The sequence below is a fragment of the Cibotium barometz genome, chromosome 66, assembly GCF_041138505.1.
Source record: "Cibotium barometz isolate CiBa-2024 chromosome 66, ASM4113850v1, whole genome shotgun sequence".
Lineage (NCBI taxonomy): Eukaryota > Viridiplantae > Streptophyta > Polypodiopsida > Cyatheales > Cibotiaceae > Cibotium > Cibotium barometz.
In genome coordinates, this window is record NC_141111.1 from 12,413,189 (window position 1) to 12,485,277 (window position 72,089).

Consider the following 72,089-nt stretch of genomic DNA (forward strand, 5'->3'; position numbering starts at 1 on the left):
ATTTTTTTATAATTATGTATAATTAATTATTTATGAGAAAAGAGTAAATTTATTTTTATGCAAAAATAGGAATTCCCATGATAATTGAGATCCAACTAATTAAATGGTAAAAGAGGAATTTTTGGTAAATTTATTTTTTTACAAAAAGAGAAATTTTCATGATATTTGAGATCCAAGTAATTAAATGGTAAAAGAGAAATTTTTGGTAAATTTATTTTTATGCAAAAAGAGGAATTTTCATGATATTTGATATCCAAGTAATTAAATGGTAAAAGAGAAATTTTTGGTAAAGTTATTTTTATGCAAAAAGAGGAATTTCCATGATATTTGATATCCAAGTAATGAAATGGTAAAAGAGTAATTTTTTGCAAAATTCAAATTATGAGTATTTATCAAAAGTGGAATTTTAAGCATTATTAATTTTTTTGGAAAATATGGGTAGAATTGATTTTTGTAAATCCCATGAATCTTTTACTCAAAAGAAGAATATTGAATATATTTCACTTGAGAAATTTGAGAAAGAATATGAAAATATCCATCGAGAAAAAGTACCTTTAACTAGGCCAAGCAATTGGCAGAAACTTAGAAAAGTCCCATCGGTATCAAAAGTAGGAAACAGTACTAAATGTATGTAGAGCCGAATAAATGTAAATGAATGTGACGGGATGTAAATGGATGCGATGTGATTAGATGAGATGTGAATGTGATAAGAGGAGATGTAAACGTGATGTGATAAGATGTGAATGCGATGTGATAGTATGTGAGTGGATGTAATGAGATGTGGATGAGATGTGATGATGTAAATGGATGTGGATGTGGATGTGGATGTGATGAGATGTGATGATATGTGAATGGGTGTGATGTGATGTAAATGGATGATTATGAGATTTGAAGTGATAGATGTGCATGTGAACGAATGGATGGATGTGGATAGATGTGAATATGAATGTGAATGAATGGATGGATGTGGATAGATGTGCATGTGAATGAATGGATGGATGTGGATAGACGTGCATGTGAATGAATGGATGGATGTGGATAGACGTGCATGTGAATGGATGGATGGATGTGGATAGATGTGCATGTGAACGAATGGATGGATGTGGATAGATGTGCATGTGAATAAATGGATGGATGTGAATAGATGTGCATGTGAATGAATGGATGGATGTGGATGAATGTGGTGAGATGTGAATGGATGTGATGAGCTTTGGATAGATGTGGATGTGATGTAATGTGGACGGAATGAATGAGATGTGATGTGGATAGATGTGGACGTGATGTAATGTGGATGGAATGAATGTGATGTGATATGGATGGAATGAATGTGATGTGATAAGGATATATGTGGATGGAATGTATGTGATGTGATGTGGATGCAATGAATTTGATGGATGTGAATGGGTGTGATGAGATGTGAATGGGTGTGATGAGATATGAATGGATGTGATGAGATGTGATGTGATGTGATATGGATGGAATGAATGTGATGTGATAAGGATATATGTGGATGGAATGTATGTGATGTGATGTGGATGCAATGAATTTGATGGATGTGAATGGGTGTGATGAGATGTGAATGGGTGTGATGAGATATGAATGGATGTGATGAGATGTGAGTGGATGTGATGAGATGTGAATGGATGAGATGAGATGTGAATGGATGTGAATGTGACGTGAATGGATAGATGAGATGTGAATGGATGTGAATGTGCTATGATGATATCTGAATGGATGTGATGTAACGTGAATGGATAGATGTGATGTGATGTGATGTGATGTGGATCTAGGTAGGTGTGATGGATGAGATGTGATGTGAATGGATATGATGTGATGTGATGTGGATCGGGATAGATGTGAATGGATGAGATGTGATGTGAATGGATGAGATGTGATGTGAATGGATGTGATGTAATGTGATCTGGATATGGGTAGATGTGAATGGATGAGATGTGATGAGGATGGATATGATGTGATGTGATGGGATTTGAATAGATGTAATTGGATGTGATGAGATGTGATGTGGATGAATGTGATGTGATGTGGATAGATGTGATGAGATGTAATATGATATGATTGGATAAGAATGGATGAAGGATGATGTGGATAGATATGTGTGGATAGATATGATGAGATGTAATATGATATGATTGGATGAGAATGGATGAAGGATGATGTGAATAGATATGATTGGATGTGGAATAAGCAAAGTGAATTGATTTAGAAGAATGTGGAATAACAAGAAATGATGTGGAACAATGTGGAAATATGAGAATTCGTTAGAAACTGTATTTATGACCTGTTTTTAAATGACTGTTTTACGTCAAGAATGTTGGGGAAGCATTTTGACCATCTTGTGAATGAGGTCATGGAGACCTAAGTGATAAAGTTGCAATAGCTGACGGCGGAGGACATCTCGCGTAGCAAGGTCGACTAAGGTCTTGACCAGCCTCGCTTTGATTTAAATGGTGAGCTTCCGGTATGGTGGATGAGGGACCAAGGAAGCGGCCTATGAGTGGAGCTCTAGGTGACCTGCGAAGGAGCCTAGAGGGTGCTAACCATATGGTGCTTGGGCTCTCGGTCACCGAAGATACCCACGCATGCGTCAAGGAAGAAAAATGGAACAAGGTGTTAGAGTTGTTTTCTGAACTCGGGCATGGATCTGGTTGATTGTCCTTGCTGGTCCAACAGATGAGTCCAAAGCTCTTTTATATGGATCTGTTGGTTGATCTTGCTGATCTTCAATGGAGAGTCCATCTGGATTTTTTTATGTGATTATATTGACAGGTACTATGAGCTAGGAACTATTGAAAAGGCCCCTAAGTGAACAGGTGGTGAGCATTCTTGCCAATGATGCCATAGGTACACCGATGAGGAAGGAATGGTAAGAAATTAAAATTCAAGCTGGATATTTTGGAGGATTATGATCAGTGATACTATGGTTGCATTAAAATATTGTTTTAAAGACAACTGAATCTGTGAAAAAGGTAATTTCATATTGGGTGTGTAAGTGGTGTGACTATCTTGAACTTTGCTTAAAGCGTGGGCTAGGGGGCCTGGGAAATCTTTTCCTTGGTACATAGGACAAAACATAACCAAATTTCTAAATGGATCATATCACTATAGTGGTTTGGCGGTTGGCTAACCCATGGGATTGGATGAGGTTAGGCTGGACTGATGGATCTCTAAAATGAGACTCAATTCTGTTATGTTACGATGATAGATGAAGTAAATCCCGAATAGTCTTTGTTCTATGGAAAAGAATCAACGGCTGTGCCTCTTGATGAGGAAAAAAACGTTGGTCTCTATGATCCAAGTGCAAGTCTCTTCTTTGATCTGACCATGTGACTTACGGGTTCGATCAAATGAGTTTGGTTAGTTAAGGCTCTTGACTACGTTAGAATAAAATATCATGGAGGAATCGCCTCTGTTTGTTGGGCGAGGGAAGTTTTTTCGGGTTTGGTTTTGGAAGAACCGAGGGATTAGTCTCTTGTCCGGATATCCATGGGTGAGGCCCCAAGTCAGAGGTTCTGCCCTGCGCAAGAAGTGTTACTTCCGCTGCTAGCACCCCTGAATTCATTGCACGGAGGGGGTAGGTATCTCTCAATCCCACTATGTACAGTAAGATTGTGGGGAGTTTGATCTATGTCACGATCAGCAAGCTAGATTTGAGTTACACTATTAGCATAGAGAGCTAGTTTATGCAGGTTTCGCGCAAACCACATCGTGACAGTGTACGACGCATACTTTAGTATTTTAGGGCCACTGTTGATTATGCATTGTTTTATGCAGCAGGTGTACCATTAGAGTTATATGGATACACAGATGTAGATTGGGCAAGTAGAATCTTAGACAGGAGATCTAGTGGATTTATGTTTTCATTGGGGAGTGCTATGAGACCCCTGCCCCCTCTGCACACCAAACTCTCAAGTGCTAGCAACGGAAGTAGCAACCTCTCAGGCGGGGTAGGGTTTCCCACTCAAGGCCTTGCCCACATGGATGTCTGGGCAAGGGACTAGTCCGCCGACGGTTCTTTCGAAACCGAGACTGGAAAAACTTTCCTCGCCCAAAAAGCACGGGTGATTCCTCTTGGAAAAATCTTCTAACGGGAATTTATCTAATGAGGTCAAGAGCCTTAACTATCGTTTCTATTTCGACCAAGCCCGTACGTCACATGGCCGAATCAAGGAAGGGATTTGCACCACTTGGTTCATAGAAATCGTCACTTTTTTCCCCTAAAGCGAGGCACAACCGTTGATTCTTTCCCATAGAACAAGAATCTCCCTGGGACTTACTTTAACTATCGTAACTTAAACTGAATTTTGTTATAGGAATCCACCGATCCAGCCAAACCTCAACTGGCCCATGGGTTAGCCAACCACTGTATTGGTGGGATCCCTCTTTATAGAAATTAGGTTGTGTTTGTCCCAGGTACCGGGGAAAAGAGTTCCCACGTCCCCCTAGCTAGCACTCATGCAATTATAATTAAACAGACACACCACTTACACACTCAACATGAAATTACTTTTTTCTCAGATTCAACTATCTTCAAGACAAACTTAGAATAAAACCATAGTGTTTCCATCATAATGCTCAATATTCCAGTTCCATTGTTTTACAAACAAGTCTCATCCGGACTCTTCGTTGAACCAGATAGTCAACAAATGACATCCAATTTCATAGTTTTCTCGTTCACTTTTATAAGATCTCGTCAATCCATGAATATCTTCCTCGACATACGCATGGGTGTCCTAGAAGCCCATGAGCCCATGCATTGCCTGGTCAGCACCCTCTAGGATCCTCCTTAGGTGTCCTAGCACTTCACTTAGGGGCCGCTTCGTCGGCCTTCGCCCATCGTACCATAAGCGCACCATTTTCAACCGTACCAAGGCTGGTCAAGACATTGGCAGGATTTTTCGCCGCAAGAGATGTCCTTCGATGACTCCTCGTGGCCAGTTATTGTAATGTTAACTCTCCTTAGATTAACAATAAGCCAAATGCTTCCTCTAGCATTCTGGCGTAAGACAATCCTTTATAAAAATAGAGTCTCTATGCAAGTAAGAATTTTCCATTGAGTTTGATTTCACAAGACCCTTTTTCCAAACCCAAACTTTCTTAATGAAAATCATGAATCTAGTATCTCGGTGATCCATCCAAATGAATTCCTAACTATTTCTAGATGATTTCGGTCTTAGGAAAGACTTCTCTAAATCAGTCGGTTATCCATTCTTCGTACTGAAGAAATGGGATTGGTCACAAGACTTGATTCAAGAGAGATGGGCAGGCATCTTACTAACCCACCCTCTTGCGTGGTCATGGTCTAGCACCAATTTACTCAAATCTATTCCTAAAGATATTTCGTAAAGAAAATTCTCCATTTATCTGATAAAATAACTATGATTTCTAATCGTAAAGGTAAATATCAAAATTATAAAAATTAATTCTTCCTTGGACATAATAGAACTATAAATAATTCTATTAGTGAATAATGGGATTTAACAAGGATATTTCTTTTTCCAATGATCCTTTTAATGAATATGCATACATCATTTATTTAAAATATTCACATAGAATTATGCTAAAATAATCTTTTCTCTAATTGGACCTAGGCATCAACATGCCATAATTTATCTATATCGAAATATGATGAAACTTTCTCTTTTGATACCAAAATTAATTCATGTATTTTCCTAATTAAACATACAATGAAAATTCCTCTTTTGATAAATAATTAAAAATACCCATGTATATACATACCATGAAAATACCTATCTTAAAATATGATAAAAATTCCTCTTTTTGCATCTTGATTTTTATGCATGAATTTCATTTTCTAATATTAAAGATTTTACCATAACTTCCCCATATTTTCTATGAAATGAGAATGCTTAAAATTCCACTTTTAGCATAAAAATTTAATTATGCATAAAATTCATTTTTCTAATGATAAAAATTCTACCATAGTTTCCCTGCATTTTCTATGAAATGAGAATGCTTAACATTACACTTTTGGAATAAAATTTATTATGCATAAACCTTCATTTTCTAATAATAAAATTTTGCCATAAGTTTCCCACATTTTCTATCAATTGATAATGTTCAAAATTACACTTTTAACATAAAAATTAGTTTATGCATAAACCTAAACTTAAACACAAACATAATTACATTTAAGCACCGTGTTTATTTAAGAAAAAATACCCAGATATGACTTCCATATGAAAATAATTATAAGAATGTTAGCACAAGCTCTCTTTCACTTTAGAATGAATAAATATGAATTTTCTTAACATAAAACAAGCATAAATGAATTAATACTCATTTTAATTAGATTAAAAATCATAAAAATACTTAATCTCCATCTCTAGCTTGTTAGGCTTAGAGTTTTGGTTAAGAAAATGAGATTAGGACTAAGATCTATCCTTCCAAGAAGGATTAATTAATAAAGGTGAGTATTCTTACAAAAAAGAGAGATTTACAAATCAAAAATATTACATTTAAGCATTAATCCATTTAAACAATATAAATCAATAAAAGCATGGTTTTAAGAAGAAACCATGGATTGAAATGCTTCCCAAGCATTAGAGAGTTTGGGAAGAAGGTTAGCATTCAAAAAGAGAGAAAAACAGCATTGCTTTAGGCTTACCCTTGGTTTTTAGCTTGATTCCTTAGAGAGAAATGAAGCCCACAAGAAGAAGCTTCGCCACCAAGAAGGAGACGGTAATCTCCAAGAGAAGAAGAGGATTAGTGAAGCTCCAAAGCTTCACAATGGATAGGCAAGGTAGAGAGATAATAGAAATATACTAAACTGAAAATTATACTAGCATAGAGTTACTCCAATATGAAAATACAAAGGACTGGGGCTCTATTTATAGGAGAGGAAGGCCACTAACCAAGTCCAATTGGGATATAGAGGCTTCCACCTTCAGTTTGATCCAATTTGGACAAGTTTTGGACCAATTTGGCTCACTTTTTTTATCCAGTTTGAAAGAGGAGAGATGAAATTTCTCATTTTTTGAATTAAAAATTGGAGTAATGATGAGATTCTAGGTGCCTCCTTCATGAGCTCCAAAGGTGTCAAAATTCCAATTTTTTACTAATAGGCCCTTATTTTTTTAACTATTAAGTACCTATACTAGTCAACTCTTCACCTTATGTGAGAATTTACTCCTTTTTGGACTTTTTCTCTTTTATTCTTGTATTTTTCTCATCCCAACACTTGGATTAATCCCATTGGCCCTTTAGAACACTCTTTGGACCTTAATCCATAATTTTTTAAAAATGTGGACCCTTAGGCTAAGGTGTCTAATGCACATATTCACTTAAATTCTAATGCATATTAGAAAACTCTTTTTAAACTTCTATTTCAAGGGAATTAATCTTAAATATAAGGGATAACTTTATATCCAAAAATATCTCAAAATTGTATTATCTGTCTCTAGAATATTTTCTCTCTCTAGACCAAAAACAAAGGAAAACAATGTTTTCTTGCATTCTGAAATAGGGGATGATTACGAGGGACTAAAGGGAGAGCTTATACATATGAGAAGGAACCTTACATCCTCTCCCACTTGAAAAATGTGAGATGTTCTCATCTCGCAAAGTGCGAGTAGTCCTTTACCAGTTCTTCTTCTTTCTCCTAAGTGGCGTCCTCTAAAGGGTAGAACTTCCACTTGACTAGAAACTGGCTAAGGAGTCTATTCCCGAGAGCCTTCTCTCGAACATCTAGGATTTCTTTGGGTTGAAGTTCCATTTGGCCTTGAGTCTAGGAAGTCAACTGTTCATCATCCAGCACATGACTCAGGCGGCTGGGTACATACTTCTTAAGTAAACTGACATGGAATACATTATGTACCTTGAGATGGGGGGGTAGAAGAAGTTCATATGCTAGATCTCCTACTTTCTTAGTAATGGTATATGGCCCACAGTATCTTGGAGATAACTTTTTGTACTTCCCTAGAGATAAAGAACTACTCGTGGGTCGTACACGAATGAAGACCATGTCTGATTCTTCAAACACTCTCTCTGTTCTTTTCTTGTCAGGATATTGCTTTTGTCTATCCTGGGCAGCCTTAATATCTTTGCGGATTGTGTGCATTTGCTACTCCATATCATCAAGCATCTGTCTGGACATCTCGACCCTGATCAATGGGTGGGACCAAGTTAATGGTGTGAGGCAATCTTGCCCATACAGAGTTTTGAATGGGCTCATCCTGATACTTCGATGATAAGAGGCATTGTAAGCAATCTTAACTAGATGTAAGTAGCTTAACCACTTTCTGGGTTCTCTGCCATAGCATGACTAAAGAATATCTTCAATTACTTGGTTGACTCTTTCTGACTCTTTCTGTCTGGCCATCTGTTTTGGGATGATAAGCAGTACTGAGATCTAAGGGAGTTCCCACTGCTTCAAAGAATGCAGTCCAGAACCTTGATGTGAACTTGGAATCTATATCGTTCACTATACTTCTGGGTAAGCCATGCAGCTTGAAAATCTCCTTGAGGAAGACTCTGGCAACATCCACTACATAGTAGGTTTCTTTTACTGGAATAATCAGATACACAACCTTGGTTAATCTATCAACTACAACAAAAATGGAGTTGTAACCTGATTGTACTAACGATAATCCAGTAACAAAATCTATACTGATACATTCCCACTTCATTTGTGGAATGTCTAAGGGATGAAGCTTTCCTGGCATCTTAACCCTTTCTACCTTGACTCTTTGACATGTTAAGCACTGACGTACATGATTGAGTACATCCCTTTTGAGTCCACACTAGAAGAAGCTCTTCTTTATAGACATGTAGGTCTTTATGAACCCTAGATGTCCAGCTATCGGGCTATCATGGGCTTCCCTCAAAATTTTTCCTCATCATTAGGAATGCATAGCCGATTGTTGTAATACATGCATCCTTCGTCCAATTTCTACCCAAGAACTCGACTCATTTCCTGAGGAGTCTTGCTTTCATGCATCAGTAGGGTAGCAATAGGGGAAGAGAATCTGTCCTTCATGATCTTCTCTCTTGCTTCATTGATTAATGGATTTGACACCAATGTTATTGTTGCAAGCAAGGAGGCTTTCGTGCTGAGTGCATCGGCTACCACATTTTCTTTCCCTTGCCAATACTTTATCTCAAAATCAAATTCCTGCAGCGTCTACATCCACCTTCTTTGACACATGTTGAGATCTCTTTGGGTGAAGATCCACTTTAGACTTTGATGATCTATCATCAAGGTGAATCTCTATCCTAAGAGATAATGTCTCCACAGCTTTAGAGCATAAACTACTGAGAGTAACTCCATGTCATGGATGGCATAATTTCTCTCATGTGATCTGAGTTTTCTAGACAGAGAAACTAAGACTGTCTTGAGAGCGGGAGAAGGCCCCATGCTGCCATGCATCAGTGATCCTCAGTGACATGCAAAATCGCTCCCAAGCTGCAAGCTCCGTGCCGTGCACTGTAACATGACTGCCTCCCACCCTATCGGCCGGGTCCTCAAGCATGTTGAAGTCTCCCCCGACACACCAATGTGCGGCCTCTGGCAATGCATCCGTAACCTGGGTCCAAAACTCCGCTCTGGCACTAGCATGGTTGGGCGCATAGACGTTGAGCACGCCCAATAGCTCATCATGCATCCTCAGAATGGCATACTGTGCTCTACCAGGCACAATGATCCCTCGATCCACAATGGCCTGCCGCCATACATCTGCAATGACCATGCATACTCCTCCCTGTCCACCCAAAGGACCAAACCCTGCAGACCAAAAGGTGTCCCATCTACCAGGCATCACCGAATCATATCTCCGGATCCTGCTCTCACCCAAGTGGTGCTCCTGCATCATCAAATTATCAATGCTGCCACCAACCAGGCATCTTTGAAGCTCCTGCCTCAAGCAACAACGATAGCATATAAAATGTGCTTCGCCAAGGCCCTGTACATTCCATGAGATGATCCTCATGGATGACGTGCTGAGGTGGATGCTGTCTCAGCTGTACAGCGGGCCTTCGCAAAGCGGCTTGGATGGAGAGTAGTCCCCATCCGAGCGGCTGTGAATCTGCCCACCCGGTGTACTGCAAGAATCACGGATCAGGCGCCAGTGGGGCTGTGACCCATGGCGACTGCCTCTCGCTCAGACAGAGCAACCTCGTGTATACATACATATCCTAGGTCGCGTGCTAAGTCTGCCACTATGCGAACGACCAAATGACGAATCCCTTTTTTTTATTATAAAAGTGTTACTTCTATCATTACTGATTTTTATGCATAAAATAATGGATAAAAGATTTTTTTTAAATTATAAAAGTGTTACTTTCATCATTATTGATTTTTATGCATAAAACAATGCATAAAAGATTTTTTTTTAAAATTGTAAAAGTGTTACTTTCACTAATATTGATTTTTATGCATAAAAGGATGCATAAAAGAATTTTATTTTTATATCTAAATAACAGTTTTCTTTAATCCTATGTCTAATTCCCATGAATATTGATAAATGATTAAGTAAATACTCTGTGAAAGAAACTCCTATCGTTTCATATTCTCTGAGACAATGATAAAATTCAGTGAAGCTATTGAAATCCGAATTTTAGATAAATGATTCCTCATAGGAATTCGCGATTAGTTTCAAATTTAGTAAAGTAGTAATTGAAATATTTCCCTTTGATAAAGATAGTTCAAGAAGAACCTTTCTAGACTCAAAACCTAAATCAGACTATAACCAAGACATAACTCTTTCGTCAGTTTCAAGAAATGACGATGTGACTAGTTCCATAATCTACACTCAAATCACCCACCGAAAATTAAACTAAATTGAGACCTTTGATTTTGATCTGAGGATTAAGAATTCAGAATTCGAGGGATTCTACTTGGGAATCCAGAGTGTGATCTAGAAGTCTTGGGATATACTCATTGTATTCAAAAGAAAATCAAAACTGAAAACTTGCATAGAAACCTTGTTTTCTTAAAAGACTGTCTTACGCTAGAGTGTTGGAGGGAGCATTTGGTATATGTGTTTTCTAAGGGAAGTTCGGTTGCAATAGCTGGCCGGGGAGTGTTCAAAGGAGAGCTCATGTGGCAAAGCCTGCCACATGAGGTATGGTTAAAATGGTACGCTTCCGGTACGATGGACGAGGGCTGACGAAGCGGTCCTTGAGTGAAGTGCCAGGACACCTAAGGAGGATCCTGGAGGGTTCTGACTAGGCGATGCACGGGCTCGTGGTGCCAAGGACACCCATGCGTATGTCGAGAAATATATTGTATGATGGACCAATCTTTATTGTAAACTATTACTGGATCTTGTTGTTGACCCGTTGGTCTCAACGGAGAGTCCAAAGTGATGCTGTTTTGTGAGAAATAAAGACTCAATGGAAATTTTGAGTTATGACATGTGTAACCTGTAATTCTTTGTCAATGGATTGTTTTATAAGTTAAAGTTTAAAGAGGAGTGTGTGCGTATCTGTATTCTAAGCAAAAGTTAAGAAAGGCATTCAATTATGGATGGGTGAGTACTTGGCTGGTTCTACTATTCTAGTGGTTGGGCGGTGGCTTACCCATGGGCCAGATGGGGTTAGGCTGGGATCAGTAGAGTTTTAAAACAATAAAATTGATTAATAGGAATATGCTTAGAACTCAAGTAGTTAATTAGAATCCTGAAGACTTCTCTCAAGAATAAATCAACGGATGTGCCTGATTCAATCAGGAAAAAAGCGTTGATTCCTTCAAGTTAAGTCTGTAATAGTTTCCCTTCTATCTGGTTTATTCAGATGAAGGTTAGTTCAGTATCTTGACCTCGTTAGAAAAATCCATTAAGAAAACAAAAATGGTGAAATTGTTCCCGCTTTCCGGGCATGGGAAATTTTCTCGGTTTCGGTTTTTGGAAGGACCACCAACTTAGTCTCGCCAGCTTAGTCTCGTTGCTCGGACATTCGAGGGCGAGGCCCCGAGTGAGAAACCCTTCCCCCCGCGCAAGAGGAAGGTACTTCCGCTGCTACCATCCGGGATTCCGGTGCGTAGAGGGGGCAGTGGGATATCACAATCTCCTCATTTACTTGCTGTCCAGAAATTATAACAAGCGTCTCATCCAACTTCAACACGCACAATGTGTGCATAAAGACCCACATATTCATACTCTATGCAATGGCAAAATGTGATTGTGAATGGAAGTCCTTGTTTATCCTAGTAAAGCCAACCTCTTTCAAAATAGAGTGTATAATAGCTCTTCCATCCCCTCTCAAAGTAAGAGATGAACGCAAATCCCTTTTTCTTTGGGAACCAAAATTGTATACAGGCCCTGTCGGAGATTTAGATAGGTACACTAAATGTGAGTAAATTGCCTATAAATTTTACATTATTACTCATGTAATGTTCCCACTTTTCATATCACAAATACAAATAACATAGATCTTAACTTGATTTATCGAGTAATTTTTTATGTGTTCTACTATTTTCTATATTATTTAAAAGGCATTAGAATTGTTAAAAAACATACTATTTTGTCCTCCCACCACATCTACCATTTAAAGTGCTCAAATTGTATGGATCTAGTGATTATTAGATTGGGGAAGATTAGTAGAATGTGGGTATAAGGTAAAATTACAAATCTAACGGTTGGATTTTTGTAGATTTACTTTGGAAAATTTGTTATGATTGTCAAAGGCCCATTAAATCAATTGTAATTTAATTCTAGAAAATCAAATATTGAATCTTTTAATCTAAAATCTCGAGGGGTCAATATGCTTGTTTCCATGAATTTATTAAATTTGTTTTGCTTAATTTGAGTATGGGAAGGTCCATGTTCAATTCTCCCAAGTGAAAATTCCCATATTGTGTCCACTCTCCCCTTTTCAAGTCCAAAACCAATCCTAGTTAGGTTTGGAAATCTAGGCTTGGTAAACTTTAAAGCCTCGATATCATTCCATGTGTGAGGCTTGGGTAGGCACAAATCTTATATATGCATGCCACTTTATGTCCACATCAGCTTTGAGAGGATCCACATAAGCAGCTTGACACTTCACCTTGCCATCTCCACCCTCCATGTCAACATGGTCAACCTAGTTGACTCCCCACCCTCATCATCCTAGTCATCATGAATGCCACATCTTCTTGCCACCTCGCACTTGGTCATCATGAATGCCACATCTTCTTGCCACCTTTACATGCCACCTCGCACTTGGTCACATGGCATGCCACATCATGGAATTGCCACCAGGGATTTAATATTCACGTGATCACAAGATTTTTTATGATAGTAACACATGTGAACAAGTTATTCACATGTTCTCATGTTACCGTTCACAAAATAACAGGTCACTTGCCATTTGGGAACCCCTTAAAAGTTTGGCTACACATGGGAATAAGCTATTCATATGTTCTCATGTTACCATCTTCACATAATAGCAGGTCCGTGGCCACCTAAGAAGATTTTTTATGCGCGACAAAGATAATTTTTTTAGGCCCTTGTGAAAGCTTTGTGAATATAACATGTGATCACAAGATTTTTTGTGTTATTAACATATGTTATTAACATGTTCACATGTTTTCGTTTACGTTAGTGAAATCCCTGATTGCCACATTAGCGATAATAGTGCCACATGTCAAGAGAGTGCAATGTGTCATGCACGCATGAGACACGTGGCACCTCCTTCCCACCTCCCCATTTTTTTTCAAAAATATATTTTAAAAAAAGTTAATCTAATAATTTAGAGAAATAAAATATAGAATTTGAAATAATAAAATATATATACCTTATTATAAAAGAATTTAAAATAATTAATTTTAAAGGATTATATTTTAGAATTAGACCAATAATATTATTTTTAAAGTCATGTTATTCAATTTTAAAAATTAAATTTTTAAATTTAATATTTCTTGAAAACATTTTGTGTAGGATAAACCTTTGAATAGAATTTAAAAAAAATATATTATAAAAGAAAATATAGTTATATAATTATAAAATAAAAGATAAATTTAAAGATATATTTATATATCTAGAATTGATAAATATTTAGACTTGTTAATATATATTATTAATAATATTGATTTTTAAGTGGATAATAGTTTATCTTTAATTATCTTTATGTTTATCTTAATTATCCAATCAATCTTAGATAGGAAATCCAATGAGATTTGAAGTGGATAACTTATTTTTCATATATAATCAAACATCTCTAGTATTATCCCATCATTGAGCCTTCATAATGTTTACTCTCTTAGCTTCCTTAAGAATGGGTTCTCAAAGTCGTAGGAGTCAGAAACGTGATAGGACTAGACTTCCCCCCGACCACCAAGTTCAAGAGGAGGAGAGGAAAAGGGTAGCTCGTGAGAGAAAGATAGAGTGGAGAGCACGTCAAAAGGAGAAACACCTTCCGTTGGCGATGATCCAAGCCTTGCTCCTCCTCTTCCACTTTCTCTCCCTCGGCCCTCTTCCCCTCCACTACCCCTTAGTTTAGATAATCCACATGAATCTGTCCTCTTCTCCTCCACTACCTCTTAGTTTAGATAATCCACATGAACCTGTCCTTCCTGAGCCCCCTTCTCTTCCACAAGAACCCACCACCTCCTTTGGGCGCCCATAGTGTGGATAGGAAAGAACTATCAAAGTCAGGGGCGCATCGTCGTGCCCATGCAATCGTCCATTCCTATTTCAAAGACCTCACGCCTTCATCACATGCATGCATGCTTGATGCTTTGATTGATCTGCCCAACATGGCCAACTACAGGGCGCTTTCCAACATTAGAGGTTGAAGAGAGAGGAGAGTTGGCATGGTGGTGCTACAAAGTGTTCGTCGTTTCTATACAGTTAACAAGAAGAGGAAATCTACGAACGCTTTGGCTGCTCCACGGGCTATTGTTGCAACAATAAGCAGCTCCCAAATGAGGGGTAAGGTGAGTGCCACATCTCGCATCCTTTCCATAGCACCACATGCACTTAGAGTTAGGTCTATTAGACAGCAAAGTTTAGATGCCAATGAGGTTGGTGCTTTGTGGGCGAGTAGTGGTCGTGTAGCTAGGCATGATCGCCTACTAGATGAAACCACTAGAGCCTTGATAGAAAGTTTTTGGGAGGAGAATTGTCATGCCTTGCTAGTTTTCAAGAAAGCTTTGCGCGTAAGAGAGTGACAAGAGGAGTGTTCATTGAGCACAGTGCTTGCTTTCTTGAAATGACCCAAACAGAGTTGTATTCTGAGTTTGTGGCATTGTATCTAGAGCTTAAAATTGGGCAAAGGTCATTTGAGGGGTGTAATCCTTGGTTTGTGAGGTACTCACGTCAGCATGACCCATGTTGTGGTCGCTACCATGTTGAGGTCAAACTTTTTTATGATGTGTTCCATTCTCTTAGTGGGCATAGAAAGTTGCCTCGTAGTCCTCGTGATTTCATCCACTCTCTTTTGTGTGCATGCATGGAGGATGCCCAGTTCCATAGGATGCCTTGTGTGGAGAGCAATTGCACATCATGTGGTTCACTTGCACATCTACATATGGTAGATCTTGATGCAAGTGACTGAGAGAGATTGTGCCATGGCAACGTTATGAGTATGTGACACACCAGCTCCAGAGTGGTGGATAGTCCAGGAAGTTGGAGCTTGTGGACAAACATACACCACGTTGTCACTTCACAGCCACATTTAGGGAGCAGATCTACCCCTATATACGGCATAATCATTGTGCCAAGTGGCAAGATCATCAACTCCGAGCATGCCTGGTAGAGTTTCCTATTGGTGTGGTCGTCTGATTGATTTCGCAGAGAACTACACCTTCACACCTTTTCAGGAGATACAATCTGTGAGTATTACTTCTCAGAGTAGGTAATCGTTATATTTCATAATATTTGTTGCGTGTTTGAGCTATATTACTTATTTGATTTTTTGTGTCCTAATCATCTCTATTGCTTACCTCACCAGAGGTTGCTATTATGGTCCACATTAGCTATCCACATGCAGAGGCCCATGTAGATGGGATAGCGCAAGTACCCCCGAGACCCATGTCATTATTCGAGAGTATCATTTCTATATCAGCGATGATCGTTCACATGATGCACATTTTGTGCAACACTGTTTCGTCTCCATGATAATTTTTTTACGAGATTGTGGGATCATATGTGGCCAGCGATGGGTTTGGTCAGATGGTTGTGGTGCACAGTTCAAGTTGTTCACGACAATTCTATTGTCTCTACAGGTAGTACTTATGATTCTCTTATATTCGCAATTAAACTAAATTCACTAGAACATCTTAAAGAAAACAATAACTAAGACTTTGTTTATGGATTTATAGGTGGCATGTGTAGTCTAGTATCCCAGTGATTTGGTCATTCCTTGAGATTGGTCACGGGAAGGGAGAGCATAATGGTGCGGGTGCATGTGTGAAACATGCCCTGAGGCATGACATCAGCTGGCGGCAGGATGCTGAGCTGTTCACAGATGCGGGCCACGTAGTCGAGTGGTGCTCCCAACATTTGTGTGGGAGTGGAGCATCATCGTATGGATATAATCCTCTATACAAGAGAACATCATATCATAACATAGCCTCAAGATAACATAGTCTTGGCCTCCCTTGAGTGTGCCCCATGCCCCTATTATATAGTCGGGCCCTCAAGTGACTCTTGACTCTCCATCTCCCATATGTGACCCTTGGATGCCTGACCCTAACCTTAACCCTTAAGGTTAGTCCTAGTCCATGCTCCACTAGAGCTTGTTCCCATGCTCCCATGCTCACAAGCGTAATGTGGGTTAGCCTCCTAGTATATGCACACATAATGTTTGCCTATCAGACTGTGGATGATCATAAGAATTCATACTCAAAGTAGTCTCCTCATTGTAAACCATTCAGAATAAAGTAGGAAAACATGGCATTATAACAGTAGGAACCAGGTATCCATTGGTGGCCCGATGTACCCCACATTTGCTCATGGAATTATCGACGTCCTGAGTTACGCATATCAACATAGAGAGTCATCAACATCTCAATGAGTCACATATGTCCATCCGTGAACCATTAGGCTGACTGTATAAATCACCTAAAGTATGAAGCTAGAGAAAGAAATGCTAACAAAGGAAAAATCCAAATTTCCTTAATTCGAACACAACAAGATAAAATCATTGAACTCTAAAGAAAGAGATTTCAACAAGTGAATATGCCGACGAGATTACACTCATCAATACATACAGGCTATAGATAAAAAGAAGTTTATCTAGAGTATGCCCACACAATAACTTTAAATGAATTCAGAAAATGAGATTGTCTTTGAATATTGAGGTCAACATGCTAAGTGATGTAAGCAAAAGCAACAATCTTGAGCCCAAATTATCCCATAAGATAATATATGTGAGGGATCGCTAACATCCCATACCACCATGATACCACCCATACATACCTTACCAATTTGAAACTCCCTAGTATTCCATCTAGGAAAATTAAAATCCTGTATAAAAGGAATAAGATGGCCTTATCCTAGACTTTCACACACTAAAACATGTCTCTATATACTTGAGACTACATCAAGGAATGACTCTTTCCGAGTACATTATTAGAAAAGAATCTTGAATTATTGGCGCCTTTCTAATGATAACTACCCAATAAATACACTAAAGTTAGGGTAGAAAAATAATTCACCTAGATACATAAGCAACTAGGTATCCAAGTTGGAATATGTACAAGAGTACAAGGAATATACTCCAAAATTAAGTGCAAAAAATGAAGGCAAATTGTTAGGGGCAAGGCAAAGAAGGCATTTTGGAAGGCACAATGGACGACAAGTGTGAAAGCATTTTGGAAGGCACAATGGACGACAAGTGTGAAAGCCGGATTGAGATCCGAAGAGTTGTGGCCTTTTAGCCTTTTGGCGATCTATGTATTTGGCGGATTAGTTATCATGCAGCGTGTTCTGTAGGAAGCGCAAGATGCAGTATTTTGTCATGTGTTTTGGCAGTTTGTAGTAGATGAAGTTTCAGTTTCTGTTTTGTTTTTCCTTCATGATGATGTAGCCTTGTTTTGGATTGATGAAGAAGCAGAATTTTCGGTGTCTTTGCAATTCATGTTTTGTCACATTCATTGTCTTTGTTCATGAAGAATGTTAGTGATGATTCTCTTCTCTTTGGCACGCGAGTAAACACTGGCGATCACGGTGGGACGTGGTGTGATACCATGGTCGAATTCATCATCTTCTGTGCATGGGTGACGTTTCGTATCTCCAACAGAATTCAGCGTGAAATCAGATAGTCAGACCTGGAGAGGTCACAGCAACCCACTCGCATTTACAATTTGAGGTCAAATTCATCAAGATATGGAGAGGAATATTGGAATGTTTGGGCTCAAGGTGCAGCAAGTGATGACACAGAAGGGGCACACCAGAATGCATATGTAGAAGACTTGGAAGATGTGGAAGAATATGATGGTTCAGACAGAGAAGATCGTCGAATTAGGCAGTTTATTGGAGGAGCATTTATCCATGGAGCTTTGCGGTCAAGAAGAAGACTGCAATTTGATCCTTTAGGAGCACCAAGACAGTTGCGGGTGCGCATTCCATTGGCATTCTCAACACCATCTTCGGTGACACCACAAGTGTCATCAAATTCGTCATCTTCAGTTTCAACACCAGCAAGTCCAGCGTCTCCGAGAATGGCGGCAGCTCAGGCAAGGCAAGACCTCCGAGTCAGATTCAAGACCTTTTCAGGAAAGTCTAAAGAAGACCCTGATTGCCATATAGCTCAATTTGAGAGGAAATGGCAGGCCAGTCAATTTGACGGAGTGTACGATGCCCAGACCAAGAGAATGCAATTTGAAGCCACCTTGGAAGGCAAGGCTATGCAGTGGTTGAATAATTATGGAGCAGCACATTTTGCTGACTACAATGCATTGAAAGTGGCATTTCTGAATAGATTCCGGAAGGAGAAGACTCCTTTTGAGGTACTCACAAAGCTGAAAGAAATTCAGCAAAAGAAGATGTTTGTCGAGGATTATGCCCAAAAATTCAACAGGTATCTGAATCGGTTAACTGCTCAAGAAAGACCGACAGATGAAATGCTGGCTGGATATTTCATGAATGGATTGAGGAAAGAATTGCGACATGCAGTTGCAGGAGTAGATATTGCAGGAGGAATGGATGACTTAATTGAAACAGCTACAAGGGCTGAGAAAAGGTTTGGAGTGGCTTCTTTGAGAAAGTCTTCTAGGAGAGATACAAAGAAGAAGTCTAGGAGAAGCAAGAGGTCAAAAAGTGATGACAGTGATGATGACTCTGGTGATGATTCAGAGGAGTCAGAAACAGATGAATCTGAGGATGAGGAAAACTCTGAAAATGACAGTGATCAAGAATCAGACAGTGAGTCAAAGAAAAAGTACCGCAAGAAGAAGCGGAAGGAGGAAGAAAAGAAATCCAAATCGGATGAAAAGGAGGCTGAAACCAAAATGGAGAAGTTGTTGGCTAAGAAATTGAAGGAATTAGGAGTCACAAAGGAAGTCAACAAGAAGAAAGATCAGTGTGAAATTTGTGAGAAATTCCACAAGACAAAGGATTGCTGGTATAACCCGAATTACAGGGGACCGGTTCCACCAAGAGTCCAACAAGTCATGGCAGAAGCTAGTGGAGTTGTTCCTGAGCAGCAAAGTCCTCAGCAAAATGTAGGTTGGTCAAATCCCATGAATAATTGGCGACCTCAGGGAAGGCAGTTTCGTCCTCGGTTTAATCCAAATTTTCGTCCTCGATGGCGTGATGGTAGACCACCTTGGGGACCAAATTGGCAGCAGACACAGTCACAACCAAATTGGCAACAAGGTTGGCAAAATAATCAACAGGGATGGCAGCAACAACAGCCGAATTGGCAGCAACCTACACAAAGCTGGAATCAGCAGAGTTGGAATTCACCACCGTGGATGCAGCAAAATGCAGCACAACAGTTACCTCAGTTGACAGCACCAGTGACAACTCAGCCAAGCACTGAGAATGTGCCAACAACAAATGTAGTGAACATTGTGATGGCTGAAGAAACATTAAAAGGAGTGGAAGTACTGGAATGCATGCCGGAATGTGATTGTTTGGATTGCAACAAATTAAAGGTAGATGCAATGGCTGTCACCAGATCAAAAGCACGATTGAAAGCTCCCATAGATTGGGAAGAGCAGAAGGATGTGCGGAATGAAGTAAGCAAAGCAGTTTTGAAAGAGCAGAAGAAGCTTACCCATAAGGAAGCAGAAGAGGAAGACTCTGATAAAGTTCTTGAGAATGGCAAGTCAGAGGATTTGTTTGAGCGTCTTATGATGACACGAATGCATTTCACACTGGATCAGCTACTTTCTTTGGTTCCGATTTTCAGAGACAAATTTTACTCAGCAACAAAGGGTTTGTCAAGCAAGCCAGGCATAAAGACATTGGAGGATAGTGTGGATGCATATCAAGTGGATCCGGAAGATGTTGACTTCACAATTCCGACTGTCAAAGTTCATTGGAATGAACAGGTATATCAGGATGTACTGCTTGATGGCGGTTCAGGAGTCAATATATTGGCAGAGTCAGAATTCCTCAAAATGAAACATGTTAAGTTGGAACCAGCACCGTTTCAGGTTAGGATGGCAGATCAGAGGCGTGTGCAGCCAATCGGAATGTTGAGGAAGCAAGTAATTAGAGTGCAAGACTTGAGTTTTCAAGTAAATTTTGTTGTCATCAGAATGAAGGAAGAAGACAGTTCTTATGTCATGCTATTAGGCAGACCTTGGTTCAAGACAGCTAGGCTGAAACAAGATTGGGAGAAGAATGAGATTGTGATCAAGAAGGGAGGAAAAGTGGCAAAAGTGCCAATGATTTCTAAAGTGACAGTTCCAAACTCCATAAGACCAATGTTGGTTCAGACTCTCAATTTGGCATCAGAGGTGGAAGATGAAGAGGAGACTGAATTCTTTAATGCCAATCCAACAGTCATTCCAATTTTTGAGGTTGATGTGGTAGATATTGTCAGCAGATATGTTGATCGGAATGCAAAGCAAAAGGCTCATTTGGATACTGGACAGCAAAGTTCAGAAGTGTTTAAAAAATCAGAGGAGGATGTTCAAGAAGAAGATTTGACACCACAAGAGGCAATAGATAGAGCTGAATCTTTGTATGATAAGTTAGAAAGCAACATATCAAGGGTGCAGAAGCCTGTAAATGGATTCAGGTTGAAGAAATTTTATGGCAAAGTGCCTGAGATCCCGAGATGGATGTTAAATAAAGCAAGTGATGTGGGAGTTAAGTGTGTGAATGTTGAGATGGAGCACAGGGGTGTGTCAGGTAGTCATGAAATTTTGCCTGACAAGAAGGCACCTGAGAAGGAGAAGCAGCTGACAAAATTCTGCGTTGATGACAAATTTCAGAGTCATGGCAGAATGCAGAATTGTGAAGTGGAAGAACTGCGGAGAGTCTTGGAGGCGGATCATAGTCGAGGTCCAGCAGTGTCATTCATTGAAGGCAGAGCAGATGTCAAGCCAAGCGGACATTTAAAGATTTCATCGATTCTGCACAGTATGGCTACAAGTCCGCAGAAGGATTTCCAGGAGGAGGAGCAGAAAAGTTTGGATGATGCTGATAAAGGCACAGAGGAGCTGGATAAAGACGAGAAGACAGAGGAGAAGACAGACAAGGAGGCAGTGAAGATTTCAGAGAAGGCACTAGATGCGGATGCGGATCAAGGGACTGCGGGTAACGAGTCCGCCTAGCGCTCCACCGGACAGTGCCAGGTGTTAGGGGCAAGGCAAAGAAGGCATTTTGGAAGGCACAATGGACGACAAGTGTGAAAGCATTTTGGAAGGCACAATGGACGACAAGTGTGAAAGCCGGATTGAGATCCGAAGAGTTGTGGCCTTTTAGCCTTTTGGCGATCTATGTATTTGGCGGATTAGTTATCATGCAGCGTGTTCTGTAGGAAGCGCAAGATGCAGTATTTTGTCATGTGTTTTGGCAGTTTGTAGTAGATGAAGTTTCAGTTTCTGTTTTGTTTTTCCTTCATGATGATGTAGCCTTGTTTTGGATTGATGAAGAAGCAGAATTTTCGGTGTCTTTGCAATTCATGTTTTGTCACATTCATTGTCTTTGTTCATGAAGAATGTTAGTGATGATTCTCTTCTCTTTGGCACGCGAGTAAACACAAATGCTACCTTCAAAGCACATGATATTATCCAAAAGGTTCAAAAGATCCTAATAAAACCATGGATAAAAGCATAGAAGCTCCTCAAATCTATGAAAACCATAGTTGATCATAAAAATCAATGCATGACATCTAATGATCATTAATCATGCCAAAAGGAGCATTTAAAATTGGTGGCCAACTCATCAATCCAGAGTATATGAACATGGTGTAGTTCAAGCAAAACTCCAAAGTAAGCAAGTGAAACACATGTGTGTAACACTCATTAAAAAACCCCTAGATACAAGTGATCTAGGCAGAACCTGATGAGTTCATATAAGACTTGGAAAATCCAATAAAATCCAATAGAATCCACCAAAACAAATCGATCAACTAACCCATGATAGAGTTTATCTTAGGCTTAGGAAATTAAGCATAGACCACACTTAAACAAGTGCAAAATAAATTATCATGGAAAAGTGTCAAAGGTGAAACACAGTTTGAATGCAGATTATATAAGAGCTCCGTTCTAAACATTGGGTGAATGCAAGGTTGTTGGTGAAGTGTGTTGTTGGGGGAGGAGAAGTTTGCTCTTGCTATTCATCACGAGCTTGCTCTTGCTATTGGAGAGGGGAGGCTTGCTCTTGCTCATGGGATTGCTCTTTCTATCGGGGAGGGGAAACTTTCTCTTGCTATTATTCATGAGGTGGTGATGCTTTCTCTTATGTAGGCTGTTGAGAGGGTGGCGAATCTCCTACTTGAATCCACTCCCTATCGATTTGTGTTTGCGATGAATACTGCCATGGCGGTGCCCTTGGTCATTAGGGGAAAATGGGACTCATTATTGGGCCTTTTAGAGAAAGGAAAAATAGGCGCCCAACCAATGAGCACGAAGGTTACATAACGTAGAAATTCTTCAAAAAAGAGCAAAATTTTTGAATAATATCAAATTTGTTGCTCCAAAAAAGAGAGGAAAAATGACATTCTCTCTCTTTTTTTTCCTCCCATATGTCAGATGCTATCAACATTAAAGTTTGAAGCAATAAATTTCCCTTTCCCACCCATTGCATACATTTGAACACACCCAATTTCTCACGCTCTTCTCTCGTGAGACAACATACCATCTCACTGTGATTTATCAATTTTTTTCTCTCTCGTCACACCAACAAACAACCCTCCCACTGAAATGTCGACGTGCCCCAGGAGGCCATCTTCACAAATCCAATCTATTATGCTTCATAACATGCTAGATGCACAAAATGCATGGAATCCTCTAACAAATTTGAAGGGGAGTTGGATTTTGCTATAGCTAGTCACAGAAGAGAAAGCAAAGAGGATCATCAGTTAAACGATTTTATATCATGCTGGAAAGGAAGAATCCAAGGATTCAGACACGGAAGAACAAGTCAAGTATCAAAGAGGTGCTTGTCCAACATGTGTATTTGCATAACGAGTTAAGGCTGGATGGTTGGCCACAGGATCTTCCATGACACAGATTAATTAAAGTCAACACAGCTTTTTTAATTAGATTGTTTGATTAATTTTTCAGACGCCTATCCGTCAACATATATTGAATGGAAACCAATCTCAAGGGGTTCACTATATGTAAACTCTATATATCACGTGCGTTCAAGGACTAATTTGAAAACCCCTTATCTATAGATTTTTAATGAATAAAATACACCCTTTTTCTATTCAATTTGTAAATACCCCCTTTAAATGTTTCCCTTCTGGATGTAAAAAATGTGTTAAAAAGGGATTTTAAAAACCCCTTCTATTGAACCCATGTGCTACGTTTACATATTTATGAGTACGCCCCCCCCCCTTCGAGTGGAATCAATAATTGGCATCCTTGATGTTCTAGATGCATATATTTGATTGTAACAATACAAAGGTCACTTTCCAAGATTATTAGCAGAGGTAGGTATATTCTTTTACGATCACTATTTACAAATTCATACTAGAACGACAGCTTTTGGCACATTGAGTAAGGCTCCTCTGCCCCAATTCACAAGTCTAGAGTGGGAGCTGCCAAGTGCAGTGAGATAAGTGAAAAATATCAAGAAAACTTTTCCAAGAGGTGCAATGTAATCTCAAACCAGAGATCTCTACAAGACCCATTCGAGTAGCATTTACAATGCCGGTAACGGTATTTGTGGATTTGTTTACAAAGTCAAGAATACGGGTTACAAAAACAATGTTTGTCTATGAAAACATGCAATACATGGATATGCTTGAAATCCTTGACAGAGGATGGGATACAAAGGAAGAGAGAAATGTAATTTGCTATGTGGTAATGAAGACAATGTGTTGCAGTAGGTATGTCGTTCGTAGTCAGAACTTCATCATGTCTTTCCACTACATACGTATGCCACACAACAAATTAGTGCTAATGAATCAAGACATGGATAAGATAGATGGGAATGCACTTATTGAAATTGCAACTAAACTCAATGATAGAGTTATTTGAATGGTAACTATTGGTGATGAAAACTACAGTCTACAACAATTACGACAAGATATCATGGACAAGAACCAAACAAAACTGCATTTTGACTTCCATTTCAGAGTATGCAACAAGCAGGTAAACAATCCAATACTCTAAAAATGCATCATGTGACGATTTCAAAAATAATTTTCTTCACTATAGTCATTGAGATGTCAGAAACACATATGTTGTAAAGACCTACAGGACAAACAGGTGACCCTAACATGTACGTGACCTTGATTATTATTATTTTGCGGTGTTTTGACTTTGAGTGCATTTCAAAACAATTACTAGAAGGCCGAGGAGGGCAATGAGAAAAAATTGCAAGACACACTTTAAACAAAGATGACAACAACATCAATGTGATATTGGTTGTTTTAGGAGTTGGGTTCTATGTCGTATCATGTTGTTGTGGTTGTTTGTTGAATGGTGTTTAAACAAATTGGAACATACACTTCAAGAGCTAAACAACCACAACATGATACTAGGTCATTCTACCGGCAAGTATACCCCATATCACGTTGTTTGTGGTCATTTTGGGGGTCAAGGAAAATGCAATTTATAGCGCCTCAGCTCACCATTAAAACTATGTTTGCCTTGTCTTACGTTTGAATGCAAAATCTCATGTTTCAGTAAATGACCACAACAACGTGATATGGGACATTCTACATGGACTTTCAACCCACATCATGTTGTGGCTGTTTTGTGTCCATATTTGTTTTATCATTTGAACTATATTCAACGAAGATTTTGTCAAAAATTAACCATAACTTTTTAATGCAAGAAGGGATATGGACTAAGGTGCTAAGTTCGACCTATCTACGCCAATTTTTCGAAGAATGCCGCTCCATGGTGAGATGGTTCGCTATCACACAAGAGCAAAGTGTTGTGGGTGTTGTGCTGCCCTCCTTGAATGGCTATCTGTAACTATTTATATTTCAAGGTCACAATTGTTTTATGCAATGTTCTCATCACTTAGAGTTTGTAACAAATTTTTTATGTATATATAATGATATTTCAATTTTCTTTTATCATAAATTGGAAGAGATACAATAAATGTGATTACATAAATATCTCAATATAAGAAAAAGAAAAAGTAAAGTGAGACCTTGAGTATAACACATTGAAAACTTAAGAAAACTAAAAATTACAAAGGAAGATAGGATTTATTATGATCGCATTTATACATCAAGCCTTTTCTTTTTTGAGGGGGAAGGCATCTCTTCAACAGTGGGGAGAGCGAGCTTTTCTACAGTAGGGGGAGGGGGATGATCTATAGTTGGTTGAGGGAGCGCTCTTGAAACGGGTTCCTGAAAACAGAGAAGCTCTTGTTTTCCAATAGGGGGAAGCATCCTGGGATCCTTCAGCCCACAAGCCAATGCATAGGCTGCATAGGCTAAAAAATAATTACTTCTTAAAAAAAGGTATCCGAGGCCTTGTCCAAAGGTCCATAGAGAAAATTCCTTATCCAAAAGAAAATCTTTGTCTGTGTTCCACCTCATTGGATATCCCCCTAGATACCTTGAAACAGCCTTCAATACATTAAGCACAGAAGTAATGTTCTCCTTCGAGAACCTTGAATGGTAGAAAAACACCTGGGGATATCTGAGGGCTCGTGCCTCTTGAGCTTGTCATATGGCAAGAATGGAAAATGACTCCTCGTTGGGCAATTACGTGAAGTATAATTGGAAGATTTTTGATATATAAATGATTAGCTCTAGCTTGCCGGACTCAATCGCTATATAAATCAATAGAGCTACTAGCAATGCATACCTTCTATTTTTATCTTTAACTTGACACTTGTGTTTTCAAGCACGCAACTCACCGTTGTAGCATCTACTCCCATACGAGAAATGTTTAGCCTCTCCTAGATAGCCCTAAACTCGTCTTCATCTTCATCGAGATGTTGAGCAATGATGGTAAGGCAATAGTCCTATTGCAAATTGAATGGAGCCTATATTTCTGACAAGAGGACATAATTCTTGCCTTCAATCGGAAACAAGGGTGAAATTGTCAAGGGCACATCTACGACGTCCTCGTCCGCATGTTGGCATATGTCTTGCTTGAGAGGAATGATGGTGTCACAGCAAAGAGCTTGGATGTTGACATTCTGGGCCTCCCTCCTCTCCTCCTCCCAATCAATATCATCCTCTATTTTTGTAGCTTCATGAGCTTCATCTTGGAGAAGACCACCTTCACCTTCAGGTCCAGGCGAATCCTTAGAGTTCTCATCCAAGTGCGGATGGAGGTAGATGATGAATCCTCAGAGTTCTCATCCACTACAAGGGATCAGGCTCATACCCGTGCTTCTAGCCGCTAAAAATGACTTGTGAAAAAAAGTAGCGGGCCCGTGTATCAGCGCATGTATCATCGCGGCCACCACAGACATGCGTGTAAAAGCGCGTGTATAGGACTATTCAGGCGCACTGATACACGGGCGTATACACGCATTCTGTCAGTTCCAGCTGCATTTAGACGCACTGATACAAGCGACTATACACGCGTTTTGTGACTTTAGATGCGCTTATACACGCGTATTTCTCAGGTTTGATGCGTTTATACACGCGTATTTTACAGATTATCCGCGTATATACACGCGACTTTTTATAGTTCTAACGCGTTTATACACGCGAACAGAGAGCAAAAAAATAAATCCAGACAGTGCTATTTGGTACGTGAATGCTGTTCCAGCATTCCAGCACCCAATAACACTCTCTGGATTTTTTTTTTGGTGCATTGGACCATCCACGAAGAACATATCCATGAGGAAGATTAAGACAAGAAAGACATGAATGCATACATTGTCAATACATGATTCAAGACAGACATGAATGCAATACTATCGATTCACGATTCAATATTACTATCAAAATTTCACACATATATACAAGGGAGTCCATATGTCGAAGTAGCCCATGGCTTCAGTTTACAAAAAAATATATACAACCATATCCTCAATATGGAATGTGATACTATAAGTCTGAGTACTACTCAGACCCAGATGATGACTCGGTGCTCCCTCCATGCTCAGATGAGCTCACATCGGTCGGAATGTCCGATGAGTAGTGCTCACGTCCACCCTCTGCAGTGGCGGCTGGTTCAATTTGAATTCAATGCAAGGAATCCAAGGGTTTGAATAATAGTAATATGAGAGCAGGATTTAAACTCATAAAATCCAAGTTGACATATAAGCACGCTGGTACAATTTAAGCATGTCGATAGCTCTATCGGCATGTACCGAGAGATCTCAATGAAGATTGGGTGCTATCCAAACATGCCAATAGCTACCAATGTGCACCGAGATCTCTCAATGCATGTTGGGTGCTACCGGTGCATGGCGGTTGCTCCTAACATGCTTAGATAGCTACCTACTAGTATACATTGAGGGTTCCCGACATGCTTCGGTAGTTACCTAATGCATGTTGCGTGCTACCTAACCATGCTGATATGCATTGGTTAGCTACCTAAGCATGCCAATAGTGAGAGGTCACAATGCATGCTAGTAGCTCCCAATATATGCTGACATGCTTAGGTAGTTAGCGATGCTTAGAGAGCATGTGGCATGCATTGGGTAGCTACCTAAGCATGTGTAGAGCTCTTGGTTCATGCTAAGTAGAGCTCTCTGAGAATGTCGGTAGCTATCAGATCTACTAGCATGTAGTCTCAATGCATGCTGGTAGCTACCTAAGTATGTTGTAGCTACTACTGGCATGCATTAGTAGGAGCATGCTTAGGTAGTACTCGACATGCTCCTAAGCATGCTAGTACCTACCAACATGCACCAGGAGCTTCCAATGGATGCCAGTATAGCTCTATGACCAAGTACTAGCATGCATGGAGAGCTCCTAATGCATGCCAGTAGTTATGGGAAGTATGCTTAGGTATCTTTTAATGCATTCCGATAGCTTTATGAATAAGACTTATTCATTAGCCTCTAAAAGGTCTCTCTTTCTCTAAAATATTACATTATCATATGTTTATGCACATTAAAGGATAATTATATGCATAATGGATCATGTATAAGTCCTTATGCATCTATATGTATCAGGTCTTGTGTGGTTGCAGGATCAGGGTGCCCAGTTTTGTCAACTCAGGCACCCTATAAAGAGTAAAAAAATAAGCATTTATTTACCTTTAGTGGCCAATCTCTCCTAGCTAGCGAAGGAATTTCCTTCAAGTTCTTTTGATGGAACATCACATGCAAAGTTGGGAATTTACTTGCATAATCTGATTATGCATAAGATAGTCAAAAGTCCTGATTTTCTTAGGTACAAAGTCAATGTATACACCCTGTCCCAAATTTGGACTGATTCCATAAAATGCTAATATCTTTTACATACAAACTCATATGAGATTCTAACTTTGGACCTTACATCTTTGCATAATACACAACTTAACTTCATTTTTTGAGAAAATTTTAAGCTATTTGTCTATTTTCTTTAAATATTTCAAGCTCCTTAAAGTGTTATAAGCTCCTTACGTTTAAAATGGGAAGGGGGGTTTATAACCAACATAGCACTAAGAGGATCATAAGGAAAAACTAAGCCAGTCCACGTCTCATAGATAATGACCAAATTGGAAATAGAGATCCCATTCAGTACTTAGAGAAGTTTGATCAAATTTCCGAGGTCATGGGATAAATTGATGATCCCATCAAGATCTTCTTATTTAGATATGACCTTGAAATCAAAGTAGGCTAGTGGTTTAGATCATTAACCCACTTGAAAAGGTCGCTTATGACATCTTGAGACACACTTCCATTATGGGATTCTCACCCAGTGGAGCCCCAGTTAGAGGCCCATCACACACATATATAAAACCTCAAGCAAGTGGATGGAGAAACGATGCGGGATTATATTTCAAGAACCAAGTATCTGGACATGAGAGATGTAGCACCTAAAAAAAACTAGATGATCTATCACTCATCAATCAATTTATGATCGGCCTTAAGAGCTAGTGGCTTTATAAACATCTATACAGGTTTAGGCACTACATCTTTAACACTATTATGAGCAAAATAGGTAACTGACGAGGGTTACCTAAAAAGATCCCTCCCAAAATGTGTGAAATCTAAAAAATGGCTTAAAAATAGTTTTTTGAAAACACATCTAGAATTCCATGTATAAATTTAAAAAATACATGAATTTTGATATTTTTTCAAAATTGAAAACACGTGTGACCTTCGTAGATTTATAAACTGTTGTTGTTTGTGACATAAAATTGAAATTGACTTACAAAATTACATCGGAGTCTACATAACTTAAAGAAATATCAATCTTTTTTTAAAAAAATATTTTATAGATTTCATGAATATAAGACACTTTTTCTGATAGACTTTTTGGGGCAAATTCTACCACTATGCATAAATATGCACATTATTTGATAAGCACTCAAAAAATATTAGAATACATAACAATATAAGCTCCATAATTTATGAAAAAATCTACAAACATCCTTGAGTCTATTTCTAGACCCAAATAGTAAAGCCTTTAGTATATACGTAGCTTGATAGTTTGCATGATATAATTATTTTCTCTATTATGCAGATAGTGGACATGATATACAACCAATGCTAAGAGTTTAAAGAGGTCAACTTATAGGTGTGCAAAGGTAGACTTGTATTCATATATATATGTAGAAGATGGTAACTATGGAGGCTCTGAGTAAACCTAAGCATGTTAAAAGAGATATTTTTTCAGCAGGACAATCTTAGAGGTAGACGTCATATAGCCATCAACATAAGACACTTTTTAAGATAGACTTTTTGGGAAAAATTCTACCACTGCATAAATATGCACATTATTTGATAAGCACTCAAAAAATATTAGAATACATAACAATATAAGCTCCATAATTTATGAAAAAATCTACAAACATCCTTGAGTCTATTTCTAGACCCAAATAGTAAAGCCTTTAGTATATACTTACCTTGATAGTTTGCATGATATAATTATTTTCTCTATTATTTATAAGCAGATAGTGGGCATGATATACAACCAATGCTAAGAGTTTAAAGAGGTCAACTTATAGGTGTGCAAAGGTAGACTTGTATTCATATATATATATAGAAGATGGTAACTATGGAGGCTCTGAGTAAACCTAAGCATGTTAAAAGACATATTTTTTCAGCAGGACAATCTTAGAGGCAGACATCATATAGCCTATGGGTGTAAATTTCGACCCACATAGGCATTTTTTTTCATGAAGGGAATTTTTGTTATACAATATGGATAAGGGTGGCGGGGAGAAATTGTAGCCTATATCTTGTACATATGTGGTGGTGGCAAAAATTCATAGTATGCATCTGTTGATGTTTGATCCAGATAGCCATTATCATGAACATAGGTGATGGTATATCTAAGAGTAGTGTAGGAATGAGCTCGAGTTATAATTATTTATAGTGCATGTGAAGGATGTTCAAAGATCGTATGTATAAGGGTAGTGTAGAATGAACTCTGGTTATAATTATTTAGAGAACATGCAAAGGATGCTGAGAGATGCAATCTTCGCTCGCGACATTGTCTTTGTGTACAAAGAGAAAAGAGAGGAGCTTAGGGCTTCTGGAATGGTGGTAGAGAAGAGCTTAGTCCTTAGCCGTAAACCTATGTTCTACCTATATCACCTTATCCTAGGTATATTTTTTTAAAATTCTATGCAAAACATCAAGTTTTATGGAAAAGTTGATGTTTTGCATAAAATCGATGTAAAACATCAACTTTTTCATAAAACTTAATGTTTTGCACAACTCGATGCAAAACATCAAGTTGTGTGGAAAAGTTGATGTTTTGCATCAACTCGATGCAAAACATCGACTTTACTTTTCCACCACACAACTCGATGTTTTGCATCAAAGTTGATGCAAAATATCAAATTTTCCACAACTCGATGTTTTGCATCAAAGTTGATGCAAAACATCAACTCTACCACAAAACTTGATGTTTTGCATCCAGTTTCAGATACTCCGGAGAAAAAAGTTGGAGGATCAAAGGTCGATTAACAAACAGAAATTTTTAGCGATTCCATCCATGCTAATATGCTCAGATGACCTATTCCACAAATTTTGAGTATGAACACTACTATGTTTGAATGCGATTTACAGACATCACAAAGCAACTTGCTGATGCAGCAAGTTGCTTTGTGACCTCTGCAAAAATTGCATCAAAACAGAGTCGCGTTAGTACTCAAAATTTGTGGAATAGGTCGTCTAAGCATGCCTCTATGAACGGAATTGCTAAAACAGGCCGTTTGTGAAAATCGATCTCCGATCCTCCAACTTTCTTCTCCACAGCATTTGAAACTTGATGCAAAACATCAAGTTATGTGGTATAGTTGATGTTTTGCATCAACTTTGATGCAAAACATTGAGTTGTGTGAAAAAGTTGATGTTTTGCATCGAGTTGATGCAAAACATCAAGTTTTATAAAAAAGTTGATGTTTTACATCGATTTTATGCAAAACATCAACTTTTCCATAAAACTTGATGTTTTGCATCAAAGTTGATGCAAAACATCAAGTTTTGTGAGAAGTTGATGTTTTGTATAATGTTGATACACAACATCAAGTATTGTAAAAAAGTTGATCTTTTGCATAAAAAATTAATGTTTTGAATATAAAGTTAATGTTTTGCATCAACTTGATGCAAAATATCAAATTTTCGTGAAAGTTGATGTTTTGTATCAAGCTGATGGAAAACATCAACTCTTAGTTGAGAAGTTCTTACTCAGCATTAAGTTGGCCGCAAATGTTATAGCTAAAACATCCTTACTATGTGTAGTAACCAGTAGGATTCAAACCTAAGTCCCTACCTGATATTTTACAAAAAAGGTATTTTAGAAAGTATAAACTTTTGTTTCTTAAAGAGATATTTTTCATACTTTCTAAACTCATTTAATAACTAAAATTACCATTTAACCCTTTTTGTCACATCAAGGACACATCTTCTTTAAAAATGAGTGTGGAATTATTTTTCAAAATTAGACAACTTTTAAATAGCTTCATGATATTTTATAATTCATATGTATGTAACGAACTCTTTTTAAAAAATTTTATATTATCAATTAAGAAATTGTGATACTCAAGAGCTTCAAAATGGATTTTAATGTACTACTCTCATCAAAAGCCAAAATAGGGTTTTATAATTTAGATAATAATTGTATCAAGATAACGCTTTTGTAATATAGTTATACAAATAGTTTTTTATAGTTGCACTCTGTAGAACATACTCAATCATGCTAACATGGAAGATGACCCAACGAGTCTAAGCTTCAAGTGTACACATAGAAGAAAAAAATTGTATTTGTGGATAGTGAAGAAGAGGATGCCTCGTCTACCTTCTCAAGGAAAGGCACATCGACTAGTGATGGTGTAGCAATGATTATGAGGAACCATACCTATGCCATAAGCTATATGTTTAGAAAATGGCTTCTTTTACAGTTCTATCATTTTTTAAATGGATTGAAGATGGAAATAATAAACATTGTCTCTATTTTGGCACGTTTTTTGAAAACTTATTGTTAGATTTTTAATTATAATCTCAAAAAGTAAGCAAAACGAAGTCTTTTTTTCATGTCAATTTTTGTAAGAAACATGTAAAGTGCCCAAAATATTATCGTTTTTTGGCAGTGTTGTACGCATGCGTAGACCACTTTTTAAAAAGAGGTAAAAAACTGAACTTTTTTTAAGGGAAACTTTGAAAGATGCCAAATGTTTCTCGTTTTCAGGTTCTTTGATGAGTACTACCACCAGGAAATATACCTAGTAGATAATTTTCAAGACAAGGATGTAGAAGTCATCCACCCAAATCAAGAGATAGGGGATAAATCATCCAAAGTTTCATTGGCCAAGGGTGCCCAACCAGCACAAGTCAAGGACATGAGCATGGATGAGTTAGTAGAGAATATGTTAAACCATTTTGGCCAGTAGTGGTGGTAGGGTGAGCCCCAACTAAGATTACCTTAAAGAGATCCCTAGGTAGCACCTTGACCCCCATGATGCCCACACTTATTTCCACAAAGAGATCAGGTTTTGTGTGTATTTTTCTACCAAAACCATACAAGCATGGAGCATCACGGTTTTGTCCTCGATAGCAACTCAAGTAGGGCACCCAAACCCACAAAGTGATAGGGTTCGGTGTGTAATTTCTTTCCAAAACTAAGAACCCTTACCCATCACAATGAAGGAGAAAATTGGGTTGGATAAATTATTTTCCCTATTATTTCCTTACTTAAGCAAGGTAGCAAAATGACCCAAGAAATGATGAAAAGTCAAGAGCCACAAGTTGGGAGATGAATTCTTGTATTTTAACAATCGGCTATGTGTTTTGTGAAGGAAAAGATTTGAAGAGAAGAACATTTGAATGAGGCTCATGATAAACCTAAAATAGGACACCCTAGGTATGTGAAGAATTTAATGGCTGTATATGTAAAGAAAAATTTCTTTTGGCCTAGGCTTAAGAAAGAAATGTTGCAACATGTTCGTCAATGCCTAATATGCCAAACAATCTAGGCTTAAGAAAAGCTTCTTTTTTCCCACGTTTAAGAAAGAAATATTGCAACATGTTAATCAATGCCTAATATGCCAAACAATCCAGGCTAAAAGAGAAAAACTACCAAGAAAGTTGCATCCTTTAGACATCTCACAACAAATGAAATGAAAATGTATAAGTATGGATTCTATCATGGGATCAGCTTCAGTGAATGTAGGGTATGACTCCATAGTGACAACCCAGCCTAATCTGCGTCAAAAAGACCTATATTGCACTTGATGTTGCTAAAGTCTTTTTGAAGGAGTTATTCTAATCACATGGGTTGCCTAGAAGGATTATAAGTGATAGAAATGCCAAGTTTACATCTAAATTTTGGATTGTATTCTTTGAAGTTGTAGGTACCTCTCTTGATCTTAGTACTGCCTATCATCCACAAACGGATGGCCAAACAGAGAGGGTAAACTAGGTGATCGAGGATATCTTTCAGGCATTATGTGGATATGAGAACGGAGTAGATGGATGAACTATCTACATTTCGTGGAGTTTGCTTATAATGCCTCTCATCATCAAAGCATTGGGATGTGCCCATTTGAGGTGCTATATAGAGAATATTATCGAACGCCATTAAATTGGTATGACCTCAAGATCCGAGTGGAACAAAGAAGATGCTATATAGAGAGATCAAGCTTACCTAGCATCATTAAATTGATTAGACCCCCTGATAAAAATGGAAGTTTCAAAGGCGATGCTAGATGAGATGGATCATCAAATAAAATATATAAAGAAAGACATCAAAGCTATCGAGGATAAGCCAAAGCAGTATGTTGGTCGAAAAGATCTAACTAGGCGTTCAGTGAAGGTGATGTAGTTTTTCTTTGCGTGTATGACCCAAGAGATATTCTCTCTTTTTCAGGAAGTAGAAGAACTTATCACCTAGATATTGTGGAACATATGTGACTACACGGAGGGTTGGAGAGACACCCTTGTATTTGAGAACCCGGGGGGTAATTAATGTCTTCCATGTTAGTGTGCTCAAGAGGTGTGTTTTGTAGATCCCATTACGGATGGTGTGTGTGAGTTGGATCATGTTGCTCCATGATCTGGAGTCCACGGATGACACCGAGCAGCATTGATGGCCTGGGGGACAAAATAGTGTTTTCAACATTAATCGGAGACTAGACTGTAAATTAAGAATGTTCTATGGCAAAGAAGAGGATCGATCAATCAAGAACCATAAATGATATGTAAAAGAATGTTTCCATTGCAAGAAAAGGATCAGCAAAAGGGCCATGAATGATACGAGAGACGAAGTGTAATACCCGGGTTTGGAAACTTTAATATAATAATAGACTTCTTAAAGAGCAAGGACAATGGTAGTCCATCAATTTAGGGGGGGGGGGGGGGGCATCAACAATATTGCATACATATTAACGTGATGTATTGGCTAGGAAATGTTGTAGATATTTCGAATGGCAACAATGCGAGGGAATGGTTGGATGTGTTAATTAGCTAGGGTGGTTTAAGGGCATGAGAGGTTAGGAGGCACTTTGGAACCGCAAGTGGTAAGGATGGTGACGATGACGTCGAGTTTTGCATGGACGTTAACGAGGCCGAGGATGTTAGCATCGATGGCAGCACACAAGCACACCTCCACGTCAAGCCCAATGAGGCCGAGCAGAGCACAGCAATCGCTTTGAAGTGGGTCTCCTAGAACGCCGCCGAGGATGGGAACGCAGACACCGAGCTTGATGATGTCAACAGAGCATGTGGCAGGGGGGGGAGGCGTAGGAGGAAGGGACGGAACTGGGGGAGGCATCATGGTAGGAACTGAGGGAGGCTTACTGGGCACTGGGGGAGGCATGGTAGGAGGAACCGAGGGAGGCTTAGTGGGCATAGAGGGAGGCGTAGCAGGAACTGAGGGAGGCTTATTGGGCACTGGGGGAGGCATGGTAGGAGGAACCGAGGGAGGCGTAGCAGGAACTGAGGGAGGCTTATTGGGCACTGGGGGAGGCATGGTAGGAGGAACCGAGGGAGGCTTAGTGGGCATAGAGGGAGGCGTAGCAGGAACTGTAGGAGGAACTGAGGGAGGCTTAGTGGTGGGCGGCACTGAGGGAGTCTTAGTGTGATGTTTAGGGGGCCCGTGTGGGTCATTGCATGACCTTGCGCTTGGAAGATCGCACCCCAGGATTATTAGTATCACCACAACAGCTTCAAAAAGAAGTGGTAGAGAGCAACACAGGCGCTTGGAACAGCAATAGGCAGCTGCCATAATGACAATGTAAGACGGGGCTGTAGAAGAGCTTGCTCTTAGCAGCAAAGCAAGGCCCGTATATATATATATATATATATATATAGATCCCACACGCTTTGCTGCAAAGCGTGAACCTTTTAGTCACCCACCTATTGTGATATATAGCATCATGCCAAAAGGACGATAAATTTCGGCGTGCGAAATGTGACAACACGGAGACAACGTAACGGTATGATTAGGAATTGTAATAAGACCAAGGTCTATACGGCACCTCCCCGCTCTATCATTTTTAAATGGTTAAAATCTATGTATCAAAATAGGTTCAATCCATATACGTCAAAGTGATGGATAACACTTCACCTCCCCACTCTATCAACCATTTCTAAATGGTTAAAATCTATGTATCAAAATAGGTTCAATCCATATGTCAAAGTGATGGGGATAACACTTGAGGGGGAGTATGTTGGGAATGCAACCATTACCCATCACTATCACACTACTAGGAGGAGTCAGTTAGCAAAAGGTGGATTAGTCCAAACAACCTTAGAGTCACTTAAGCTTTGTGAATGGCAGTAAGAAAATAGAAGTCTTCATTTCTCCCTAGGATGATCAATTTCTACAAAATCAAGCGAGGACAAAGAACAAATGAGCCCACCTTGAATCTAGCTGCTGAAGGCCTATAATTTGGAGAGGAAAATTGGTCAAAAAGTGAGAGACTACTAGAGAAATTATGGGGGAATCACACTTGGCTCCTTATTCTTGTATTAATGTGCCTATAAAAGAGGCTCGTTTTTAGGAGTAACCGAGAGATCTTGTTTATGCATGAACCTCCCAAGAGTTTGATTAATGCTTCATCAGGCTTAATTACCATCATTGACACTTTATCATGATGCTAATCATGCTATTTTCTGGTTATGATCCACCATAGTTGCTCGTTATGCTCCATAATCTTCCGCAAAGAGATCTTGTCTTTCACCTCATTCAACAAACAATTAGAAATCATGGATGATTTGTTAAAATTACAGCAATGTGATGAGCTATGGTGGATCAAATACTAGAATCAACATCATTAACATGATTAGATGATAATTAAGAGTGAGCAATTAACTAATAGCTTAATGTAGGCATGGATAATAAAAAACCAGCAAATTCTCCTTGATTCAATTTATAGAGTTTACATGCAAGCATCTAATCCCACTGATTTCTCCTTGATTCACTCTACCTCTTTTGCTTGATTCTCTCCACCTCTCCCAAAATATCTCCACACTTCCTAAATCTTCTCATGCTACCCTTTATTCTCTCCCAGTAGATTCTTCTCACCTTTTCACATGTTCTCTCACATTTACACTTTCTCTTTTACAGTCTCTAACCAAGGGCTTGTTCCCGCACACACCCTAGTCACTTGTATATTTCAACATCTCCCCTCAAGTGAATACTCCTAGCACACCTGGACCCTATACCAAGTTTCTCTCTTACTTGATAGTCCGCGACCAGTGCCTAGCACGCCTCCCCTCAAGTGAACTTAGCACACCTGGATCCTGTACCAAGTTTCTATCTTACTTGATAGTCCGTGAGTGACCAGTGCCTCAAGTCCCTAAACTCATAGTCCTTGACACTCTCTCTCTCTATGTGTCCAAGGCTTACAACAAGTGCCCGCGACCTTGACTAAAGTGCTCACACATACATCTACCATGTGGCCTACATCATCGGTGGCTCACAGGTGGTTTTACTTTGTTGGGGCAGGTTACATTGGGTTGTGGGGTCTCTCTCTCTCTTTCTCTCAGAGATTTTCACATGGCTCCTCACTCTTTGGAGCCTCACATCTTCTCTTGTCTTCAGTCTTCTTATCGTGGCAGCTTCTCTCCACGCGTCCGTGTCTTCCTCTTCTTTCAGTCTTCTTGTGTGCAGCTTCTCTTCACGCGGCCATGTCTTCCTTCAATGCTTCCTCTAGATCTTCTTCTCGGTGTGGATCCTCTTCTTGGAAAGAGATATTTTTCTTCTTTCATGGCTGGGGCCATGAGCTTGTCCGTCAGGTCTTCTTGCTCCATGTGAGCAACATGTTTAAATGTTTTGCTGACAGTTCTTTTGGGCTTTTGATGTTTATCTTGTGTCATTATGCAATGCAAACCCAAATCTATGTGGGAGGTCTTACCTCTTACCTTATTCTAGACAAGGGTAGTGTCTGATCCCATTTTTACACTGATGTAATGTGCCCAATACATAATGCATATAGCATTCATTCTTATGCACATTCCCAAATGCAACTCTGGCTATGAATAATCTTGAATTTGAGTGTGATTTGTAGGTATTAACCAAGGGTTAAATGCAAAATGATGATTATCACAAATTTATCAGTACAATTTTACCAGAAATTACATTAAATCAAGGGTAACCAACTTGTACGGAATGGTTGGAGTATCAAACCAACTCCGAATTGCAATCTGAAGTTATAGGGATCTAATGGTTAATTTGAACCCTCAATTGCACCAAAATACAATGATTAGTATTGATTAATCATTGATTAGCAAATTAATCCTCTGTTTTGTGTGCAGAAAACAGAGTATACAGGGAGCCCAGATCTGAGGTCTTGGAGTTCAAATGAACTCAAATCCTTTCAAGGCCATCAATAGCAATTAGTCTAGTAGAGGATTCAGCCAAGAAACACAAGATTTGACCAAATATTGAATGCTTAATCTCTGTTTTACCAAAGTCACCTTTAGATTTGATGAAGAGCTTGGATCTCACTGTAGACTTGATCAAATCAAGCTCTGACTTCACCAGCTTGTAGAGCATGCTTGAAAACACCTAGGGCTAAGAGGAATTAGACCCATTTGATTTGATGAAGTGAAAATCACTGATTTGCTTCAGAAAAATGGCGCTTGATAAAAATGTGATTTCTCCTCATTCCACTGGCGGTTTGCGCTTCTGATTCAACTGGCTAGAGCACCTTTGAGTTGGCTATGTATGGCTAGAAGCAATGGGGCTAATTTGATGTGTGCAAGGAGATAAACCTCCTCCACCAGTTGGGGGGGTACAGAAGGCTTCTTGAAAACAGCTAAATTTTGATTATTTTCTAATTATCTACTAATCCTAATTAACTAGATAATGGGCTCATAAACTTGATGGATTCTAGGCTAGGCTCTGATACCATGTTAAAATTACAACAATGTGATGAGCTATGGTGGATCAAATACTAGAATCAACATTATTAACAAAGTGATTAGACGATAATTAACTAATAGAATCAAATACTAGAATCAACATCATTAACAAAGTGATTAGATGATAATTAAGACGTAATTAGTGAGCAATTAACTAATAGCTTAAAACACCATATTGGGGAATATGGGAATTTTTCACAAGTTTGGGACACGTGGTCAAAAGTTTAGATTAACCATAACTTGAACACCACTAATCCAAAATGAGCGCTTTATAGCTCTTTAGATTCCATTTTTCAAGCGCTTTCCAACGATAGGTCATATGATAGGGTTTTGAGAAACTTACAAACATGTTATCCATGTCCCCTTTTTTAAGTATTCAAAAATGAGAATTGGGAAATTCCCAAATTCACTAATATGGTGTTTTAATGTAGGCATGGATAATTAAAAACTAGCGAATTCTCATTAGGCCAATGCCTCAATTTATAGAGTTTACATCCAAGCATCTAATCCCACTGATTTCTCCTTGATTCACTCCACCTCTTTTGCTTGATTCTCTCCACCTCTCCTAGAATATCTCCACACTTCTTAAATCTTCTCATTCTACCCTTTATCCTCTCCCAGTAGATTCTTCTCACCTTTTCACATGTTCTCTCACATTTACAGATTCTCTTTTACAGCCTCTAACCACCCCCTTCACTTGTATATTTCAACATGATTGCAGCGAGTAAGGAAACTTTCTTACTACTGAGTGCATATGGCATGTTCCACCTTTATACTATATGGCCATGATTAGCTTTTGGGTGCAAATGTTGATGTTTATGCTTGCTAGAAATTCTCGGAATTCATAATTTTTGAAACCTCATTCATTTGGCACATTCATGTTGGGAAGCATCAACATGGTGCAATGCTAAAGGGATTTCTGGGACTTTATCCATGAAGGATTTGACTCTTTAGATGATGATTTAGTATCTTGGACAGATTTGACCTCATTGGAATCCACTCAACATTGGATGAAGAGATTTGAGGTTCATGGGGATGTTATGATGTTCTTCACTCATGTGGGTTTTATGCCCTTATGGTATATATTGGTTTTGAGTAAAAAACCTATTTGGGTGGGGATGCTGGATAATAATTATTGCGGGCATGTATATATTAATTATGGTCATGTACCATGAAAAGCTCAAATGCAACAAAGGTCACAAGATGAGAGTGCTAGTCTGAAAAATGGTTGCCAAAGAGAAAGACATCATGCATATGATAACTTACCAAGCAAAGCTCAAATGCAGCAAAGGTCATAAGATGAGAGTGTAGTGTGCAAATGGTTGCCAAAGCAAAAGACGTCATGCATGATGAGCCTCATGGTGATAGTCGATGGTTTCAAGTGAATTTGAATGCGTGTAGTGCCTATGAGGGTCCACAATTGATCAATGTATGCAAATGATGATGATGATGGTGTAGACCATGATGGATGTGTATAGTTGTGTGCAAGAGATTCAGAAAAAATGAGGAGAGATGGTTCAAGAACTCAAAAGAGAATTCACATAACTTCATGAAAGGATTGGTGCTTTATAATGCCCACATGAATGTGAATAAGGATTTAGATGCATCCATGCCTAAGGTTGATGCCTAGGGTTGATGCACATAATGGGAAACAATCTGTGCCTAAGGTTGATGCCTAGAGTTGACTCATATAAAGGGAAACAATCTATGCCAAAGGTTGATGATGCAAATAAAAATATTTGCATAGTGGGGATATGTCTTACAAAAGTAAGAAATTCATTGGTGATGCATCAAGGAAAGCAAATGTCTTCTATGACTCAGATGATAATGTCTTTGTGGATAAAGAGAACCTTTCACCCTTATTTTATCTTGGAGGCATGCACCATCACCATCATCTTTGTCAAGAGGTGAAGGAAGAGGTAAATGGGTAACCATTAAACTCCCACACATTAATGGTACATGGAACAAAGATGATTCCTTTAGGGTGCATCCTAGAAATGAAGAGAAAGATGGGGAGTCAAAGACAAGGTGGTTTTCACGAAGTTCAAGGATGAAGGAACTTCCAATGATGACTTTGAAGAGTGGGCCAATTAAATGCATTCCTACTTTGAGATCATCCCAAAAGCGAGCATGCCAAATTATATTTTTTCATTTTGAATTTGTAAGGGTATACTCACACATGGTGGAGACATCTCCTTGTTGCAAATGGTTACATGATTACCACTTGGGAAGATTTTAAAAATAAGATAAGATCTGATGCCTTTCTCTCCATTTGCATTTGGTTTGTGAATGGGATGACTTGGATCAAATCGGGAGTGTCAAGGAGTATTCCTATAAAATCTTAAAGCTTTTGCTACATGTGGATTCTTCAAGTGAGCATTTCAAGGTCTCAAGTACATCAAGGGCTCAAGAGGGACATTAGGGGGGTGATGTCAAAGCCTAACTACTTGTAAATCAAGTGAGTATTTCAAGATCTTAAAGTAAATCAAGGGGATCAAGAGTTGTATTGGGGGTGATGTCAAAGCCTACTCGTAACTCTTAAAGAGGCTATGTTTTTGGCGGAGATTAATTAAGACAAATGCAAGTCCAAGTCTCTTCAAAGGCCAAAAGTGAATTATTCTTCCATGGGAAAGTATACACAAGAAGCTTGATTGACTCATACAATCCCAAAGTAACATACAATGTATGTAAAATATGAAAGGTCAAATTTAAGATTTGAAACCAATCCACAAAAGAATGCTATTACTAATGGCAAGCCCATAAATGGTGCTAACAAGAGCATGGTTATGAAGGAAAGAATCAAGGACTCATGAAGAGAAAAGGACTATGCTATAAATGTAGGGAGAAGTGGAATAAAGACCACTTCAAGTCTTGCAATAATGTAAAGAATTGATCATTAAGCATGATTCCTACTAAGTCAAACCATGAGGATGTGGTTGAAGAATTTGAATTTAATGATTAAGACATGGAAGAAAGGAAGATCTTGAGCCTAAGGGTGTGAGTTTTCATTTGATCGAGGTGGATCATGCTACATGAAGGAATTAAATCATTGATAATGGGGGTTGTTTACTATATGTGTTATGGATGCATCAAGGAATCAACGAATCAAGCCATAATGCTACTCTATGCACTCTCTCCTATGATGTCTATTTCATTTTCAAAGGTGCAAACACTTCAAGCCTTTGAGGCTAAGGGTGGCACGTGTATTTAGTGTGTTTCAGGACCATGATACATACAGATTAGAATATTCCACAAATTGAATAATAGAAGAAAATAAACCATAAACACCATAGCATGATTCAAGAGCATAAAAATCAAAGAACACAAGATAGGGTGCAATCTCCCCCCCCGATGTGTGTGGCTCCACTCCCAAAGGAGGTATTTAAATTATATTATCATAAATTTAGCCCTTGGAGCCATAAATAGCATAGCTTTTCCCAAATTGGGCTTTTAAAAAATTGACCCATAGTCCAATACTTTTAAAGTATCTCATAAAAAAAAAAACTTACTGCATATGTAAAATGGGCCAAACCATACAAAATCAAATATTTAGCAAAATGTGCTCAACTAGATAATCTCATCCCTATTAGCGTTCACTTTTACAATGCAAGAAGTTGATCATCATTGTTTCCTTGTCTATAACACGGTGCTATTAACAAGAGATGTTTATTACAAAAAGACCACAACAAGAGATGACCCGTACAAGGAATGTATATTCATTGATAAATTTTATACAGAGGTAAAATTTACAAAGCCCCTATGATGTTTGGGTTTGTGGAAAATCGAAGCTGTTAGGGGGGGACTCCACAGGAACGGGAGGAGGATGATCAGGACTATCGAGCTGGATAGTTCCCACAACATCGCATTGAGGGGGGGGGGGTAGGGTGCATCATCGGGCTAGTGGCATGAAAGGATAGGGGGCGTCCTAGGGCCTAATACTAACTTGGTTGATTATCTATTTGATAAGCTCGCTCCAAAAAATGTTGTAGTCCTCCTCCTCGTAAGCATTCAAAGGGGGGTTTTGCAAAAAACAAAAAGAAAGGTCAAGGATGAATAATAGACATAAAACAAAAGACTATTAGAAAGGTATTTAGAATGTGATGTACAAAATTGTACCTTTGATGGTATTTCAAGCAGAGTATGTATCAACAAAAAGGTATGGAATGCGACATGCCAACCACCACAGGAGCTTCCATTCGGTTGACGTGGAACCCTATATCTAATATATCCTGTGCAGCTTACAAAATCATCCTGGGTGACACCCTCTATGGCTACTATGAATTTCCTCAAGGATCTTCATCCTAAACAAAATAATAATATAAATACAATGTCCATATGATAACCAAAAAATTGAATTATCTTTATTGCATGTACTCACAACATAACGTTAACATGAGTGCCATCGGTGGAGTTGACCAAGTAACATTTCCTGGTAGGTAGGTGGTACATCACCAAAATCGAATGGGCACTACAAGTTGCAAAAGGATGGAGTGAAAATTATGTATAAGAAAAATGAACCCAAGGGCCAAACAATGAATAGTAGAAAATGAAAGAAATTAAGAAACTTACTCCTCATGGTATGAAAAGAAAATAGTTTGCATCAAATTGATGATGCAGGTGTAGAACCAGTTCACAGATATAGATCATGCTGGTTACCTCGGATGAAAGGACCATTGAGACCAAAGAATTCACCATGTACACCGACGAATTGGTGATTTTTTGGTAGTCTTGAAATGACGAGGCTGCAAACTACACAAGCCAAACATAAAATTGAAGAAAATTACAATGGATCACACAAGCAAAAAGATACATTAGAATGCCACCAACCTAAGAGAATGAGGTACATTAAATCGTCGCGTTGATCTCCCTAGAAGAGGCAAACATGATACTCACTTCATTTGGTGCCAACAACAATGAAAAAGTAGTCAGCATTGTGAATCAAGACCCGGACTTCAAAGTACGGCCTCAATTATTCAAGGGCCTGCAAGTTTGTCACAAGAAGCTCGGAAGCCAACTCTTGTTTCTCCCTTTGTTCTCTCAATCTCTTCTTTCCTGCACTCTTTTCCTTTCATCTCCTCCTCTAGTTGTTTTGCAGGGTCTCTTGTATCTTTTCTTGGTCTCGCTTAGCCACATCCTATGCATTCACAATGTCTCATCGCCCAAGGGTTTCAGCCCTCCACTTCAAGCAAGTGTCTCGATTATGGGTGATTGGCACCTCCTTGACCCTGACCCTTTGCCTTAGAATGGGAGGGACCTCCAAGATCTCCCTCATTCTACGATCAGGAATAGCAACAGGTTCAAGAGTTTTGTTGTACCTGAAATGAAGATGTCGAAGAGAAGCCATGTCCTTGGGCATGATGGTAACATGATAAGCGTGTGCCGCTAGGACATTTAGCTATCCTGAAAGAACTCCACACAAGGAAGTCTTCCACGAACTCTTGGAGGCAATGCTACCATAATCTAAACAGATACCCTTCACCAACCTTTGGAAGGGAAGTCTTGGTATGGCAATGGACATGTGCTTCTGCACCTTCGAATCTCTCTCAGCATGCTAGCACAATTCCTTTTTCAAATCCTGTGAGCTTGATTCATAATATCTATGTTCTTGCCCTTTCCTATTCATCTCGTTATGCCAGGATTGTTTAGTGAGGTACGACAAGATGTGGACTTTTTCTTAGCCCGACATCTGAAACCACGAGAACACAAGACAACCTATTATAAATGGCAAAAATAACGATATGATGACTAGCAAGTTGAAAAAATGACATAGAAGAACCGAATACATGAAAACAAGAAACAACCACAACAACCCAATGGAGGTCATCCTCTGACCAAGATTTGTATGTATCGCGTTGTTGTGGTCATTTACCAAAACATAAGATTTTGCATTCAAATATCACTACAAGACAATGCTACCATACATGCAATAAATTACGGGCGCGTGTATGGTCGTGCATGTATTTGAATAGAATCGGGCGCATGTATTTTGGCATTAAAATTCGCGTGTATATTGGCATCTATCAGCGCGTGTATAAGCACGTGTATATACACGCAATATTACACACATCAATACACGCATTAATACACGCATCAATACACGCTTGGTAGAGAAAAACTGAATTCCTTTACAAAATTAAAAACTATTTTCTTTAAACCATCTCATAGTACATTACAGTATATATCATTACACAATCCCACTACATGCATTTACAACAATGAAATATATTCAAAAATAAATCATGACATGATAATTAAAAGACAACACATACAATAGAAATGTCATCAATTTAGAACGATACAGTGACGGATTGGTTAGGGTTCGATCTCATCTTCAATAAGATCCATCCTTGCCAAACGATCAACATCAATATCCATTTGATCAATTTGTAAGGCTACGATCAACATCAATATCCATTTGATCAATTTGTAAGGCTACGATTAAATTTATTCCACTATCGATATTCTGTACTCCATTCATAGTGGTATCGATGTCCTGATCATCCTCATCAACATCACCATCATCCTCAATGGTAGGGTCATTCTCATGATCATGAGAAATGGCACGCTCATCCTCATTATCATGATCATCTCGTTTACCAATAACATGTTCCCAAATACCAGATCCCACATTCTTGAAGATGTGCATGGGATCAAGAAGATGGTTGATCTTAAGATGGGTCCAATATGGTAGCCGAAAATAGAGTACCTACACAAGGGATTGCTCTATGTGACCTTTAATCCAATTAGAGACTACACAAAACAAGATTGAAAAACATTACTATACCTGTTCATGCCATCTGGAGGAAGAATATTTGTAGACTCCCAAATATGCTTCCAATCTTTTGCACGAAGTGTTTGTGGAGGAATGTTACTCTTACTAGCAACATATTTAGGATGATCTGAGGGGAGAAATCGATGATGATTATCGAATATGGTCTTACACAAACCGTCAGCATACTCATGTACTAACGAAGGGCCACAAATAGGACATGCATGTTTACCCGATGTTTTCAAACCTGTTAAAATATAAATAAAAGTTAGAATAATAAAGTCAATATTTATAATTAATATAGCCAATAGTATTAGAGTAGAGAGGTAATTAGAATTCTTACCAGAACAATCGCTGTATCCTAGAAAGTCATGCATTGTCCACATCAACACTGCTTTTAAGTCGAAGTGTCGAGAGGAGGGAGGCCTACTAATGTCCACCACCGCAACACCTCTCCATAGTTCCTCCAACTCATCAATCAACGGTTCGAGATAAACATCCATATGCTTGACTTTATGTTTCCCTGAAATTAGAAGGGATAACATAAGATGTCCCTTCTTGATTGCCATTGATGGTGGAAGGTTGTAATTCACCAACACAACTGGCCACACGCTGTATGCGGTGCTTTTGAAACCAAATGGATTCACTCCATCCATACCTAGGCCAAGTCTCAAGTTTCTAGGCTCAGTTTTAAAGCTGGGCCACTCATCTTCAATATGCTTCCAAGGAGGAGTGTCTGCGGAAATTCTCCACATGCCATCATCCGATCGATGTGAGGAATGCCATGACATGAGCTCTGCTATGGATTTGCACTTGAACATGTGTTTGATGCGAGGAATTATAGGAAAGTGTCGCAAGACTTTACGAGGTACATCAAAACTCTTCACATCTGTTCTATACCTTGCTTCACCACAAGTGGGACAATGTCGAGCCTCCTTATGCGTCCCACGAAAGAGAATGCAATCATTGATGCATGCATGTATGCGATCATAATCCAATCCTCCAAGAGATGTCACATAGCGCCTCGCTATGTCTCTTGAGGTGGGTAGTCTATTTCCCTTTGGGAAGCATGTTTGATAATAGCCTGCATCCAATATCATCAATTAGTCCTAAATCCTAAACCTTAAACCACTAATTCAAATTTGCAAGTTAGAATGCTTACTTCAATAATGCGTCAAGACTTGCATTTCTCCAACTGTTTGTATATTGAGAGTAGTTCAAGTGAAGCACGTAAAATAGAGAATGTGCACCCTTCAAAAACCGGTGACGATGAAGCCTTGTAAAGATGCTCTTGTTCCATATCATCCTTGTCCATACCTTTGGGATCATCCTTAAAAAGATTCCGCACCATATCATCAAACACTTCCTCTTCCATAACTTCGTGGGGTGCAGGGCTATTGTCATCCCTTTTCCACTCATCTCTGACAATAGATCCCGAAGCTCCATCATCATCTCGTCGACGCTTTGCGTGCTCTCGCCGCGGGTAGGGCACCATGTTAGGGTGTGGTACTGCATCCTGCTTCAATTAGAGCTTATATATTATAACTCCATTAATTTAATTTGGATACCATGAGTCATTTGAATACCATCAATTTACATCTACTCACCTCTAAACTTGTTTGATTCCATTCTCCATACATGGAGATGTGATTTAAGGTAATTCGACGTGCTCGTACAATGCATCCTTGACATCGATTACACATACATTTGATCCATTGTCCCAACCACACATCGCGATTACGATGACGCATTGTCTCATCTTCCCCAGAACTGCTTGAGGAGGTTGATGACATCCTATGTACAAACCAGAAAACACAAAATCATGCCAACGTTTTTAATGAAAGTATAAAAATCACGTGTATAAACGTGACTATTTTCTAAAAATTGCGTGTATTAACACGGCTATTTCCTAAAAATTGCGTGTATTAACGCGGCTATTTCCTAAAAATCGCGTGTATTCATGCGGCTACGTCCTGAAAATCACGTGTATAAACGCGGCTAGATCCTTAAAATCGTGTGTATAAACGCGGCTAATTTATCATACACGCGAAAATACACGCGTTTCTACACGCGACGACCTGTTTAAACTAAAAAATACACGCGGCTAATTTATCATACACGCGAAAATACACGCGTTTCTACACGTGACGACCTGTTTAAACTAAAAATAACCTGCCTTTCCCAAATAAACATTTTGAACTAACATATCTGCTCTCTTTCGTTTTCGCCTCTTCCAACAGACACTAAACCTAAGTGCAAGGAGCAGAGAAGGAGCACACACGGGTCAAGGAAACCGACCAAAAAAGAAGACTCACTTTTTCAGAGGTGAGTCACTTTGTCCTTTGCCTTGTCTCTTTCCTCAGATTTGTCCTCAGATTTGTTTATGCTATTCTCTCTATGCTTTTTGGGTTTGTCTCCATCCTTTTCCTTCTCTGGTTGCGATTTTGGGTGAACGATTCTGACAGGGGCGACAGTGGGCCTTTTATAAGGACACATTGTCGGAGGTCAGTCGCTTTCAATTTTTTTTTTTACGCAGGTCGCGTGTCAAAACACGTGTATATCTGCGTGTATCCTGTCTGCACAGGCTGTTCATGCGCATATACACGCGTTTCTGGATGGGTGTATACACGCGTTTATGGACGGGTGTATACACGTGTTTCTAGAGACGGGTGTATACACGAGACTGTGTTTCCTGTTCCTATGGTTTGCAGGCTGATAAGTGGCTTAGATGATGATATTTGTGTGAGTCAAGAGACAGCCCATGATGTACATGAGGATTATTTTTGCAGATTCTTTATGGATATTCCAGGTTCTTCATCCGATCCATTTGCGTACAGCAATTGGCTGATGGAGATGCTAAATCATTTTGGGCGCCATCCTGGTCCAGTTGAGCTTACAGAGTACATGTATGCCCATCCCCCTCCTTCCATGCCTGGTGTCTATACCCCTACCACCCGCGAGTATCCACCAGGGCACTCCACTGCCGTATATGCCTACGAGTCCGACGAGACGGCATGCAGCTTCTCCTCTTCCACGCCCACCGAGGAGACATACCTCATCCCAGACACACTCACGCACACCCTCCCAAGCACCGTCACGTCAGGGCTCAAAGCCACCATCACGTACTCCCTCAGAGCCACCGTCACGTCAGGGCTCACAGCCACCGTCATGTAGACAATCCCCCTGTCGTGACTCCACCCACAGCAGTAGGAAGAGTAGGAGTGGAGGATGCGGCGGGTGCTTTGGTGGGGGAGGTAGTAGGACACGCGGTGAGAGAGGAGATAGAGGGAGAAGAGTTAGAGGAGACAGTTCGGAAGAGGAGGAGATGAGAGAGGTGGAGGGAGTGATCTGCTATGATGTGACGGATAGGGGTGGGATAGTGATGGATAGTGATGGATGCGAGGGGGAGGGAGGTAATGGAGTACATGCGTGGGGTAGTATCAAACTTGTATAGAAATTGTTTTATTAAATTTAAAGATCAAAATAGCCGATTAGTTAGGGAGGTGATAGAGGCTGTACATAGTCGGTACCCCAATCCCCCACATGCTACATTCTCGGATGTATGGGGAAGGACGCGAATAAGGGAGATCTTAAGTAATAAAAGATCTCACCTTAAAAAACTCGCGTATGATGATGGGCTAAATGTAGCTGCGGGTGGCTATCCTGCCGAGAAACCTGCCCACTGTGCACAAACGCGAGTGGAAGGAGGCAAAGAAACGAGCAAAGGGTGGCGTGAAGAGCAGGCAGCATGTGGAGGCACGACGGATCCAGATGGAGACCATTGGATCTTCGCATTTTGGATCTGGCAGCGTCGAGTCATGGGAGGCAGAGTTCGTAAGTATCTTGCCACTTTATTTGATTGTTTACTTAATTCATTGATTCTATGATTGTTTTAATCTTACAAATTGTGTTGATTATGATACAACGATGGGTTACGGGGAGGAAGCCCACAGCCCACGATACTGGGTATGCTCGCTGGCATAGCAGACGTGACACGTGGGCCATCTTCAGAGCCGAGGGACGTATTACAGACACGCAGTTTGAGATGGCCATAAGACCATACGGTCGACAGGTACTTGAAAACTCTAAACGAATGATTTTGGTTTATTGAATTACATATATATATACTTATATACTATATATTACTTCAACAGGCACAAGCTGCTGATGATCCACCCGCTGCCACTGTAGAGGGTGGACGTGAGCACTACTCATCGCACATTCCGACCGATGTGAGCTCATCTGAGCATGGAGGGAGCACCGAGTCATCATCTGGGTCTGAGTAGTACTCAGAGTATCACATTCCATATTGAGGATGTGGTTGTATATATTTTTTTGTAAACTGAAGCCATGGGCTACTTCGACATATGGACTCCCTTGTATATATGTGTGAAATTTTGATAGTAATATTGAATCGTGAATCGATAGTATTGCATTCATGTCTGTCTTGAATCGTGTATTGACAATGTATGCATTCATGTCATTCTTGTCTTAATCTTCCTCGTGGATATGTTCTTCGTGGATGGTCCAATGCACCCAAAAAAAATCCAGAGAGTGTTATTGGGTGCTGGAATGCTGGAACAGCATTCAGGTACCAAATAGCACTCTCTGGATTTTTTTTTGCTCTCTGTTCGCGTGTATAAACGCGTCAGAACTGCAAAAAGTCACGTGTATATACGCGGATAATCTATATACGTGTATATACGCGGATAATCTATATAACACGCGTGTATAAACGCATCAGAACTGCAAAAAGTCGCGTGTATATACGCGGATAATCTGTAAAACACGCGTGTATAAATGCGTCAAATGTGAGAAATACGCGTGTATAAGCACAAAACGCGTGTATAGACGCTTGTATCAGCGCGTCTAAATGCAGCTAAACTGACAGAACACGTGTATATGCCCGTGTATCAGCGCGTCTGAACAGTCCTATACATGCGCTTTTACACGCATATCTCTGGCCGCGATCATACACGCGCTGATACACGGGCCCGCTACTTTTTTTCACAAGTCATTTTTAGCAGCTAGGAGCGTGGGTATAAGCCCGATCCCTTGTAGTGCATCTTCATTCAAACAAAACATATAAGATTTTGCATTCAAAACAACATACCTTTGCACACCCAAAACGACCATAACTTATGCGATATTGGGTAGGATGACCTAGCATCGCATTGTGGTGGTAGTTCTTGGGGATGGAAGGGACTTCACATCTTGCATTTCTCTTTGCTACAAAAACGACCAAAACAACGCGACACGACACGACACATACTTGCTGGTAGAATGCCCTCCCCTCACGTTATTGTGGTAATTTTTGTAGATAGAACCAAATACATGAAAATAAGACATGACCACAACAACGCGATGGAGGTCATCCTCCTCTGACCAAGATTGGTCTATATTGCGTTGTTATGGTCATTTACCGAAACATAAGATTTTGCATTCAAACATCTTCATTTACCGAAACATAAGATTTTGCATTCAAACATCTTCATTTAAACAAAACATACCTTCACACCCCAAAGAGACCACAACTTACGCGATATAGGGTATATATAATTTGCAGGAAGGATGACCTAGAATTGTGTTGTGGTGGTATAGTTCTGGGGGATGGAAAGGACTTCCCATCTTGCATTTCTCTTTGCTACGAAAATGACCAAAACAACACGATATGACACATACTTAACAATAGAATGCCCTCCCCTCGCATTATTGTGGTAGTTTTTGTAGTAGATAGAACCGAATACACGAAAACAAGAAACGACCACAACAATGTGATGGAGGTCATCCTCTGACCAAGATTTGTTTGTATCACGTTGTTGTGGTCATTTACCAAAACATAAGATTTTGCATTCAAACATCTTCATTCAAACAAGACATACCTTCACACCCCAAAGAGACCATAACAGCGCGATACAAAGTATAATTGCTCGTGGGATGACCTCCAAATGCGTTGTTGTGGTTGTTTTGGTGGATACATTATTTTCTGAGCTACCTACATTGGACGAGAACCTATGCTAAGGTCGTATCTCAGAGAAGCACAAAAATAATACATGACCACAATAATGCGATGGTGGTTATCTTCTGACCAAGATGGGTCTGTATCACATTATTGTGGTCATTTACCAAATATAAGATTTTGCATTCAAACAAAACATACCTTCACACCCAAAATGACCACAACAACGTTGTTAGGTATTTTTTGGTAATATTTTCTTGGCATGTGTACACACTCATGCATGGCATTTACAAATAAAGGGTGTCCATCTCCAAGGGCTAAAGGGGGTATAAGGCCACATGTGGACGGATCTAACAAAAATATGTAATGTGTACAGTTAGTTGTTGGTTTACCTGGTGTGGTGGGTTAGAGCTCGTACTCTAATGCTCTCAGAGAGCTGCGTAGCTGTGCGTAGCAGAGTGTGTGAGAAAGCGCATCTCTCTCTATATTGGTGTGTAGAGGAGGCTCTCAGAGAGAAGCGCTGCATTGGTGTGTAGAAGGGGAGAAGCTATAGTTTTCAAGGAGTGATAGAGGGAGCTCGCATCTCTAATGCTCTCAAGAGCTGCGCAGTACATGTGCGCAGCCCATGTATGTAGAGAGGAGAGCTGCGTAGCTCTGTAGTATACAGAGTGTGTGGGAAGGCTGCGTAGCCAGAGTGTGAGAGGAAGCTTGTGTTCTAATGCTCTCAGAGAGCTGCCCAGCACTCCCTATTGGTGTAGGAGGGGAGCTGTAGTTTCCAAAGGTGTGAGAGGGAGAGCTCATTGCTCTAATACTCTAAGAGAAGGTGCACAGCACATATGTATGAGTGTGATGGGGAAAGCTCGCAGCTCTAATGCTTTTAGAGAGCCTGTGTAGCCAGCGTGAGTAAGAGGAGAAGCGCGGACATGTATACAAGGAAAGCTGCATGTACTTTGTATGGTTGTGTATAGGAGGGGAGGAGAAGCTGCAACGCCACTTGTATGAATGAAGAGAAGGTGCCACGCATAAAGAATGCAGCTCTCTGTCATGATGACAGCCCATGCAAGGCCAGCTTTTTTTGTTCTCTTTTTTGTGAAATAACTCATATATATATGAGGAATCACCAATTTGTGGCATTGGAAAACCCATGTATATGATAACCAACTCTCTGATTTTGTGGAAAGCTCATGTGTATGAGAAAGACAGCCCTCTGGTTTTGCTTGAGAGAATGTGTATGTATGGTGGTATGCTTCTTCAACAGACAGACTGAAGACCATAAAGTGATTGTGCCTCCGAGTCACACACTGCTTGCCAGGTTGGGAGAATTGAAGTTCCTTACTGATGTTGTCTTTTCTTGGGAAACTGAAGTTTTGCAGAAAGCTCATACTTGATGGAATGTAACCTTGTTTATGTCAAGTGGTTCTCTCACCATTTCTCTGTGGTGATCATTTTGCTTATGGGTGTGAGCCTATTTCATAATAAGGGTGCACCCCTATATGCATATGTATCAATTGAGTAAGGGTGGCAGATGTTGATGTGCCCATCTCCCCTTGCATGTCTTGATCAAATGTATGTAGGCTTCCTCCAATTACTTAGGAAATTGAATGAGGGTAGAGACAAGGTTTCATGCTTAAGATGTTAAATGTTGTGTCAGCTCACTGAGTAGTTGACTGGTGCCCCTTTTCCTGGATGTTGGTGTGTACTCCGAACTGTGGAAAGGCATTGCTATATAGAGGTGTTCCGTGTCTCACTGCCTCCCTTCACAACGTGATATGGGGTATACTTGCCTGTAGGATGACCTAGCATCGCGTTATTTTGGGGGATGGAAAGGACTTCCCATCTTGCATTTCTCTTTGCTACAAAGAAGACCACAACAACGCGATACGACACATACTTGCCGGTAGAATGCCCTCCCCTCGTGTTATTGTGGTAGTTTTTGTAGATAGATGGGGACTCACCTCTTAAACTTTTTATCCCCCAAAGCGACCACAACGACGCGATACAAAGTATAAATGCTGGTGGGATGACCTCCCAACAACGTGTTGTTCTGGTTGTTTTGGTGGAGACAATGTTTTCTGAGCTACCTACATTAGATGGGCACCTATGCAAAGGTTGTATTTAGAGAAACACAAAAACGATATAGAAATCGAAAGCAACCCCAATAGCAAATACCAACAAAGAAATCCAAAAACTATGGAATCAGCCAAAAAACCAATGCACGTTACTGTAGTACCTGTGCAAGGTCGTGTAATTAGCCATGAAATGATGTAGTCATGAGGAGGAAGACGAAGACAAAGGTGACAAGATGAAAGCAATAGCGTAGTCATGAAGAAAAAGACGATGACGAAGAAACATAAGCAATAGTGGTTGAGAGGCGCACAATGATGAAAGTGATAGTATGCAAAATTAAATATAGCATTAATTGGCCATTGAATGCACCATGTCAATCACATCATGCACTTTTCATTAGTTTTGGGCCACGTGGAAAAAGTCTCGATCTTCGAGCCCTTTACCCGAGCCTACCCAAAGTTCCTACTCTCATTCCTTTTTTTGTCGTTTCCTCATCACATGCCCTTGGTCTTTGTCTGAGTCCTTCATTGCGCCTTCATCACACCCTGAATCCTTCCTTGTCATCCAGTATGGAGGTAACTCTTACCCTCTTATGTGTTTCTGCCTTCCAATTTTCTCATATTTCTCTTTGTCTGGATTGAATTATGCATATTACACCAAAATGACCATAACAAGGCGAGGAGGCATATTCTTTCTATTAAGATAAACTCCCATTGCGTTGTTGTGGTCATGTTTTAAGAGAATGTCTACTATGCTTAGCTTTTTGTCATGTTCTTGTTTGCTTAAGGTTCGAGTAGTTTTCTACTAATCTTCCTATAAGGCTGGCCATCGTTGCGTTTTGGTGGTCATTCTAAGTTGTAGCGTTGGTATATATCACTTTTTGTTGTCGCGTGGAGGGTTATTTAGGTACTTGAAAAAATGACCATTACAACACGATGAGAGATATTTCTTCGTGTATGACTCACTCCCTTCGCGTTATTATGGTCATTTTTGTTTTATCGCTGTAAATTCTTCACATTGTTCAACTTTGGTGCTCATTGTGACAGCTTGTTTGCTTCTATTGGTTTTTGGATGAATATAGGCTAGCCCTAGCAATTTTGTAGTTGTGAAGGAAGGAAGATAAAACTATTGCTGAGACACCTGAAGTCAAGCTATTTGACTTTATCTACAAAGTCAAATAGCACCATCGCCAGCAGCCAGAGATTTTTATAATGTTTAACATCGAGTTTGTTCTTGCAGGAGCTCTTTCTGCTTGCCTTTTTGTCTTTGCATCCTCATATCTTGTAACCCATCTGCTCATCACATCACTATTAAGGATGCAAGTGAAATTGAGATCATCGATCAATTACTTTACTCTGTCCTTTTTCTTGAGGCACAATAGAGGTCATCCTCAAGTCCTCTTCATTGCTCCATAGTCGTGGCAAAGAGCTGTCCACCTGACCAAGAAATTCTGAAATATATACAAGAGACTCTTGTATCAACCAACCCTCGGCCATGCTTCCTTCAGGCCTTGCACTTTGCCTCACAAAGTCTTTTAAGGACTTCATGAAGCGCTCTAGGAAGAACATCCAACGTGCATGCACAGTGCCACATAAAGCGATTTCGTCCACTAAATGCACAATGAGATGTAGTTGACTTGTGAGAATGGTTCGCGAAAAAGTCTCCTCTATCAAACAAACCACCTCCACTGCCATAACACGCGCATCATCCAACGTGTTATGGCTGTCGATCAATTGCTTTGGAACTAACATATCTGGAAAAAAAAAATAGTACGTTATACCTCATGCACGTTCATTTTGCAAGGTATAATGAAGGGTGATCTGACATGGGTTTTACATACCTCACAAGCTTGCCCATCTTATAAATACATTTTTTCAAACTCTTATTTGCACGGTCGATGCTAGTAGGTAGTATGAACTGCGCACATAAGAGCACATGTATGTATGGTTTATGGCATTACAAAATATGAACTGCGCACATAAGAGCACATGTATGTATGGTTTATGGCATTACAAAATTAAATTTCAACGTACAAGACTTGGAAAACACTTACCTGGAGCATCTTGTGCCAATCGTGGGACTTCAACCCATATAGTTGCTCAAGGCCTCTTTTCTTAGTGGTTGTAAAGGCTCCCTTCAATGATCTCATGCATCCAGTGGGAGTACGCAAAGTGGTGATGGCCTGCTTTACCTGCTTCTCCTCTTTCTTTGATATAATCCACCACCGCAACACCTCTCCATAGTTCCTCCAACTCATCAATCTCAACGGTTCGAGATAAACATCCATATGCTTGACTTTATGTTTCCCTGGAATTAGAAGGGATAACATAAGATGTCCCTTCTTGATCGCCATTGATGGGTGGAAGGTTGTAATTCACCAACACAACTGGCCACATGCTATATGCGGTGCTTTTGAAACCAAATGGATTCACTCTATCCATACCTAGGCCAAGTCTCAAGTTTCTAGGCTCAGTTTTAAAGCTGGGCCACTCATCTTCAATATGCTTCCAAGCAGGAGTCTCTGCGGGAATTCTCCACATGCCATCATCCGATCGATGTGAAGAATGCCATGACATGAGCTCTGCTATGGATTTGCACTTGAACATGTGTTTGATGCGAGGAATTATAGGAAAGTGTCGCAAGACTTTAGGAGGTACATCAAAACTCTTCACATCTGTTCTATACCTTGCTTCACCACAAGTGGGACAATGTCGAGCCTCCTTATGCGTCCCACGAAAGAGAATGCAATCATTGATGCATGCATGTATGCGATCATAATCCAATCCTCCAAGAGATGTCACATAGCGCCTCGCTATATCTCTTGAGGTGGGTAGTCTATTTCCCTTTGGAAGCATGTTTGATAATAGCCTGCATCCAATATCATCAATTAGTCCTAAATCCTAAACCTTAAACCACTAATTCAAATTTGCAAGTTAGAATGCTTACTTCAATAATGCGTCAAGACTTGCATTTCTCCATCCATAAACTGTTTGTATATTGAGTAGTTCAAGTGAAGCACGTAAAATAGAGAATGTGCACCCTTCAAAAACCGGTGACGATGAAGCCTTGTAAAGATGCTCTTGTTCCATATCATCCTCGTCCATACCTTTGGGATCATCCTTAAAAAGATTCCGCACCATATCATCAAACACTTCCTCTTCCACAACTTCGTGGGGTGCAGGGCTATTGTCATCCCTTTCCCACTCATCTCTGACAATAGATCCCGAAGCTCCAGCATCATCTCGTCGACGCTTTGCGTGCTCTCGCCGCGCGTAGGGCACCATGTTAGGGTGTGGTACTGCATCCTGCTTCAATTAGAGTTTATATATTATAACTCCATTAATTTAATTTGGATACCATGAGTCATTTGGATACCATCTATTTACATCTACTCACCTCTAAACCTATTTGATTCCATTCTCCATACATGGAGATGTGATTTAAGGTAATTCGACATGCTCGTACAATACATCCTTGACATCGATTACACATACATTTGATCCGTTGTCCCAACCACACATCGCGATTACGATGACGCATTGTCTCATCTTCCCCAGAACTGCTTTAGGAGGTTGATGACATCCTATGTACAAACCAGAAAACACAAAATCATGCCAATGTTTTTAATGAAAGTATAAAAATCGCGTGTATAAACGCGGCTATTTCCCAAAAATTGCGTGTATTAACGCGGCTATTTCCTAAAAATCGCGTGTATAAACGCGGGTACTTCCTGAAAATCGCGTGTATAAACGCGGCTAATTTATCATACACGCGAAAATACACGCGTTTCTACACGCGATGAACTATTTAAACTAGAAATAGCCCGCCTTCCCCAAATAAACATTTTGAACTAACATATCTGCCCTCTTTTGTTTTTGCCTCTTCCAACAGACACTAATAACGCAAGGAGGGAGCAGAGAAGGAGCACACACGGGTGAAGGAAACCGACCAAGAAAGAAGACTCACTTTTTCAGAGGTGAGTCAGTTTGTCCTTTGCCTTGTCTCCTTCCTCAGATTTGTTCTCAGATTTGTTTATGCTATTTTGTCTATGCTTTTTGGGTTTGTCTCTGTCCTTTTGCTTCTGTGGTTGCGATTTTCGGTGAACGAAACTGACAGGGGCGACAGTGGGTCTTTTATAAGGACACATTGTCGGAGGTCGGTCGCTTTCGAAATTTTTTTTGTGTAAAAACGCGTGTATAAATGCGTGTATCCTGTCTGCACAGACTGTTCCCGCGGATATACACGCATTTCTGGACGGGTGTATACACGCATTCGTGGATGGGTGTATACACCCGTTTCTGGACGGGTGTATACACGAGACTGTGTTTCCTGTTTCTATGGTTTGCAGGCTGATAGGTGACTTGAATGATGATATTTGTGTGAGTCAAGAGACAGCCCATGATGTACATGAGGATTATTTTTGCAGATTCTTTATGGATATTCCAGGTTCTTCATCCGATCCATTTGTGTATAGCAATTGGCTGATGGAGATGCTAAATCATTTTGGGTGCCATCCTGGTCCAGTTGAGCTTACAGAGTACATGTATGCCCATCCCCCTCCTTCCATGCCTGGTGTCTATACCCCTACTGCCGCGAGTATCCAAGGCACTCCACTGCCGTCTATGCCTACGAGTCTGACGAGACGACGTGCAGCTTCTCCTCTTCCATGCCCACCGAGGAGACATACCTCGTCCCAGACACACTCACGCAACCCTCCCAAGCACCGTCACGTCAGGGCTCACAGCCACCATCACGTACTCCCTCAGAGCCACCGTCACGTCAGGGCTCACAGCCACCGTCACGTAGACAATCCGCCAGTCGTGACTCCACCCGCAGCAGTAGGAAGAGTGGGAGTGGAGGATGTGGCGAGTGCTTTGGTGGGGGAGGTAGTAGGGCACGCGGTGAGAGAGGAGATAGAGGGAGAAGAGTTAGAGGAGACAGTTCGGAAGAGGAGGAGATGAGAGAGGTGGAGGGAGTGATCTGCTATGATGTGATGGATAGGGGCGGGATAGTGATGGATGCAAGGGGGAGGGAGGTAATGGAGTACATGCGTGGGGTAGTAGAGGCTGTACATAGTCGGTACCCCAATCCCCCACATGCTACATTCTCGGATGTATGGGGAAGGACGCGAATAAGGGAGATCTTAAGTAATAAAAGATCTCACCTTAAAAAACTCGCGTATACGATGATGGGCTAAATGTAGCTGCGGGTGGCTATCCTACCGAGAAACGTGCCACCGTGCACAAATGCGAGTGGAAGGAGGCAAAGAAACGAGCAGAGGGTGGCGTGAAGAGCAGGCAGCATGTGGAGGCACGACGGATCCAGATGGAGACCATTAGATCTTCGCATTTCGGATCTGGCGACGTCGAGTCATGGGAGGCAGAGTTCGTAAGTATCTTGCCACTTTATTTGATTGTTTACTTAATTCATTGATTCTATGATTGTTTTAATCTTACAAATTGTGTTGATTATGATACAGCGATGGGTTACGGGGAGGAAGCCCACAACCCACGATACTGCGTATGCTTGCCGGCATAGCAGACGTGACACGTGGGCCATCTTCAAAGCCGAGGGACGTATTACGGACGTGCACTTTGAGATGGCCCTGAGACCATACGGTCGACAGGTATTTGAAAACTCTAAATGAATGATTTTGGTTTATTGAATTACATATATATATACTTATATACTATATATTACTTGAACAGGCACAAGCTGCTAGATGATCCACCGGTAGCATCATGTGGCATGCATTGGTTAGCTCTACCGGCATGCACTAAGAGATCTCAATGCATGCTACTAGATACTAATGCATGTTGATAGACACCAATGCATGCTGGTAGATACTAATGCATGCCCATAGCTGCCTAATTATGTCACTAGCTATTGGCATGAGTCATTATCTACTAGCATGCATTAGGAGCTATCAGTATGCGGAGCTATTAGTGCATGTCGTCAGTATCTCTAATACCTACCGATACGCTTAGATAGGTACCTGGCATGCACCAAGAGCTCGCAGCATGCTTAAGTAGATACCTAATGCATGCCCTTGTTAGCTACCTAAGCATGCCAGTAGCACTAACATGCATCAGGAGAGATATCGGCATGCATCAGGAGAGATATCGGCATGCATCAAGAGGTCTTTATAAATGCCGATAGCTCCTAACAATGCATGAATTTCTTAGATTCTTGAATTTCTTGCTTCTATAATCAATCGACCCATGATCATGTAATCCAATTTAAAGAATTGTCGATCCAAGATTATGTCATGTCATCAAGTGGGTATAAAACAAAGCACTACACCGATCCAACCCTATTACTTAACTCATAGCTTTGGATGCCAAGTGACCTTGTTGATGTCAAGAAATGATGCAAAAAACTAGTCATGATCTCTTCATCACCCCCACACAGCCTGCTTGCAACTTGTGAATCCAAGGTAGGGACCATGTAGTTTTGTTGCTTCACATACTTTATAGAGTTCTCAAGGGTCTCTAATTCTTACACTTCATCTTTTTTCTTGCTATCTCACACAATAAGTGTGTAGGGTTTAGTTCAATAGGCACTGGGTTGCTAATCATGATAGGCTTCATGTGGATAAGAATCTATACATGCATGGGGTTCATATATGGAAAAGCACATTTGAGTGTGGCCTTGGAGTTGAACTGAGCTCCTTTTTCACCAGTTTGATACACTGCTCTAACAAAGCCAAAGCTAGACCGCTAAAGTAATTAGTTATGCAGTCAATGAGGTTAGTGGTTCATCTTAAGTTTGTTGTTTGAGTGTTTAAGTGAGGTTTTATCTCCCCAAGTCTTGTAGTCCTTCCATTAATCCAAGATCAGAGGAGCTGCCAAGGTTGGGTTGGTAGGAAGCTATTTGGATGGAAATGCTTTCCTCTTAAAACATGCCCAATTGCTTGTCATTTCAAGCTATTTTAAGGCTAGGGAGATTTCCTATAAATGTTTTGATTTTTGGGGATTTTTAAAAAAAAAGTGTTGTCTAACTTTGTCCAAAGTGGTTTTTAGGTATCTTTGAACAATACGGATAACAAATGGCACACTTTTTTGGATCAGTTAGGTTTGTAATTTTTTGGGTTACATCAAAATGATTGCAACAGCTTAAAATAGATATCTAGCAAGTTTTTACACACTTTTAAAAAAAAATATTATGACCAGCAATTTCTTTTTCTTTTTTAAAATTTTAATTTTTTTAATTTTTGTTTTTGTTTTTGTTTTCATTTTTTGTGTCTTCTTTCATACTTTGTTCCGAGTGGTTTGACTATTTCTAGAGTATAACCGGGTGTATTTATTATGTTACCCAACCCAAGGGACTCTTGGCATAACTAGTGGATCGAGAATTCAATGGGAATAGTTGGTTTAGAAACTAGGTTGACGTTAGTTGAATTTTTTTTTTGTCTAGTCCACCTAAATGTTGGTAAGAGACCAACATTGACCATGTAAGAGGTCTAAACTAGGGTCTACCCTATGACCATATTTTGATTTTGGGGTCTAATTATCCAAATAAAATCAATTTCAATACCCAATTAATAGTTTCAAAAACCAAAAATTAAAAAACTTCATTAAAAAACTAGAAAAACTAGACAGAAGTTACCAAAACGGAACAAATTGAGGGGTTAACAAGAATAAAATAACAATAGCAAGAAGAAAACATAATACAAAAACTAGCATAAAATAGAAACGCACCTAAGCATTTAAGATGCAAGCAGTAACAAAGCGATGTAGGTATTGCCTGATATCAAGGCCAATTATGATAAGCTTTTATGGCATGAGAAAGGCATAGGAGTCACTCTTATTGTGGGGAGTTCACCACACCACACTTGCGAGCGCACAAATGCTTAAATCGAGAGCTAATATGCCATACTAAGAACACAAATGCATAAGCAGGGTATGTTACTTACCTCATGATACCTTGTGCTTGGGATTCTCATAGGTAGCAGCGTCGATGGAGTATGCAAGAGCTCATGACATTGCACACTCCTCATAGCTCAACCACCTTGCAACTCGATTGCCCTCTCACACACTCACTCACACATGCATAGACAAGCACCTACAAAGCTCAAATCATGCATACAAGCAAGCAAGACGCAAGAGTGAAAGGAGTGAAAGGGCAGAGAGAAAAAGCACTCATAGATTATGTATGAGAGAATGAGGGGTTGGGGTTTCCTTTTGCCTTATCTCCTTTGTTTTTAGGGTTTACATCATTAATGCAGTCAAAGCTAGAAATTAGGTCCTAGACCTCATAGACCGCTTACACTAGTGTAAACCTTATCCTCACTGGTATCCTTCATTAAGCTATCGTGTGGCATGCCTTTCAAAGAGAAATAACAAGTGATGATGTAGAATATACAATACATAACCATTTAAGAGAGATCCAATCTTTCCAATGCTACAACCAAATCAAGTGAAAGTGAAGAGTCTTTGACAAGGGTTAACAACGGGTAAGGCCAGAAAGAAGGATGATAGAATGAGTAGTAAAGGGGGCTATATGGCTCTGAATATTGTTAGCTCATAGCTTATAATGAATCTTAGCTCTTAACAATGGGTAAGGTTAGAAAGAAGGATGATAGAATGAGTAGTAAAGGGGGTTGTATGGCTCTAAATATTGTTAGCTCATAGCTTATAATGAATCTTAGATCCAATCATCTAAAAGGTAGAAGAGGAATGAAAGAAATAAATTTGATAATAGGTCCATTAGATTTGATGGAAAGAACTAGATCTAAAAGAGGAAGAAAGTTAGAAGAAGGCCACTTGTGGTTTGCCTTCTCTAAAACGTCTAGATCAATGAGAGGGATCAAGGATTCAACTTTAGGAAAGGGGAGAGAAAGAAAAGTTAGGTTATTAATAGAAACTTATTTATGAACTATTGACGGGAGACTAGAAATGTGACTTTTAATATCCATTGTGAATATTGGTTATCAAGGTAGCTACACTCTCAACATGAGGAAAATTACGCTAATGGAAATGGTTAACATTTTCCTTAATGGAGACATCACCTTTGTTGACTTTAAAGGTTACAATCAAGGGCTAGATTGTATGAGAAGAATGTGGAGGCTAGAATCATGGACAGATTTATGGAGAGAATCATTGACTTTGTTAATCTACTAAACATGATTAGCATTTGCTAATCCATCTTGTACTCAGTCTATTTAAGAGGCACACATCTAATGGAAATATAACTCTCACTCTCCTACCTTGGTATCTTTATGCTTATCATTATCTTAATCATATTGTGATTAGGTTAATTATCTAGATTAGCATGTTCATTATGTCAGCATCATCTATGAGCCATTATGATGCCAACAATTAGTATCAAAGCCAAAAATCCATCTATACGATCTTGCATTAACTCTTTATTAATGCTAATCCACTGTTACTAGTGATTAAACCCATTTTTAGTTTGTTTGGACTATCTCCTCTTCCAGGGGCATCACCTAAAAATATGTAAGTGTAGCATGTGAGTTCATGTGATGAGGGGTATATTAAATTTAAAAAGTTACAGAATTACATTTACAAGAGGGGGGGTTTTTAAGCAGTTAAAAAAAACAGTAAGTTTATGAAGAAAAAGAGGTCATTTTATTTACAAAAGTATGTAAGTGTAAGGGGTCATTTTATTTACAAAATTATGTAAGTGTAAGTGGTTTTTTAAATACTCCTTGAATACACATGATACATAGGATCTATTTATAGTGCACCCCCCAAGCTCTTCTTGTGCCTCCTACTCACAAAAGGGGGTCGTTTTATTCACAAGAGTATGTAAGTGTAAGGGGTTTTTTAAATATTCCTTAAATGGACATGATACATAGAATTTCTTCATAGTGCACCCCCCGAGTTCTTCCTCTGCCCCCCACTCAAAACAAGATTGGCTCTCTCTATTCTCTCCACCATTCCCCAAGATCTCTTGGGAGGGTCTTAATCGCCTTAAGGCAAAGGCTCATATAGCATCACACTTTGGCGTAATACATGCCAAAATATGTGATGTAGCCAAGCACTAAGAAATTTTGGGGGAAAGATCTCATTCTTGTCATCCACCTCAAAACAACTCAATCCCAACTAGACCTGGAGGTTTTTCAATGCCTCTATTATGTTAGTAATATCCATTCCAACTCAAACCGACTATATAGGCTAGATCTAGACCATAGGTAACTGATGAGGGTTACCTAAACATATTCCCTCCCAAAATGTGTGAAATCTAAAAAATGGCTTAAAAACAATTTTTTGAAAACACATCTAGCATTCCATGTATAAATTTAAAAAATACATGAATTTTGCTATTTTTTTCAAGATTGAAAACATGTGTGACCTTCGTAGATTTATAAATTGCTATTGTTTGTGACATAAAAATAAACTTGACTTACAAAATTACATAGGAGTCTACATAACTTAAAGAAATATCAATCTTTTTCAAATAAAAAAATATTTTATAAATTTCATGAATATAAGACACTTTTTCTAATAGACTTTTTGGTACAAATTCTACCATTATGCATAAATATGCACATTATTTGATAAGCACTCAAAAAATATTAGAATACATAACAGCATAAGCTCCATAATTTATGAAAAAATCTACAAACATCCTTGAGTTTATTTCTAGACCCAAATAGTAAAGCCTTTAGTATATACTTACCTTGATAGTTTGCATGATATAATTATTTTCTCTATTATTTATAAGCAAATAGTGCGCATGATATACAACCAATGCTAAGAGTTTAAAAAGAGGTCAACTTATAGGTGTGCAAAGGTAGACTTGTATTCATATGTATATGTAGAAGATGGTAAACTATGGAGGCTCTAAGTAAACCTAAGCATGTTAAAAGAGATATTTTTTTAGCAGGACAATCTTAGAGGCAGACATCATATAGCCTATGGGTGTAAATTTCGACCCACATAGGCATTTGTTTTCATGAAGGAAATTTCTGTTATGCAATATGGATAAGGTTGGCGGGAAGAAATTATAGCCTATATCATGTACATATGTGGTGGTGGCAAAAATTCATAGTATGCATATGTTGATGTTTGATCAAGATAGCCATTATCATGAACATAGGTGATGGTATATCTAAGAGTAGTGTACGAATGAGCTCTAGTTATAATTATTTATTGTGCATGTGAAGGATGTTGAAAGATGGTATATCTAAGGGTAGTGTAGAATGAACCCTAGTTATAATTATTTAGAGGAAATGCAAAGGATGCTACGAGATGCAATCTTCGCTCACACGACATTGTCTTTGTGTATAAAGAGAAAAGAGAGGAGCTTAGGGCTTTTGGAATGGTGGTAGAAAAGAGCTTAGAGCTTTCACGATGACGGTAGATTCAAGGTCCCCTATGCTGGAGAGCATAGCACATAGGCATGACAAAGTCGAGGTTCACATGCACCCCCCTCCTCGACATAGATGGTCACACCATGTGTATTTACTTATAATTCTTCAACTTTAAAATTGAATTGTAGAACAAAAATCAAGATTGGCAAATCAATCGACTTGTGGTATTCCAAATCAATGGAGCCTTGCACAGTTGGATTAAAACCAATGGATTACAGGTCATCATGGATTATGTCATCTAGCTCTTCTGTTCTCATGAATTTTTGGCATCTACTATGTAGCGATATTATTTATGATACAAAGGTTACATGGTTACATAGATAAGCATTTTTTTTAATGACCTCCTCTCAAATTTTTAGTCAAAGGTTGTGACCATATGTGTTTTTCATGTCCTTAGCCATAAACTTATGTTCTACCTATATCCTAGGTATTTTTTTTCTTTAATTCTATGCAAAACATCAAATTTTATAAAAAAGTTGATGTTTTGCATAGAATCGATGTAAAACATCAACTTTTTCATAAAACTTAATGTTTTGCATCGATGCAAAGCATCGAGTTGTGTGGAAAAGTTGATGTTTTGCATCAACTCGATGTAAAACATCAACTTTTAGGCTAAAAGTTGATATTTTACATTGAGTTGATGCAAAATAGTTATGCATCGAGTTGATGTAAAACATCAAATTTTTCACACAACTCAATGTTTTGCATCAAAGTTCTTGCAAAACATCAAGTCTACCCTGAAACTTGATGTTTTGCATCAAGTTTCAGATGCTCCGGAGAAAAAAGTTGGAGGATCGGAGGTTGATTTTCACAAACAGACTTTTTTAGTGATTTCGCTTTCATAGACATGCTCAGATGACCTATTAGTAAGTCGCTTTGTGTCGTCTGCAAATCGCATCAAAACATAGTCGTGTTGGTACTCAAAAAATTGTGGAATAAGTCGTCTGAGCATGCCAACGCAAAACGGAATTGCTAAAACAGGCCGTTTGTGAAGATCGATCTCGAATCCTCCAGGAAAGATGCTTTTTTATGAAATCTTGGAAAGATGCCAAATGTTTCTTGTTTTCAAGAAATATTACCTATTTTGTCTGCAACAGTGTTTAGGAATCAGGAGTATTCAATGTAGCAACCTTTGTTGACTTTTAGGCCTAGAATCATGGAGATATTTATGGAGAGCATCATTAAGTTTTAAGATACTAAACATGATTTTAGCAATTACTAATCCATCTTGTACCCAACCTATTTAAGAGGAACACTTCTAATAGAAACATAACTCTCATTCTACCATCTTGGCGTCATTGTTCTCATCATTATCTGAATCATATTCTGATTAGGCTATTCATATACCTTACAATGTTCATTATGTCTAAACCATGAGATTTCTCATCATCTAGTATGAACCACCATGATGCCAACAAATATTGGGCATGCAGTCAATGCTACAAGTTTCAAACTACTTTCGAGATCTCCAACTAATGCTACAAGATTAATGGCATGGGATTTAAACTAGTGTCCAAATATCTAACCATGGCTAGCATAAAACATGTCATGTAGCTTGAGATTTGGATTGGTGTCCCAATCTCTTACCAAGGCTACCACTAGAAATGGAAATATCTTCTCCTCAAAATTTAGATTTGGACAAGTGTCCAAATCATTGTTTGTGGAGCAATGGATTGAGATTCACAATAGCAAAGGAAATGTATTCTCCTTGTAAAATTGAGATTTAGACAAGAGTTCAAATCTCTATTTGTGGACACTAAAATTGATGTAATGAGATTTGGACTAGTATCCAAATCTCAAACCAAGTCTACAAGATAAATGGCATGAGATTTGGACTAGTTTCCAAATCCCAAACCAAGGATAAAAGAGTAATAGCCTAAGATTTGAACTAGTGTCCAAATCTCCAATAATGGCTAGCATAGAGAAATACAATGTAGCTTTGGACAAGAGTCCAAATCTATGTTTGTGGGGACACTAAGATTTAAAAGGTTTGAGCCATTCCCATGGCACAAGGTGACTATCTAAATCTCAAACCATGGCTAGCATAAGTAGGGTGGCTATTGTCTAAATCTCCTGTCTAAATCTCCAACCATGGCTAGAATAAGTAGGGTGGCATAAGTAATGTCATATAGCTTATCCTCCATAAATTAAGAGATTTAGACAAGAGTATAAATATATTTTTGTGGACACTTTATCTCTCTTTGTGGCACTGGGATTTAAAAGCCTAAAGCCATCCTCACGGCACAAAAAGGCTTAAAAACTTAATCCATCCCAAGCATGCATGAGGGAGAGGCATGGACGAGGGGTAGCAAGACAGTAGTTCATAAGATAAAAACACCTTTAATCATGTGTAAAGATATAGTGTTTATCATCCAATGCATAAGAAATGCTCCTGGAGGACTAGGGAAGCTATGCAGAACAGCACAAATTTAGGCTCTGCACAACGACAGTGCAAGCTCAAAAAATTCGCATTGTTCTGGCACTGCTCCCCCGGCCACTCAAGATCATTTCTGATGCATTTAATGAAGTTGAGTACACTAGTTATGAGAAACAATAGTTTATAAGATAAAAACAGCTTTAATCATGTGTAAAATTACATTGTTTGTCATCCAATGCATTAGAAATTCTCCTGGAGGACTGGGGAAGCTATGCCAGAACAGTGTGAATTTAGGCTCTGCAACGGCGGTGCAGGCTCAAAATTTGCACCGTTTTGGCACTACTCCCCCAGCCACTCAGGATCATTTCTGATGCATTTATAATGAAGTTGTGTACACTAATTGTGAGAAACAGTAGTTTATAAATGCATTTATCATTTGTGATGCATTTACAATGAAGTTGTGTACACTAATTGTGAGAAACAATAGTTTATAAATGCATCATTTCTGATGCATTTATAATGAAGTTGAGTACACTAATTGTGAGAAACAGTAGTTTATAAGATAAAAACACCTTTAATCATGTGTAAAAATATAGTGTTTATCATCCAATGCATCATAATTGCTCCTGGAAGACTGGGGAAGCTGTGCCAAAAAAGTACGAATTTGGGCTCTACAGTAGCGGTGCAGGCTCAAAATTCGCACTGTTCTGGCACTGCTCCCCCAAGCTCCAAGGGTCATTTCTGATGCATTAACAAAAACAGTGATAGTACAAACTAGAAAAAACAATGATATACTTGATGAAAATAAGTTTGCAAAAATTGTATTGTATTCATAATAAGAAGTGATACATCATCTTTACAAAAGCTTTCTTACAATATTGAGCTTCCTTCTCTTGTTATTGGGCAGAGTGTGCTCAAGGAGTGATTGAGCTATTTCTTGAGGATCCTCTATGCCTATGCTTTTGGCTATACCATACCTATACGAGCAAGAAGCTTATCCCTAAATCCAGAACCAAAAACATCAAAGGCAAGGGATTTTTTAATCAGAACTATACATTTGGTGCTCCGTGCCATAGAGGCTACACAGAGCACCTTAGAGAGGGCTTTCAAAAAAAAGAGAGTGAAGGAAGATTGAGGGGTGTAGTCCCTGTGGATAATGGCAATGCCATTACAGGAAGTCGACCAAGATAGTGCGCCAATGCAGCATCATGTCCATGGACTTTGGCTTGGTCTCTGCTGCTGCTGTTGCAGCTGCCTCTCCCAGCAAATGCGTCAATTTTAACCACCCTCTGCAATCAAAGGAAAAATCAAAATATTTTCCTATTCATAATTACAAATGTTTCTAGGCTGTAAGATTCCTCTCCAACCCCTCAAGATGTCCAGTATCTTCCCATGTAATCAAATCCCTCTTCAGAAATATAAAAGATCTTGTTTCTATCTATTTTTGCCTAGAGAGAGAAAACGTTCTAGAGAGAGGTTATTCAGATTTTAGATATTTTTTGGATCAAAAATATCTCTTCTTATTTAAATAAATTTCCCCGAAACAGAAGTTCAAAAAGATGTTCAGAAGGTGCATTAGAAATAAATTATAATCTGTTCAAAAGGCCTTATCTTATGGGTCCAAATTTTTAAAAAATTTTAAATTAAGGATTTGAGGGTCCAATTAGGTTCATTCAAATGTAGGGAGGAGGTAAATAGAAGAAATAAAGAAAATCTCCCCAAAAATGAGTAAATACTCGCATAAGATGAAGAGTGGACTAAGGACCAAAGGAAATACTAAAAAAATAATTTGTTGACACCAGCTCAGAGTGGGGATTCCCCCTCATGAAGGAGGCGCCTATTTCACATGTGTAGTGGAGTTTTAAATTCTCAAATATTGAGATATTTGATATCTCCTCTCTTTTAATTCAAGTCTCCTCTCTCTTAATTCAAGTCTAGTTCCAAAAAGTAAGCTAAACCGACCCAAAAATGGTCAAAAATTGACCAAACTGATCTGGAAAATTCTAGAATCGGTTAGAAGCTCACTTTTCCTATAAATAGAAGCCTCCCCCTTTGTAGAAACTTAATAGTGTTTTATGCACTGTTACTCTACTCCTCCCCCAAAGCCAAAACTGTGAATTTCTTAATAATTCATTAGCTTTTAACCATTCCCTCTTCTAAAGAATTGGTGGCCACTCTTGTTGCAAACAAGAGTAGATCCCTCAAACCATCAAGCCAAAGGAAAGCTCTCAGAAATTCATGTAAGTTAGAAATCCTACTTTTTCTTTATTCTTTTTTAATGGTTTTCTAATTTTTATTTTCTTGAAATGTAAAATGATGCTATGCCTTGTTGGAAAGGCTTTCCCCCTCTCTCATTCTTAAATTCAGCCTTTCTTTATCCTAGATAAGTAATCTAATTGTTGGAATTAAACTTTTCACATTATTTCTCTTTTAAAAGTGGAATTTGATTTGTTTAGAATGCTTTAAACCATTTGGGGATAATTTTTAAGTGACTTAAGGATAGGAAAATTTGAAAAATGGTCAGCCATACAAAGGAGATTATGGTAAATTTTTCTTAAATTTTGTGAAATAAGTTTTATCTTTTATTATTCAAAAAGAGTAATCCCTACTGTTTGTGTATTCTAAAAGTGTTATTTTCATTCTAGGCATAGAAAAATGCATAGTAGAAATATTTTTATGATAAAAGTGTTATTTCCATTAAAATTAAATTCTATGCATAGAAAGATGCATATTGGTTATTTTTTATTATTATAAAAGAGTGATTTTTATTAGATTTAAATTCTATACATAGAAAGATGCATATTGGTTATTTTTTTATTATAAAAGAGTGATTTTCATTATATTTAAATTCTATGCATAAAAAGTTACATATTGGTTATTTTTTTATTATAAAAGAGTGATTTTCATTATATTTAAATTCTATGCATAGGAAGATGCATATTGAATATTTTTTTTAATTATAAAAGTGTTCCTTTCATCAATATTGATTTTTATGCATAAATAGATGCATAAAAGATTTTTTTAAATTAAAAAAGTGTTACTTTTACCAATATTGATTTTTATGCATAAAGAGATGCATAAAAGAATTTTTTTATTATAAAAGTGTTACTTTCACTAATATTGATTTTTATGCATAAATAGATGCATTAAAAAAATAAATAAATTATAAAAGTGTTACTTTCACCAATATTGATTTTTATGCATAAAAGATTTTTTTTTATTATAAAAGTGTTACTTTCATTAATATTGATTTTTATGCATAAATAGATGCATAAAAGTTTTTTTATGATAAAAATGTTACTTTCATCAATATTGATTTTTATGCATAAATAGATGCATAAAAGATTTTTTTAAATTATAAAAGTGTTACTTTGATCTCAATATTGATTGTAATGCATAAATAGACGCATAAAAGAATTTTTTTTATTATAAATGTGTTACTTTCATCAAAATGGATTTTTATGCATAAATAGATGCATAAAAGATTTTTTTAATTATAAAAGTGTTAGTTTCATCAAAATTGATTTTTATGCATAAATAGATGCATAAAAGGATTTTCTTTTATATAAAAGTGTTATTTCCATAGAAGTTGGATTTTATGCATAAATAGATGCATACAGAATTTTTTTGAGAGTTCTCTTTAGTCATTGTTTAAATCCCATGAATATTGGTAAATGAATAAGTAAATACTATGTGAAGAAAAATTCTACTGTTTCATATTCTCTAGGATGGTAATGAGAAAATTCAGAAGATCTATCGAAGTCGAAATTTTAGATAAATGATTAATTTATTTCTCATAGGAATACGTGTTTAGTTTTGAATTTAGTTAAGCAAAATACTTAATGAATGAAATTCAGTAAAGTAGTAATTGAAATATTACCCTTCAAGAAAGATAGTTCAGGGAGAACCTTTCCAGACTCGAGCCCTGAATCAGACCATGACCATGACTTAATCTCCTTCATCACTTTCAAGAAAGATAGTTCAGGGAGAACCTTTCCAGACTCGAGCCCTGAATCAGACCATGACCACAACTTAATCTCCTTCATCAATTTCAAGAAAAGATGATGTGACCAGTTAAGGAAAATTCAATCAAATCACGC

General features: G+C 38.9%; 1 protein-coding gene across 1 annotated transcript; it reads right to left on the reverse strand.

The window, feature by feature from the left end:
- Positions 1-35,507: 35,507 nt before the first annotated feature.
- On the reverse strand, positions 35,508-36,336 carry LOC147602781 (uncharacterized). The gene has a single exon (XM_086797744.1). The coding sequence runs from the start codon at positions 36,334-36,336 to the stop codon at positions 35,587-35,589; it is 750 nt and encodes a 249-aa protein (XP_086653870.1). The 3' UTR covers positions 35,508-35,586.
- Positions 36,337-72,089: the final 35,753 nt, after the last annotated feature.

Bases quoted from the DNA above. Each gene is read 5' to 3' on its own strand.
- LOC147602781 (XM_086797744.1), bottom strand. From the start codon at position 36,336: ATGGCAGCTGCCTATTGCTGTTCCAAGCGCCTGTGTTGCTCTCTACCA.